Source organism: Sardina pilchardus, chromosome 7, assembly GCF_963854185.1.
Source record: "Sardina pilchardus chromosome 7, fSarPil1.1, whole genome shotgun sequence".
NCBI classification, from domain to species: domain Eukaryota; kingdom Metazoa; phylum Chordata; class Actinopteri; order Clupeiformes; family Clupeidae; genus Sardina; species Sardina pilchardus.
In genome coordinates this window covers 26174859-26246947 of record NC_085000.1, presented here as the reverse complement: position 1 = coordinate 26246947, position 72089 = coordinate 26174859, and the positions used below count along the sequence as shown (strand labels likewise).

Sequence of the window (72089 nt, the reverse complement as noted above, 5' to 3'; positions counted from 1 at the left end):
GTAATTTTGAGAGATTAAGGAATATGTTTTTTTCATGATAATAAACTTTTGGGGGCCCTATCGTGCACCCGGCGCAAGCTGGCGCAAAGCGTGATGCAAAGTGTGTTCTTATCTCACACTCAATAATGTAAAATGTTTCACACCTTGCACCCAGGAGTGTGGTAGTTAATTACAAGGTGTGGTCTGGCGCATGAACCAAAAATCGCTATCTTAAACTCTCTAAAAATCATATGCCACTGACCAAGAAATACCTTGTGTATGGTGCATATTAAGCACAACTGAAGACGCACTGTCACAAGACGCAAGCAGCAACTCCTCTACAGGATAAATATCCTTACATATTCTTCAGTCATTGAAACATAACTGGGTTAAGTGTTGCTTTTGTGTTGGTAAGGCTATGTTTTTGATAGTAACTCCTTGTCAGTCAATAATTAACTGTGTTATAACTGTTTTGTCATTGACTATGAGACCACGGTGAACTGTTTCACTTTGCCTATGAGTTCAAATAATAGGCGAATGCAGATACAGTACATGTAGGCTATAATCGGTAACACTTTATAATAAGGGTACATGAATTCTCATGAACTAATGCATGAATTAATGCATGAATTACGCATTAGTTAATCCATTAATTTATCATGAATCATTATGACTTAACATGAATTAACTGATTGTCATTAGATTAGATTAGATTAGATTACTTTATTAGTCTCCACCAGGGAGAAATTTGTCTCGGAGACAGGGAGGTTGCAGCATTACACAAAAGACAAAGAGGACACCACCAATAACAGAACAGATAAAAGTAACAGTACAGGCTCAGAAACATTGGATATCCTAACCCACTGCCCCTGTCCCATCTAGTCCATACTATCCCTCCCCTCAGCCTTCCCACACCTTTGCATATCACCCCCCCCCCCCCCCCCCCCAAACCTAAAAGCACATTCATTCTATATTAAATATCTCAACATTCATTCCATCATTTAAGAAGAGGAATACATACCTACATGCATGCATGCAAGAAATCCCCCATCACAGCTGCACCCCCTCAGTCATTACTTCATTCCATTACCGACCACATCTCTTCCCTGTATTCAGTAGCTTAAAGGGATATTCCGCCATTTTTGGAAATACGCTCATTTTCCACCTCCCCTCGAGCAAAACAATCGATATTTACCTTGCTCCCGTTCATCCAGCCATTCTGTGAGTCTGGCGATACAACTTTTAGCTTCAGCCTAGCAATGATCATTGAATCGGATTAGACCATTAGCTTCTCGCCTGCTAGCTTCATGTTTAAAAGTGACTAAGATTTCTGGTAATTTTCCCATTTAAGACGTGTCTCCTCTCAAGTTAGAAAGTGCAATAAGACCAACTGAAAATGAAACCTGGCGTTTTTCTAGGCTGATTTGACATGGAACTACACTCTCATCTGGCGTAATAATCAAGGCAACTTGCAAACGTACCATAGGCGCAGTGATATTGTACGCAGCATCTGAAAATAGTCCCCATAGACAACAAGCAGTAGTAGTGCCAGTAGTTTGCAAGTTGCCTTGATTATTACGCCAGATGAGAGTGTAGTTCCATGTCAAATCTGCCTAGAAAAACGCCAGGTTTCATTTTCAGTTGGTCTTATTGCACTTTCTAACTTGAGAGGAGACACGTTTTAAATGGGAAAATTACCAGAAATCTTAGTCACTTTTAAACGTGAAGCTAGCAGGCGAGAAGCTAATGGTCTAATCCGATTCGATGATCTATGCTAGGCTGAAGCTAAAAGTTGTATCGCCAGACTCACAGAATGGCTGGATGAACGGGAACAAGGTAAATATCGATTGTTTTGCTCGAGGGGAGGTGGAAAATGCGCGTGTTTCCAAAAATGGCGGAATATCCCTTTAATAGACTGAGGTATAAAAGAATGTTTATAGCGATTGTGTTTGCACAGAGGGAGTCTGAATCTCCTCCCAGAGTTCAAAAGGATGTATTCCCCATTCAGTACATGATCGCTATCTGATAAAATGACATTTGCCTGTCTAATAGTGGCCTGCTCAAAGAGCTCCTGTGGGTTAAGGGGGGGAATCACCCCCATAATTCTTCCTGAGGTTTTAATGAGGCTTGAGATTTCCGCCCCGTGTTTCACTGTTAGATTGCCAAACCAACAGGTAATCCCATAGCGGAGAACAGAGTAGACTCAATCGTAGCTCTGTAGAAAATTAGCATAACATTTTTACAAACTCCAAAGACCCTGAGTCTTCGCAGGAAATGAAGACGCTGGTGTATTCTGGAACAGACATTGGTCACCTGGGTGCGCCAGCTGAGGTCGCTGTCTATGTACCCCCAGGTACTTAAGAGTGCTCACCTGTGCAATGGCCTGTTCATGTATAGCCACTGTACACTGGCCACAGAGGGATTTGGGATCTATCACCATCTATACTGTTTTTTTTGTGTTAATATGTAAAAAGTGTGAATCACACCAATTAGCAAACGTGTCTACTGCCGCTTGGTGAATGCTCAGATTATCGTGTTTAGTGAGCAGGCTAAGAATAACAGTATCATCTGAAAATTTAACAATATGCTGATTTGGCCCAGAACTTACACAGTCATTAGTGTACAACGTGAACAAAAAAGGTGAGCTGACGCAACCCTGGGGCGCACCAATACTGCATGACGTAATGTCAGACAAAGTAGAATTAAACTTGACCTGTTGTGGCCTATTTGATAAAAAAGAGTAATACCACCTAATTAAAAACGGATTTACATTCAGCTGGGTTAACTTTTCAAGAAGAATGTGAGGCTGGATAAGATTAAAAGCGGATAATGAATTAATACATATTCTCTGAAAATGGTCTTAATTAGTTCATGATGAGTTAATGTATAGTTTACTTACCCCTTGGAGTACATTTCAAAAACCTAGAAATCACCATGATCATGTGTAATTGATCATTATTCATAATGATTTAACCACTACCTAATGCTCAAGATGAATTTGTTGTCCATACCTGATGTCATTAATGACATACTATTAATTCATGTTTATTAATTAGATTTTCATGTATAATTAATGCATGAGTTAATGAATTAACTCATGATAACTCATGACATTTAGTTAACATGAATTCATGTGTAATTACTTTTCTTTTTTCTCCATGACGGTGATGTCCAAGATTTTGTCTGACAAAAGGTCATCATGATCATGCTTAATTAATCATGAATCATGATGATGTGCCAACCGTACTTAATGCTTAAGATGAGTTATTTATGTATTAATTCATTAATGACAATCAGTTAATTCATGTTAAGTCATAATGATTCATGATAAATTAATGGATTAACTAATGCGTAATTCATGCATTAATTCATGCATTAGTTCATGAGAATTCATGTACCCTTATTATAAAGTGTTACCCTATAATCTAGTTACAAACAGGTTTTAGTAAAGCAAGGTTTAGTGGAATCCCTGTTCCATATAGTCTTGCGTGCAAACCAATTCCTTCAAATGCGCCAAAATCCGCATGTGCTGTTTGAAGTTGCACTGCTTGCTGTTAAAGAGAATGACTAATGTCATTCTCATTGGTTTAAAGGATGTTACACCCAAAACACACCCATGACTGATCAAGAAACAAAAGAACCCTTTTGCGCCCCACACTCAGTATTAAATTAGTGAACATAAACTGGCCACAGCTTTAATGTCTATGAACTTACGTCTCTGACTATCCGTTTCTGATTGCCAAGATGGGCCCTTCGTCTTCGATCAACTATCACTTGTGTGTCAGATCTGTTATCAGGGTCTACTGAGATGGATGGAAGATCAACTTTCGATTTTTTAAGGTCCTGACACATAAGTCCTCCTGGTGTGCATGTCTGTGGTGGTGTCTGTGATTATGTCTGCTGGAATTACTGTAAAGTGTTTTTTTTGTTGTTGTTTTTTTCATTTATCATAAAACATTGTTTTGTTTGTCTCAATTTGCATAAACACTGTTCTGTACTTTAATCTAGACGCATGCACCTAGCGGCAAAAAAATATTTTTTGCCTAGCGGGATGGTCTAGCGTCACACCGTTAAGGCCAATCTTGCGTCGGACACCGGGTCAGTCGGTCCAATCAGAACGCTCTTCAGTATCTGTGTACCGAGTCCTTGAGCCCGCCTTAGCACGGTGACGACAGAGCTGCGCGACAGCGAGATAGCAGAACAACCATAGAGAACAACGAAGAGTCGCTCTGATTGGTCTCAAGTGCTGGCCTATTACGTGCAGAGGCAGTTTGAAAGACAGCGGTTCATCCCACCTACAGGCTTCAGCTCTGTGAATGGTCCGACTCCAGCCAATACACTGAAAAAAAAAAATCGTTGAATTTACATGATTTTATTGTGTACATCGGTCCCACATGATCAGATTGTGTCCAACTGACCCAATTTTTACACTTTGGTTCTAGTTAATCGTTGCTTGTAAAGCCTACACAATGCAATCACATTGTATTATATAAAAAAATCATGTTGAATGAAGATGTTACCTTCATACTTATGTAATACCAATTTATTGTGTAATGTAAAAGTAATTTTATCATGTTAATGGAAGTAGATTTAAATGATACTTTTAACTTGAATTCTTAATGCTAATACAAATTAAACTCATAAAGAAATGTCCCTAGTAGTACATCTTTGTATTGAAATGAGCCAGTCAGTTTCAGTCTTTTCATTTTTTTATTGAACGCTACATGAGTACACAATGCTTTCATCCAACACTTTACAGTACAGTAGACATCCTACACAGAAAGAGAGAGGAGTGAGAGAGGGAGGGAGGGAGAGTGAGAAGGGAAGAGAAAGAGAGGAAGAGAAGGGGATAGAGAGAGGAAGACAATGGTGGTCTATGCTGCGAGCCAAACATGGTGGCAAAAATTACACTGGAGTTTGTCACTGGAGTTATGTGGATGGGTGTGAGGTGCGTGTGTTTGTTAGTATGTGTGTGTTGGTGTGACAGACAAAAAGAGAGAGTGAGAGATGAACAAGAGACCAAAAAGTGAGATGTGTTGAAGTCCTTTGCGCATCAAAAAAAGAAACAAATGTCCTCCGGTTCACTTGATTCATGTTCTCTCCGAACGTAAATCCCGACAGTAGCGTCTTCAATGGATTCACTGACATCAACTTCATCCATGCCCTGATTAAGACAGACAAATGCACATAACAGTACGGAAATTAGACCCCTTAACCAAGCTCTATTGAGAAATTAATGTATGTGAAAATAGGCAAAGCATAATGGCAATATAAACCTTGAATTTCACCAATTTATGATTCTGATACCATACTAAAAACATCCAGAATTTTTTATTTGATCCAAAGATTGATAAGAGACCACTACAGAAAGTAGTCATGTCTGAAATGTTACATTACTTTACATGGCTTAAGTCAATAAGCATTGAGGATTTAACAATCACAGCATTCTGCAGTCCATAGGAAAAAAGAATGAGACTTTGGCACAGTATAGACAAAGATATGGACAGGCAGCTGGACCTAATGGGGCATCTCTCCTTAGTTTCAGTTTCAGTTGCCCTATAGTCTTCTTTAAGCTGCCTGTCCATGAATTGGCCTATGTTTTCCCATATTGTCTCGTTCTTTTTCCAATGGACTGCATGTGGTGAGCTTAAAGGAACACTTCACCATTTTTTCATATTAAACTATGCTATTCCCTTAATTAAGACGAGTTGATACATACCTCTCACGTTTCAATGTGTGCACTCACCGGCTCTGGCGCGCAGCGCAACTTTGATAGCATTTAGCTAGCCCAGTGCATTCATTAGGATCCAAACAGATGAAGTTAGAAGCGACCAAACACCTCCATATTTTCCCTATTAAAATACAGTTACATGAGTAGTCACACGACCAAGTATGGTGAGACAAAATAAAACATGGTGCATTTCTAAGCAGGCAAAAGGGATAACTATATTGTGTGGCGGAATAACATTGGGAGCATTTAGACTCTGCGCCATAATATCCTCACTCCAAAGTGAAACTGAAAGTGCAAAAGTGAGGATATTACTGCGCCACACAATATAGTTATCCCTCTTACCTGCTTACAAATGCACCACGTTTTATTTTGTCTCACCATACTTGGTCGTGTGACTACTCGTGTAACTGTATTTTGGGAAAACATGGAGGTGTTTGGTCGCTTCTAACTTCATCTCTGTTTGGATCCTAATGAATGCATTGGGCTAGCTAAGTGCTATCAAAGTTGCGCCGCACGCCAGAGCCAGTGAGTGCACGCATTGAATGTGAGAGGCATGTATCAACTCGTCTTATTTAAGGGAATAACGTAGTTTAATATGAAAAAACGGTGAAATGTTCCTTTAAACAGGGCTATGGGATTTACACTAGATTTCCCCTTTACGTAATACAAGAAGTGGAGTGTTGAGAATGTACATACCACATATTCCTGCACAAGGTTTTCAGGATCTTCCCCCATGTACATACAAAGTCCCTTCAGGAGACACTCCCGGCCAGCATCTATATCACACTGAAATAAAAAAATTTGATTAGCAGGTGAATCTAACTTTCATTTAAGTCAACCACTGCTGGAAACGATCATGGAAAAAGAAAGAAAAGTTTGACAAATACAATGTGAAGAAATATCAATATGATCAAAATCCCTTGTAAGGTTTGCATGATTTAAGACCCAGTATCACTCACATCAAGCAATCATTGAGAACATGACTGGAGACCTTTCCCTATTTGTCCCCCTCTCTTTTGGAACAGCTTTGTCAGGTTGTCAGAGTGAAGGTCTATCTGAGACAGGAACTTGGATTGAAGTGGGACCGTCGTAATTCTTTTGAATTCTGCGTTGATCTGAAATAAAAGCATTAACAGGAAGGAAAGCAGATTTGAATTCCACGTTCTAAACGTGCAAGGACAGTGTGGGTATGTACAGGGAAAGGGAGCACTACGTCCAAAATGCGGATGCTTAAAGGGACATTCCGCCATTTGTGGAAATACGCTCATTTTCCACCTTCCCTCGAGCAAAACAATCGATATTTACCTTGTTCCCGTTCATCCAGCCATTCTGTGAGTCTGGCGATACAACTTTTAGCTTCAGCCTAGCATAGATCATTGAATCGGATTAGACCATTAGCTTCTCGCCTGCTAGCTTCATGTTTAAAAGTGACTAATATTTCTGGTAATTTTCCCATTTAAAACGTGTGTCCTCTCAAGTTAGAAAGTGCAATAAGACCAACTGAAAATGAACCCTGCCGTTTTTCTAGGCTGATTTGACATGGAACTACATTCTCATCTGGCGTAATAATCAAGGCAACTTGCAGCTACTGGCACTACTACTGCTTGATGTCTATGGGGACTATTTTCAGATGCTGCGTACGATATCACTGCGCCTATGGTACGTTTGCAAGTTGCCTTGATTATTACGCCAGATGAGAGTGTAGTTCCATGTCAAATCAGCTCGAGGGGAGGTGGAAAATGAGTGTATTTCCAAAAATGGCGGAATATCCCTTTAAGCTTGTAATGATTTAGGAGCGTGGACCTACTTGATACTGTTTCTTTGCATCCCTTACAGCTCCAGATTTCCACCACCTAACCCTGCAACAGATATAAAAAAAAGACAATAGGCACATTATTAAAACGTCAATCTTAACATCAATAACAAGCAAAATGATATACTTACAATGTACTACCAAAATTCAGACTTCCATGTGAATTGACACATTTTTAACACAAACACAAATTTGTAGATCCTAATTTTGAATTGAATTTGATTTAGAAGCAATACAACTGATGACAGTACTTACAATTGGAAGTGCGTGCAATAACATGGACCTATGGAAGAGAAAAAACAATTACATCAACTCTATTCATAAGCACACAAATCAACATGTCACAAAACAAATGCACAAATCAAAACATGCCTAAATATTTTGTTTATGGCACAAGGAAAGCTATAATCAATGAATGCATGCAAACAAATGATTTTGGGTGTGAGGATCACTATGGAAAAAGAGAGTACCGGTATATAATGTAAGAATTTAAGGTCCTAAAATGCTTATGTTGACTGCACAAACATGCACAAATGATTCCAACTATTTTGGAGTCATTTGGACATTGATGGAGGGCTAGAGTGAACTAAGGTCACTAAACATATTCAAGTTTGATTTCTTTAAGAAATCTTTTGAGCACGTTTTTTTTATTATTATTTTGCGGCACAAACAAATCAAAATACTTATGTTCATAGTGTGGGTACAAACTTTCTGGAACTATATGTCCACGTGGCTATGCTAGCACTAGCAGTAAAAGGTTTTCCTTGCAGTTTGCTAGCAACACACGTGGCGCACAGCTTTCATTAACATACACCTTTTTAATATTCTTCATGCAACCTACCCTAACATTCATATTCTCCACGAAATTCCAAAGTACATTATCCAACTAATGGACAATATTTAGCTCTAAGCTTTATTTATTAATTTCCCAACCAGCCAACGGTTGCAGCACATTTCTAGCTAGTGCTGGTTTCATGGTAGCAGCTAGGTTCCTAGACGGGCTCTGGTTAGACTAACTAAAAAAAGCCGCGGAAAAAGACATCAAGGCTTCACAATGCAACGATTTTATACTGCAAGAAAACTGCTAGGAGATATGCTGCCTAATATAACATGATCATAAGGTTGATAAACTTACCTTTCAGTAGATTAACTCGAGCCTCAGTTTTCATGACATACAGTCACCAGCAGCGATTAGTTTTTGGCCAACGATATCCAGTGTGACCACGATTCAAACGCTTCTTCTTCTACCGCTGGTTGTTTTAACTAGGCATTACAGCCACCTGCTGCTCTGGAGTATATCTGAACGTGAAATTTTCACTTCCAATTAACGTGAGAAAAATGAATACATCCAACATTCAAAATTAACTCTTCAAATCTACTAAATTAAAACATGTTTGCAAACGGAATGTAAAACAATCCTGTTGCATCTACCAGATTAATTCGTGTCACATCAATGACCCCCTATTTCCATTTTTTTCAGTGTACATTTAATGTATAGTTTGGCTTGCCAGGCTACTTTAATGTGGCTAATACTTCACTGCTGGTTCTCAACACTGTGCCTTGAATTATCTGTTTCTTTTCAGCTTAATCATATTAATTAATATCAGCAGCCTATAGCTAAAGAATATTGTATGTTTATTATAAGTTGAATTCAGCAGAGACATTTTGTACCACCTAATCACTTTCAAAACAGTTGATACTGAATGCACTGGTGTTCAAAGGTAGCTGTAGGATATTTTTCTATTTAATAAATCACAGCTCAACTATGGCTTTAAACTTCAAATGATATTTAATGTTGCTGCCTTATTGAACTGAGGACTTAATTGTGTACACATAGCCTTCAAGCAACTGTAATGAGGAGAGGAAGGTCAATGTTATAAAATCTTGTCATAACCATGCAACAATCAGCGCATAATCTTTGTTCAGATCTTTTTGCCGCTCAATCGATGAGGGTATTTTCAAATTCAAATGCATTAAGAGGGTATTTACACTCAAATGAAACTTTCTCTCTGTCAAAGAAACAAACATGTCCCAAAAAAGAATGACTCATTGCTCAAACAGCAGATGTGGCATGGCTCGATCAAAATCAAAGAGAAATAAGCCCGTTGAAACCTCTACTGACAAACATGAGAAATTACTTTGAAAGAAAACGAACCATGAACAGTTTTTAACCTGTTCCGGAAAATTTGGGGAATTTACCATACCAGTGCTGACATTAAACAAGGCGAAACAACGCATTCAAGCCTGGGCTTATGGAAATTCCAGAAGGTTAGTTGATTGTAAAGGACTTCTGATTCCTGGGATGATATGAAGTAACCAACCACAGTGTCATGTTTTCTTTACTTTTCAACCAGAGAGCACTAATGCCATCTTCAAAAGCTTTTATATTCTATCTGACCCATACAACCTCTTCCACACATACAGAGGACTGATCCAAACACAAATGTAATGTCCTATAAATATGAAAGAAGGACATGTATGGATCTTTCAACATTTTGAAGCGTTTAGGGTGGTTGTATAAATTCCAAGACAGATCACTTTTAACATATGTCACAAACAGGAAACTAAATATCTTTTTTAAAAAAAGAAATAATGGCTAAAAGTGGTCTAATTCAGTAGGCCTACAACTAAGGCACAACTTTCATACTTGCCTTACATTTTTGCATATATGCAAAATCGATGATGAGTCATCTGCAGTGAAAAAGCCCACCCATGAGTTTCTCACCATAAACCAGAGGCCCTGTGCTAAATGATAGGTGAGTGGGGTTAAACCATTTAGAGCCATGCTGATGTTTTGACCCTCATTACAGCAACAATTACTCAAGAAATGGGATAGCTAACAAGGCTGTGAACATAAGCCCTCCTATGGCCAACTCCATGGCGAGGCATTAATTACTTATGACTGTGCAGTGGCACGGATCCTGCACGCGCATGAGAGGAAGGCGGGTTCGGTTGCAGCAATCAGCCGGCGGTGCCGTGGTGGGCCTTGTGGTGTCCACTCTGCTTATTAGCGTTGTCATTTTGATGAGATGTCAATGGCTGGCCCCATGAAATCTCTCCAGACAGGTACAGCTTGAGCCACATAAACCCCATGGAAGTTTTAATCCGGTACCTTTTACAATTGCATAAAAAAAACCTGACTGGATGTATAATGAGAAACTTTCTCCTCAGGCGAGTCTTTGCTAAGGAATTTTACAAGCTTTACAATACCCTCGCCCCTTTTTTCACATATGATGTTTCTGGTAAGCAGTTTATCCTATTAGCAGCAAACTAGCAACACAGCAGGGCAGCGTGCATAGGGCTGCTATTCAGCTCCAGACAAACTTGTAATTTGTCACCGAGCTCTGTTTGTTTTCCATGCAGTTGCCAGAGCGCGCGCAATGCCGGCCTGTTTATTATTTCCCTCCACTGCGCGCGCGGAGCAGCTGGTGAACGCACTCCGCTCAGGAGCTGAGGCAAATTCGAAACAGGTTTGGCGCTGTTGATGGGCGGTAAGCATAGTTACTTTGACACTGACGTAGACTTCATCTACTCCTCTCACCTTGGTTTGTGTTAATGCTTCTGTCAAAAAGAAAATGATTAACAGTGTGTAGTCCCTTTGTCTTTTCACACATACTGTATGCGCTCCATCAGACATAATAACATAGACGCCGCATCGTAGGCCTATGCGCTGCATGGTTTTTACAAAACAGGAATGTTTCATTCATTATGACTAAATATCCCTGTCGAACTAAATATCCCTGTCAAACACGCATCACAGCCGAGCAGTAGGACACAACACATATGCGTCTGGTCGGATTCCTTTGTTGTAATGACCCCAACATTATTTATTTAAATCACAAAAGAGCGATTATTTCCTAATTAAGTCCATTTATCCTTCTGCCTGCAAGGTATGACAAGACCCTCCAAACAACAATCAGGCTTTTTAGTATTTTTGGTACACCAAAATGTGTGTCACAGTAGTAGGAGTTCAGTGTAATATACCCACACCTTCCATCACAACAATTGTTAACAGCTGTACTAATATCAAAGATTGTAAATGTAAGTAATAATAGTACAACGTTTAGTAGTATATCAGTGGTATTCTATATGCATGTGCATAAAGGCATCCCATACATATAGTAAGACAGCATTGACCTCTGTCGCCAGCACTTCTCAGCATATGAAAGCACAGACAGAGCTGCTTGCTTTGAGCTGAACTTGACTGCAGTGAACATACAGTACTATGTAGAATTGTTTCTGGGTAGAATTGTTTGTTTTGAACATGCTTTGAATTGCCTGATTTGTTTTCAGGTTCAGTTGATATATGTTGATATTCCACCTGCATACAGTATGAACAGCTATGTGGGTAAAGGTGTTTTGAACTGGCTCCGAGTGGATGTTAGTATGCATGCGGGTAGAGTAGTCCCTTCATCCTGTAGGTTGAGGTGTTTGTTTTTAACTGAGTTTGAGTTGATACAGTGACCATGATCATGCAGGTGTAGGGACCAGGCACAGGGCAGGCCACTGTGTTCTGGGGAGTGGCTCTGCAGCCTCATCTGGAGCCACACTCCCTGGGCCAGGGGTTAAGATCATTCTGTGGTTTCTTATTCTACTGGGGCCAGTTTCCACAGCTGGGCATCACTACACTGCAAGCTGGCAAAAACTGAAAAGGGTGTTTGTGTGTGTCCAATTAAGTCTGAGGCCAGAGTTCAGTCCTGCCGTGCTGCACTGGTGGCTCGTCTGTGCAAGCCACCCAAAGCAGCACGGCTGGAGGTCTTGTTTCTCATGTTGTTGTTTTCTGTGTGAAAGTACAGGCTTTACTTCTGGAACTGAAGATGCATCTCTAGCCCAAACATTCATAAAGCGTAACATAACATTGTAACATTGCTTCTCATGGGATACACATCTACTGTAGTTTTTGCAATGATATTTACTGATTATTATGTTAAGGCTCAGAAACATTCCTTCCCCTTCTTCCCTTCTCCTTTTAAGTCAGTGATAATGGGATGTGACTGCCATGCCAACAGTAACTTTACACAGGGGAAGACATTTTTCACCTTTCAAAACGCAAGGCAGAATACCAAAAGGAAGCAAAAATGGGGGCTTTTGCAGCTAATGCAGTGTTAAGGTCACGTTCGTCTTGTGTTTTTCACTGGAGCCAGGGGATCAGTTTGAGTGGTGGAATTTAGATCGAACATTCAGGTTTCCTGTGTGTTAGCCGGCAAAGGCAATCCATCACAGCTGCCAAGGCTCAGCACTTCACTTTGTCTAACCCTGATGAAACATCAAGCTGTCTGACATGGCTTTTGTTTAGCTCTGCTGGAGGAGAACATAAACTGAACATTCTATGGAAGGAGTCTGTTTTGCCCAGGCTTATATTCCTGTGAGTAAAAAAAAAAGCCATTTACCTGACTAGAAAGCATTACTTGTGTTGGATGTAGATATATGCAGATGTATAATTTACCAATGTCAAAAACACTTACTCTAGTCACTCTGCTCCCCAAACCAGATACTACTTCTCAAGTCGTGGATAGCTGTAAAGTAATGTTTAAAATTGAGATTTCCATTTTTCCATTTTGCGATAATGCATTGGTATTAACATCTACCACACATTTTGTTTGTGTACAATAGAAAAAGTCTGAAACAATCATTCATTTTCAACCATGAAGTCTACCACAAACATTTGGAAACCATTATTATGACCGCCGCTAGCGTAGCTAGCGAAGCGGTCATATAGTTGTTGTCAAAGTTTTTTTTTTTTTTTTTTTTTTTTTTTTTTCTTTTTTCCCGTCATTTTTCGTCAACGATTCCCGGGACACCGTAACACCGGTGCGCATGAAACTTGGTGGGCATGTAGCCCCAGTAGAGTTCTATGGAAAATTTTCGTTTCGTCCCCGGGGGTCACTCCACCCCCGCGCTGCCCCCGCCCGAAGCCCAAAAATGACAGTTTTTCCTACATAACTACCTGAACCGTGGCACCGAGGATGACAAAATGTTTATGGTATGTTGTTCTCTAGAGCTTGCATCAACTTAGCTTATAACCAGTCATTTGTGATTTGCCCCCCCATCGTAAAAATTGAAAATGCAATGTAATATTGCTTTAATTGCCCCTATCTTCAGATGAGATGTTATGAACTGCACCAAATTTCATGTGTATGATTAACCTGACACCCTCTGGGAGTATGCCAAGTTTTGTGGAATTTCATCCATGGGGGGCTATAAAATAAATGGATTTATGTGTACATTCAGGACTGTATACCCATCGGCCAGTAGATGGTGGTATTATCTGGAGTCTAAATCCCCCCCTGGGGATTTCAAAAACTGTTCCAAACATCTCAATCTCTGCTAGTTTTTGTCCTAGAAACATATAAGTGACACCATTAGAAACCTTTAATCAACTAGTTTCCAAATATGTTTTAAAAGAGAATGGTTGCTCTGGGTGCAACAAACATGCAGGAACACACACACACACACACACACACACACACACACACACACACACACACACACACACACACATAAATACACACACACACACGCATACCTACACACGCACCACTACATACACACATGTACATAAAACATTATACAAACACATGCACAAACACGCCCACACGCATGCACACATACACCCTTACACACACACACACGCACACACACCTACACACACACACACACACACATGCACACACACATCTTTGAGTACATTTTGTGAGACCACCGGAGCTGAGAAGTGAGTGTGTGTGTGATGTACTATAGTGTGTGGGTGCGTTTCTGTGTGCCCATCTGTGTGTTTGCATGTGTGTATATGTGTGTATGTGCATGTTCTGTGTGTGTTCTCTTTCTTTCTCTCTCTCTCTCTCTCTCTCTCTCTGTGTCTGTGTTATCTGTGTGTATTCTGTGTGTGTTCTCTCTTTCTCTCTCTCTCTCTCTGGGTGTGCCTGTGTGTGTGTGTGTGTGTGTGTGTGTGTGTGTGTGTGTGTGTGTGTGTGTGTGTGTGTGTGTGTGTGTGTGCGAGTGTGTGTGTGTGAGTGTGTGCCTGTGTATGTGTGTTTGTGTGTGTGTGTGTGTGTGTGTGCACACGCGCGCATGTGAGTGTGTGTGTGTGTGTGTGTGTTATCTGATATTGGAGTGACAGTGACGGCAGAGAACACAGTGGACATATACTCAGAGACACATTAAACACACACACAAGCAGACACACACTCACACTAGACAGAGAAGCACTCATACACAAAAGCAAGCGCACACATGCACACACTCATTTACATACATAAAAGTTGCAGTAGGGATGGAGTAGGCGATGGAAACACAAGCGTGATTGATATTTGCGGAGAGAATGTGCAGGACTGAGCGGCGGTCATATTGTGTATCGCTATGCGGTACATCTAGTTTAAATTTGTTGTTGTTGTTGTTGTGAAAAACAGGAAAAGCACATAGATCCAGTATTAAATAATATTGCCAGGTCACGCTTCAAGGAACAAGCGTGACCAAATTTCCAAATTGAACAACTTAAATACAGACTGAATGGGAAATGCTCCCTTGCGGCCACCCAGGCATTGTGATGTGCTCCGAGACTTTTGGAGGCCGACAGCTTGCTGTGACTTGTGACAATGAGTCTTCAATGTGAATTAATCTAAGACCTGCCAACATTTCAGTTTCAAAACACAGGAGATGGTTATGGGAGTGGAATAAGGATGGAGGGTAGTGAGTGGGCGTACACCGCCATCACCTGCAGTGAACGAAACTATCAGACTTCCTCTGGCAAGCACGCTTCGCTGCCATGTGAAGTTGTCTTGTGAAATGAAAATATCATGCCATCATGCACTGCCATCTCTGGGGTATTTCCTCTTCCCCTTTGCAATTGATGATGGTGCTTAGATGAACACTGAGAATCACACAGACAAACTGTTTACATGTACACAGATAACATGTCCCCACTGTACGTCTTGAGCTGTATTTGAAGAATAAATGTAGTGTGAATCATGGGTCTCATCATGACAGATTGTAAAACTGCGCTAACATACAGTACACTCTCCCTGTGACAACTGCTATGATAAATGTTAGCACTAATCACAATGTAATACCACATTAAAAATGCTTCACGATGAAAAAGTGCTATGGTGATATGTGTAACTGTAACTTATTCTCCATTTATAAATGAATGACGCACATGGAGCGTTCAAGCTCCTCAGGCTCTCATAATTAATGTGCTTAAAATAACACACGTTGTGTTGTTTTTTTTTTAACACATCTACATGTCCAGATAGGGACACGACAGTTTGTGTTGCTTCAAACACATGCATTTTAAAAGTCCTTCATTCTTAACGGGGTTTTAGTTCAGGCCAGTCTCCCATTTGCACAGATGCTGTTGCTGCTGCTGTGCTACTGTGCCGTCGGAGCCACGGCCATTTGAACGTCACAAGAAAAACGACCACTGTTGGAGATGTAGGCCACACATGTGAGCACTTAAAGACAAGGCCCACCACCACGACCACCATTACGCTTATTTCCTTTTCCCTGGAGACTAAGCACTCGCTGCTCAACTGCCATCCCTGTCTATGTGTTTATCCTGCCCGTGAAAATATTGCCAAATGCTGAGCGTTTGTCTGCCACATGCAAACTGTTGGCTTGCATTAGCCTTATAAGTGCCTGAACCATTCAAAGCAGAACTAATCAGACTAAACTTTAGCTCATGGCTTTAACCATAGCCAATATCATCGCTGCGATGTTATTTCATAATCTATATTTTTCTGCCCACAAACTGGATTTAAGTCCACCAGTCAGACATATCATATTTGATTAACTGAAACCCTTCAAAGTTGATGAATATTGTCAGTTTTCAGTGTCTGAGGGAGAGAGAGAGAGACAGAGAGATGGCCACTGCCAACAACAGTCTCTCGCTATACTGAACAAAATTGTTCATGAAAAGTTATCATAAACTCAAGACTATGCTTACATACCAATTCCGAGCATCACAGTAAGCAATATTTATCTTGATTACACATAGATAATAATATTGGTACAAACTGAAGTGATTATACAATCAAGATGTTTCTTTTTTTCCGTTGTTGTACGCCCACATAGAGGAACTCTGGGATTCCTCAAGTTTGGCTCAAACTTGAGTCATTCATACAGAGTCATCCAGAGATCAAATCAAGCAGGAGCCGTCATTAGTCATGAGTCAGGTCTGTGGATGTAGAGAAGCCCAGACGGAAAGTCAGGGGCGGATCTGTTGTTTTTGACCGTCATCACTAGTAGCTCAAGTTCTCTCAGATACAGCTCTGTGATGATTCCCTCTCATTCATCAAACAGTCATCCGCTTTCTTGGAAAAGCGCAAATGACTTGGCGTGATGATGGTGTAAAATGATAACCTTCCGTGTATCATATCACGCAACTCAACCACCCACCCACATCAGAGGGGATGACTTAAACAGTCAATGGGGTGTTTGTTGATCTTCTCTACTTCTGCATCAGGTGCTCTGTGTACTCTGAGGCATATAAGCCATCCTTGGATGACATTGTGATTTTCCCAACAGCTGGAGAACACAGAGGCAGTTGCTTATTCGTCGAAAGGTACCGAAGTGAATTTTCTATGTATCAAAGGACTACAAGGCCATTTCTACCCACCTGTGCCTGAAGCAGACATTTGTCCCATGATGCATTAGGCCTCCTGTCACGATGTACACAGTATGTCCGCATAAAAAAAAGAGGACTCACAAAAGCGCAAATCTCATTCATCAGTATCGTTAATCAAATATGGAGACGTGCCCCACACACATTACACAAAATGAGTCCATTAGCCAGATGAAAGGGAAGAGATCTGTCATCACCTCCTGAACAGGGGATGAGTTTGTGCTCAGGAGAGAGAGAAGAGAAAGAGAGAGAGAGAGAGAGCGTGGGCTAGCTGTCCTCTGAGAGTGATGCCAGTAATGGTGTGAGAGAACCAGGGGGCCAATCACTTCTCCAGCTTGGGTAAGAGATCACAGAGAACAAACCTTGTTCCTTACAATGACCATGTTTCTCTTGTAAAAGTAGTTCAGGTCAGAGGTCCAAAAAAAGGACTCTTTTCTCAAAATACCCAAAAGTAGGCTTGCCAAGGCAACCTCTGTACTGAGTTTTGATAGTAAAAGGCAATAAGCCGCATTTCATTTTTTCCGATAAAATAGGCTGTGGCCATATACTGCAAGTGTCAACTGTTGTAAAGCAGTGGAGACTCGGGGGCAATACAATTGTACTCTGAATCATTTGCTTTACCTCATCCCCAAATGAAATAAAGACATTTCAAAGTAGTCTGCTTTCTGTCCCTTCTCCTCATAGTCTTTGGAAGTGCCAGTATTCCTAACACAATACTGTAATAGAATATCATCTAGAGATGGGTTCTTGATAGACTCACAGAATTGCCTATGACACTTTACCTCTCCAAGTTGAACTTTTTTTCTTGCGAAACATTGCGTTACCGTTCCCAGTTTCTCATATATTCCAGATGGAAAGGCACATGAATGCCAAGTGCATTTAGATAGCTTAAACTGTCCAACAGTACGCTACTGTGACGAGCATCCAAGAATGCTCGCCTGGATTGCAGGATTCAGTGTGAGAAAAAGATCCCAATTATCCTGTTAAGATGCATGCCAATGATGACAAATACATTTGTGCAAACTGAGAAGTTCTTTGCAATTCTACGAAAGCTTGGAGGTTAATATCAAATATGCCACCGATTTGACACAGAGATTATCCATTTAGATTGGTACCATATGCCACCCTTAAGTTCAAATGCGTGGCCAGCTCTGACTGACCAGACGAAAAATGGCTTGCTTATTTTCTTTTCATATCCAATTATCAGTTACTGAAAAAAACAGAAGATTGTCCCTGGACAGAAAACTGTCTGAGTGGTTTTTGGCCTTCTGGAAACCTCACAGGGGAACAGTATCATTTCAAGTGGAATTAAAAACTGCAAATGTGACCTGTTCACCTATGTCTATTTTGGATGAGCTGAACCTCTTTGAGATGAAAGTATATTTTATGTTTGAATTGGCAACACCCATCATAATTACCAAAGATTATTTATTCAGAGTCCATACAAATAAGTTTGCATACTAAGCACTTGTACAATATGTTCTGAAGGCCAACTGCAACAGTTTCAAGAGGATAAATAAAGTGTCAAAGTTCCTAACCCTTGCAGACACGTTGAACTCTCACTCGTGTCAAGGAAGCCACAACTTTAGGAAGTGAACTCCTTGAAGGGTTCGGCCGGAGCTCAGCTTACGAGTGTGCTACACCTCCGACGTTCTCTGATGTGGTAGAGCAGTGCCAAGGTTAATTTTCCAGAGGCAGCCTGAGGAATCACACTCGCACTCCCAGACCTATTCCATGACGCCACCTAGAAACAAACAAAAGACATCTGCCCCTCTGCCTCCAACTCAACTCACCAGCAGCGCTCTTTTGAAGTCTATAGGGGATGGTTTACTGCGTTGTGTACATGTGTGTGTGTGTGTGTGTGTGTGTGTGTGTGTGTGTGTGTGTGTGTGTGTGTGTGTGTGTGTGTGTGTGTGTGTGTGTGTGTGCAGTTTGTGTGTGCTAGAGTATGTACTGTATGGGACAGAGAGCAATTAGAGACAGGGAGACAGTACGAGGGAAGGACAGCAAAGAGGAAACGTCTCTGTTAACAGTGCTATCCTGGGAGGGGGTTACAAACAGACACGGCACCAAACCGGCACCATCCTCTCTTTCCTCCCCTCTTCCTCCCCTCTTCCGCCCCCTCTTCCCCACGGCCCGAGCTCCCTCTGCTCTTCTTTCTCCACTCTTTTATTTGAAGTCAACTCCCTGTCCTGATAGCTAAAACAGATGCCAATGCTGTGCTTGTGTACCTCATATTTTAGGGGGCTTGCAAAGCACCGCATGGTTTGCTCTTATTATCGTCTGTCAGAATCAATATGCTGTGTCCAATATGAGGATGACTTTAAACTGCGGATACTAGGCCTCCTCAATTTGAGTTGGGGATTTGGGTTATCAGGGAAACCATTTAAAGATTTCCTGTGCATTAGCAATTGGTTCCAGTCAGTGGTGGAAGAGATGGTACCAGTATAATAAAAGGCAAAAAAGGCTGTTTGTCTGATGGCTGACTTACTATGGCACGGTGTGATATGATTCATTATGTACAGTATCTTGAATTTATCTGTCCTATTTTTGAGCTGCTAACATTACAGTAATATGCCATTGGTTTCATACTCCTTGGTGTTTTGTACACATTTACATCAGAGCCTATGTAACATTCTGTCATATTTGATAATCTACAACAGTTCTCAAAGTCCATATTTGTAACTCTCTCAATGATTTAACGCCGGCTCCAAGTTCTAATTTCGCTTTGCACGTGTTGTGTCTGAACATGCAAACAAACACAAGTGTGAATATTTATGTGTCTTGGGCTTGGCTTGTGCGGGTGGTTGGTTGGGCATGTCGACGCGCTTTCCCCATCATCACAGAACCTTTGATATTTAACTGTGGGTCGCTAAGTAAATAGCTTTTACATCCCTGGGTTCTGAAGGATTAAACATGCCCATGTGTTAGATCTGGATCTGATCAGAGCGCTTTGTTCATGCATCAGATTAATTGTGTCATTTTTGCCCTTAGATGCAATTCGGAACCTCTAGCTGTAAAGTCTTCCTGCGAAGCGCACCAACAGTCTCCAAATAATTTCAAATGTAAACCTTGCAGTAAACCAGACCTTCAGCTTGGGTGGCACAGGACTTGTTCAGTAGGAGAATAGGGCTCAGCACATCTCTCGTGGTTAACATGCTTTCTTTTGTAGACAATGTGTAAATCAATTTGCCAATAAATCCTTACAAGGAATCTTAACCCCAACTATACAGCATGTTTTAGTGCAATCTGGTCTGGTCACGTGAAGTGCCTTTGCCTGGCACTGTTTACACTGAAGGACTGTAAAACGGGAAATGCACGAGACAAATAGCCTAAGCTTGGAAAAATGTTCCTTCTTTTCTTTTCAAACCAAATCATGTAGTCTAATCATTTAAGTCAGTGAAGAAATCAAGAAGGATGTACAGCATCAGTTATCCATGCAGTGTCATCTCCACAATGCCACTGGTAACTGGTAGCATACAGTAATGTCTCATAAAAGCCTGCCTAAGGGCCTCTTGGTCTCTGACGTTAATCAAGAGCGAGTTTTCTCATTGTTCCCAGTGACTCACGCCTTTCCAATTGGGACACAGAGGCGAGGTGGGGGATGGGATGGGATGGAATGGGTGGGAATGGGATGGGAAGGAATGGAATGGAATGGGATGGAATGGGAAGAGCACACATTTGGGATTCCAGAACCCTGACTCTGTCCGACTACCTCATAGCATGGCATCATCGGAGTGTTATCATTACCTGTGGCTGTGCGGTATCTACTGTAACATGGTGTGGTGTTCCGAGCAGGGAGTATTCTTGCTTCTTTTTATGCATATTATTTGAATCAATATTGTTGACAAAATCTGCCTATTCCTGTTATGAAATAATCATTCTTAGAGGACTGGATACTGATATTGCCATTAAGGTTGCTGTCGAATACTTGGATCTACTGTCATGTGCAGTAGCTGCATAACTGAGCAGGGAACAACTCAAAGTCACAAAGTTTGGAATATTCACCATAAACCCGGTGAGTTCAAACCAGGTTAAGAGTGTCACACCGTGACACCAGAACGCGAGGGAGCAAATCCGTCATGTGAGCTGACCATGGCCAGGACCAGGTGTGTCATTTACGTCACAGGTAAGTGATTTAGCATCTGAGCACCATCTGGAAATGAATAACCTGTCCATGAGCACGTGGTCTAGCAACCCAAAAGACCATTGCTGTCAGAATGACCCTGCTCTTTTACTTAGGCTCTATAGTAGTTATTCCACTTCCATTTGCCTCAAATTGATGTTAGAGTGAGTAGTAGAGTGATGCATTTTCTCTGCATGCACCCCATGGTTCAATGGAGGTGACTCAAAAAAAATGCCAATGTTTGTTCAGATAGTGATACAGCAAAACACGTATCAGCTCCCGATGTTCATAGTACCGACACACTCTTTTGATAACTATGCTCGAATTACAGCACCATCAAGTCCTGCTTTGCTTGTCTGTGATTGCTCTTGCCTGTCTCATTTTGACATCCTGTACCTATTGCTACTTACTACCTCCGCCAAGGAGGTTATGTTTTCATCGGGGTTTGTTGGTTTGTTTGTTTGTTTGTCTGTCTGTCTGTTTGTTCGCCAGATAACTCAAAAAGTTATGGATGGATTTCGAATCAAATTATCAGGGAATGTCTGAATTGACCCACGAAAGAAACAATGGCATTTTAAGGGAGATCTGTATCACTGTCTAGATGCAGGAGGCAGTTAAGTGTTCGCTTGGTGGAGGTTTGCGCTCTCTGAGTGCTTTTCTAGTTATTCAATTATTCTACAGTACAAGATACACAGTTGCAGCACTTAGATGTGCAAATGTTTGACATGTTTATGTTTCTTCCTACACTTTAAAGAGTTAAACAAATGTTAACAGTATAAATCCATTTTTTTCTTCAGTGAAGAACACATGGCATGTACACTTATTGTCAACAACATAGTCTGTGCTAGATGTACTAAGACCTTTGCCCACCTGAGGTGTAATTTCCTTGCAACATGCGTGCAATAACATTACATTACATTACATTACATTTGGCTGACGTTTTTTCACCAAAGCGACTTACAACATGGTAAAAACATTTAAGCTTTTAAGAGCACTTGTAACAACAAATTAAAAACCACAATAAGTGCATCAATGACTGTAATAAGTGCATCAATGAGTGCATTTATCTGTAGTGCTATGAGAGGAGATGTTCTTTGACATAGCATAGTATGTACAAACAGGCCGCACTTACAGTAAGCAAAACCACAGACTGCCTGTGGCAGGAGCGGAGAATGGCAAGTGTCATACTATGCATTTATGAAAGGGTCGGGGAAAAGTGGAAGTTACACGTAAAAAGATGGGGAGAAGCATAAAAATACAACTGCTTGCTTATGCACTCCGCTGTATGTACTGTATAAAAACATTCCATGACCGCTAAACTTCTGATTCCTTTTAATGTTGCGTACCAGATGAACTACAGGTTTGATAGCAAATAGCAAATGAAAGTACAGAGTGCACTTTCTGCGGTTTGGTGATGGCGTCGATTATGCTTGGGCGCTGAAATGTACATAAATCAGTCTCTTGATAGGATCACATATTTTGCAGAGAAAATCAAACAAAGTTAGGATCAGTCACATAACACCAATATGAAGCATATTGGAGTATTTGCATACTGCCAAAAAGATGCTTGAGCTTGAGTTGAGCCCTGTCTCTCTATGTATCATACTTTTCACAGACTACTGAGCAGAACACAGGACCTTACATGCCCATATGCTATATATTTTAATAAATAAACTTCACAACTGTCTGTTTAATGTTGAAACAGATATTCACAGCAAACATCATGTTTCAGGAATGCAATTGAAACACAGTGGGATCAGTCATACACATGCAGGCATAAGGACTCAAAGCTGAACCATCAAAGAAAATCATTAAAATCTCAGCTGTAGGTCTTGACCTCTATGTAAATTTGCGTATAAACCTCTGTGTAGCCTTTCCATGTTCTCAAAGGCAGAGTGACATACACGAAAGATCACTTTAAGGGTGTTTCATTATAGGGAAATAAGAAATACTAAAAGAAATTCACAATTTCATCCAGGTCTGTTGCTTCATTTGTCTATTCATAGAAACTACAGTACATGATATCAGTTCATCTAATCTACTGTTGTTTCATCATCTAACCAACTATCTACATACTGTAAGTGAGGAAACTTTGTGAGTTCACTTTATGAACATTGTTAACATCTGTAGAGGTGCTACTAATTGCCGACTATACGAATAGGAGTGTTCCGCTTGGAAGTTCAGATGAGCACGTCATCATTATGGTTGATTTCCTCACGCTCATGCCCTCATGAACGTGAGGAATGTATGAATCTGAAATGTTGACTCATTATTCTGGTAACTTTCCTTTCAGAACCCTTAAAAAAACACTTAGTCACCTCTGATTCAATTACCTGACATTTATATTCAGGATTTATATTCGAAGATTAAAGAAACGTTCCCTTTGGTGCGTGTATTAGTCAGCCCTGTCAATTCGCCCGCTCACTACTGCGCGTCACCGGTCTGATGAGCCCTTTGGATTTTCCGTGCTGTCACAAAGGGAGGCTTTCCCCGGACACAGACCACACATGTCATCACGGCAGATCACAGCAGATAGCATTACCCCTGAGAACGGCTAGCTGTCCGTCGCGCCAATTTTCGACCCGGGAGTCCGTGATCACAGACTCTTGTTATCCGCTCGGCACCGAACCAAACCCTCAAATTTGCTGAACAGCAGTGGGATGGAGTTGTTCTTTTTTTCCCAGGCTCTCTCTCGGTCTATCTCTCTGTCTCTCTCTCTCTCTCTCACCCACACACACACACACACACACACACACACACACACACACACACAGAAAAAAAGGCCAAGTTCAGTTTTCTGTAAGTTTCCCTGGGGCGCACTGATGAATATGGGAATGCCAGTGTGACAGTCAGGTTATCCAATTAAAAATGTGTTTTTGCTGGAGGATTTCTCTGGTGATCGGAACTATGTCATTTCTCTGCAGGCATGCATACTGCTCATACTTAGTCATCACCTTCCACGTCGAGACAAAATCTGGAGCTCAACAGAAAGTAAAACAAAACATCTTCATAAAAAACGAATCACAAGGAGACACTTTCTTTGGCACAATGAGAACAGGCTTAACAATGAGAACAGGCTGTGGAGAGAAATTAGTTGTTTTTTAAATAACAAAGGAAAGCACTGGTCACTGGAGCAAAGCATTTCCTCTCCTTTCTGAACTGTTAGTTACACAAACTATCACATCTCATGAACTCATTTGTTTAACAAATGTGTTTTGTGTATTCATGGACACAAACAAATTTGGCCAGCAGCCTGTTTATTCTTCCATTTACAATTGCCCTCAACAGGCACGGATAGGCAGGACCACACAGGACCTATGGACAAGTTGTCTTTCTATTTGTAAACAGATACACTAATGTGGCAAGCCAGTGCATAAATGGCCTTTCATGTATGAGGAAATATATGTATAATGTTTTATCCCCTGTCATAGCATATCTGAAAGCCCACCACCCATATTACTTTGTCCATTTGTAAAACATGTGTTGACTAAACAATTGATGATTCCACATGGTCATAACTCATTGAGCAGCTGTCTTAATGAAATCTTTGAGAGATTAATACCCTACTTGTCTTTATAAAAAAAATGCTACTAAACTGACAACAGTGAAAGCAATGAGCCGTTGTGAGAGGCCACTGTGTCTCCTCTCTGAAGCCTGGAGGAGTAAGTGCCATGGTTGTTTGAGAATGCAGGACTGCGTGGAAGAGATCCAGACTGCTGTGCTGTGTGGGTTATGTAATGACAGTTGGCAACCCGCAATGTACTGATGGTAGAACTAGAAGACAGGTCAATGGGCAAAGTCAGCCGTCAACTGCAATTGCCTTGTCTTTGAGGGGTGTAAGAAACCAAGGCAATGCTCTTCTCTTGACACTAGATTTTGCTAGTTATTTTAAAAGTTCAATTGGAAACGGATACTCTGCATCTACAAATGATTAAATATGAATGTGCTACTATACAAGATCACCAATCCAGAAGGCCATTTTTTTCTGTAAAGAACACATGGAGCCCTCTTGAATGAATTCTGGAACCCTCTGCACTTGTGACATCCTGCTCTGGTGATATGGCAAAGCAAACACACTAACGTGACATTGAACAATGAGTTTGCACACATCCATTTCTCATCTAACTCTTTCGCTGTCTTTCCGTCCCTGCAGTGTCTCTCATTTGCTGTGCCTTACTGTCTCTGTCTTTCTCTCCATCTAATCTGTCTTTCTAGCTCTTTTTCTTTCCCTCTCTTGCTCCTTCTTGTTCTCCCTTTGTCTGTCTCTCTCTCTCTCTCTCCCTTTTGCTCTGTCCTACCTCTCCATGTTTACTCTGTGCAGTCTGTTCCTCGTGAGGGCCTTGTGTTCTGTGGCTGCTCACGCTGGATGGCTTGGATGTTTGCTTGGCATAGGCGGCCTTGGCAGGACAATGGGCCGGATTCTCGCCGGTCGCCTCGCTCGCTTGCCTGTCCGACGTGGGAGGCACAAACAAGACGAGACGACGAGTGAGGAGTGAAGAGGCTGCTGGGATATGTCATCTCTCGGCCTTATGGAGCCGGGGAGAAAGTGTGCTTGTGCGTGGGCGGCCTTGCCGCCCGAACAATAAGCACCACGAGAGGCCATTCTGTCCTTCACTGAGATGCACTGCTGGACAAATAGAGGCTGGTTGAGGGGTTGAAATGGAAAGCAGCTACTGTACAGTGAGTCACTGGAGTTAATGAGGACATGTGTATTTGGTGTTGAATGCTGAATAGACGTGCGGTGCCGAGCTGTGCGCTCTGTGGGCTGTGGGCTGTGGGCTTTGTGCCCAGGATGTGTCGGCCTCGTGACTGACGTTCAGTAAATCCAAGTTATAGAGATAATGAGGAAAACATGGCCTCCGTGAAAAGTAAAAGGGAATTTCTAATATGAGCGTTTACATGTGATTCATGTAGTAACATGAAGACTCACTGTGTACTCTGCCCATTGCTTCTGTACGGATATCAGATTGCTGTGGAAATCATTCAAGATTTCAACATCTCCCATTTCCTTCAGGGACTACTACTGACAACAATATTCAACCACATGTCAGCGCGCAAAGAAAAATGTAGAAATTCCAAACGTGTGGTGCAGACTGATGACATTATGAAGAGCGAAACCGACAGTCCGTTGAATTCCGCTTTTGAAGACTCTCCCTTCGCACCCTGAGGTGTTCTGGGCAGTGTGCCAGGTGCACAAGAGCTGAAAACACACCTGAACAGGGCACAGCGATATGGGGCATCGCTCAAAAAACGCAACCAGAACAACCCAGAGCTCCGAGGCACAGAGCAGGGCTTGCCACGCCCCGTTGCTACTAGCAACCAAATGTTTTCACAAAGTCCTGTTGAGGACATGTATGTGGTTAATTTGTCAGGTGTGACGTTTCATAACATGTACAGTATATGGAAAGAGGGCAAAGTTACTCAAGGTTTCCAAGAGCAAAGGAAAAATAAGTATTATACAATTTTATGTAAACATCATATATTGTACATTTACAAATACCTCGTCCAATCACCTCATGAAGTATGAAAACATGCTACAGTAAATCAATCAAACTGTCTTAAATGCACCTGATAAATACATTTTCACTCCGTTCACATGGCATTTTGGCATGGCTTCAGAGCAATGTAGGCCCTCTGGAAATGCATGCGAGCAAAACACATGGTCATGAACTTCATCTGGTGATTTATTTATCTGACTTTCACTGGTCAAATGTCCTCACAGAGCACGCTCAAACAGTGTTTTTCTGAATACCCAGCAGGAACACATCACATTCAAATAACAAAGCATTGTGCCAGTCTATTCAAAACATCATGCACAAATTGAATAGACGTCAACACCTGTGAGGTAAGTGTGAGATGTCCCTCATAACATGTGTATTGGTTCTGTGACCCAGGTTTACACGGTTCACTGACGGTTCCACCCTTTCTGAAATGCTGCCTCTGGTCCAAAGCATGGAGAGTGGTATCAAATTAATTTGACTTGAACGAGCAACAGCATTTGACTCCAGAATTTAGGCTTCCTACCGTAAGTTAAGTGTGTGAAGCACTCATATTGGTGTCATATCAAATGGCCAAGCATTAATACTATCATATCAGGAACTACTGTACATACAGCCAAACTGAGCTTAGACATTTTGCTGACCTGGATGATTGTTTTTACACTGAAGCTCATTAGAATAGAGAACAACAGAGAAACTCAGTTACTTTTTAAATGCCATCACCATATGAAAATATTATTTTGCCAACCACATCATGACCAAATATTAATTTATGTTTGGTCAATGAATCTATCAATGAACTCGACTGACTATTTGTCAATTTCATCCATGATCAATGCCATGTCCAAAGTCACTTTAGACACACCATCAGTGTCTCACAAATGGAATATGCAGATAACAGGAAAAAGGGTCCTCTCCACCATTTCTCTGCATTGCCTTGAGCTGATGTCCAAAGGGCCAGGGGCTAAGAAATGGATATCCTTTAGGTGGGAGTGAAACAGTCAAGTCTGCAAAGTGAAAAATGTACTCCGAGACCCTTGTGTTGTGATTCGAGAGCAGCAAGTCCCAGTTCAATACTGGGTGTGGCACAGTTCACACAGTATGTATGGGTCATTATGGTCTAGACCTATAAGACTACACTGTGTGCCCTCAGCATTCTTCAGGTAAACTATTCTGGGGTTATATGAAATGAAATTACCCCCTCAAAAACCACAGACTGAAGTTATATAGAGTGTGTTTGGCAAGAGCAGGTGTTGAGTGTCAAACATTGCCTGTGCTGAATACCCCAACGTAATCTTAAAATTAAAGAAGAATTGTCAACGCTGCAATTCCATTGGTCAAAGGGAAAGTGTATGTTAGTGGGGGTGTTTATGGGAATTTCCCGTCCCGCGTTATTAAAACCAGGTTTTCATCCATCTATGAGAAAGTCTCCCAGAGGTCTGCTGCTTTTCACTTCTCTCGACTCACAACTTCTGAATGAGATTCATTACCTGATGTTAGGTTAGGTAACACGAAATTTAAAATGTGCCTTTACAAGTGTGAGAAATCATTAGCTCCAACACGGTTGTGCGGCCTTCTTATAAACGCCTAATTCACGCCTAAAGTGACGTTGCATTCTCACTGTAATACTGTTTAAGGGCGAGATCAGACAGGAGGCGGTTTGCCACTTGCCACTAAAATGCGAGGTGTACTGTGTTTTTATAAACACGCTCAGGGCACCCCTCTGCCAAAACGTTAAGTGCACCAGGCTCACAACATGCAAGGCACCCAGTGTGCACGAGCAGCCGGCAAAATGCTTACTGCTTAAAAACAACAGAAAAAAGAAGCCTCTCACTGCAAAAAGTGTCCTGTCTGATCACACCCTAATGGATGGATAGATAGATAGATAGATAGATAGATAGATAGAAAGATAGATAGATAGATAGATAGATAGATAGATAGATAGAAAGATAGATAGATACTTTATTAATCAAGGGGAAACTCAAGTAGGATAGGAAATATTTTTTACGGGATGTTCTTAGTGCTTTCCCAAGTTAATTCAAAATCAGATCTGTCAATGACATATCACAGACACACATGAATGGAAAAAGAACCATGGCAGCAGTAGTGGTGGTGGATGTGGTTCAGCTCCTGAAATCTCTAACTGTGTCAAGTCAAAGCAAAGCGGCCATGACTAAGGTTAGCTCTCTCCACAGGAAATGTCAGAGGACTGGGGCTGTTAACGCGGGTCAGGCCGACCACTCATGAATCACTGACACAGGAGGACACTCACAAAGCCATGGATATTTGCTACACCCCCAACCCCCCCCCCCCCCCCCCCCCCACACCTCCAACACACACACACACACACACACACACACACACACACACACACAAACAGACACATACACACAGGCATGCACACAAATATACACACACAGGCATGCACACAGATATACACTCACATACACATGCACAAATACTCACTCAGTTTCACATATACACAAACATACACACACACACTCACAGAGAGATGAACTTGAGTGGTTGGAGTCACCGCCAATGTTATTTTTCAGTGTGAAAGAGAGAGACAGAGAGAGAAAGAAGCAGAGAGAGAGAAAGAGAGAGAGAGGCACTGTCAGGGAGTGGTAGGCACTAGGACCTGTTGGAGTTCCTCAGAGGAGGTGGAGGACTGGGTGCTGGGACTCCTCTCCTCTAACTTTCAGAACAATCAATCTCCCCACAGAGAGTGGGAGCAGAGAGCAGAGCCGGCGTGAATGGCACTCAACCTGGATGGTCATTTGTAGAAGAAGAGTCAGCTGCTGGACTTTGGGCTTTGGGATTGAACGGATACACTCCCTGGACTAGTGAAAGGTGGAATATATACTGCCAAACTTTGCCTGGGACTTGACTTTGACTCACCCGAGAGTTGAAAATAGACCTGAGGTAAGAGTGACTGATGCTATCTCGCTCTTGGAATACTTCTGCGCTTGTGAGGGGAATAGTTGTGTTGCAGAGAGAGGGTTTACGTACCTGTCAGCTGAGCTGAGTGTGTTTTTCCTGTTTTTAATTTGAGTTTCCAGGTATGTGTTTTTAGACCTGTTGCTCAGTGCTGAAGAAAGTTCTTTTTTTAAGGTAAAACAGAAAAGAGACAGTTTAAGGGTCAGGGAGATAGTGGTTCTGATGGTGTGTAAACAAACTTTTGAGATAGCGAACAGTGTGAACGGAGTGAGAGAGAGAGAGGGAGAGAGAGAAGTAGAAAAAGAGTTGCAGAACAGTGCATTTTCTCTGATCTTTAGTTAAGAGTGCAGTGAAGTCTGGCCTGGAAATTAAAAAGACAGGAAGCAGTCATGTAATTTATAGACTTTCTCCTTAACTGTGCACCAGACGCTACTGGTTGGGAAGCGCTTGCACTGCGCTGGGGAGAGGAAGGTGGGGAGGGTAGTGGTGTTGGTGGCTGTTTGGGGCAATTCTGTAGAGTTCAATGGACCCCCCACCCCCTGCCTACCCATTCTTCTCAAGGGATAGACCTCTGGGACATCAGGTTACTTTTCTCCTTCTTTCTCTCCCTCTCTCTCTCTCTCTCTCTCTCTCTCTCTCTCTCTCTCTGTACATCTTACCGTCAGCCTCCTCATGTTACACAACCCGCCACACTCTCTCTCTTTTTCTCTCTCTATCTCTCTCTCCCTCTCTCTTCTCTCTCTGTGAGCCACAGCCTTGCTCCAAGCACAGCACAGACATGGAACACGTTTCAGTCTTTATCATTCTCATCTGGGCGGGGGCAGTTGTTAGCGTGTCAGTCGGCTTCATAGCTGGTATTCACACCAGGGAATACTGCACATGCATTGAAACGGAGGGGGGGTGGGGGGGGGGCATCAGCTCCCGCGAGTTACAGAGCTTTTTTACGAGGAAAGGAAAAAACAACTAAATCCATTTTAGATTACCACTAAGAATGGTGCTTAAGTTTAATAGAATCGGCGCCTCCGGGGAGACATATATCAACATTTTCTTCTGCCATTTTGGAGCCTCTTTCGCAAAGTCCAAGAAATGTTCTAAAACATTCTCTGCGAATTATGTCACTGCATCTTACGTACAGCTATATATATTTTGTTTAAATGTTCCAGCCCTTTATAATTTAGCAACACTGAAAGAGGGGGGGAAAGAACTGTAAAAGCTCTATAAAACAAATAAAAAATTACCACCTAAACTCAATGACCGCAAGTGAAAGTTAATCTTAATACTGGTCTCCTATTAAGCCATTGAGCTCAGCCCTCTCAGAGCCTGAACATGTTGAAGTCATCAGGGCCAGGCAGACCTCATCTCTCACCCTTCATCCACAGCAGATGGGCAGTGGCCCTTCTCCCCTTCATACAATGATCTCTGCAATTATTATTTATGAGCCAGCTTTGGTTTCCCATTGAGCCTGAATTAAAGCTTTCCCTTTGTAGTGCTCTGGTACCATCCCGCACCCGTGCTGCCCAACCGGTGCACGCGTCCGGGCCCGATCCGGTGCTAAAGCGGCAGCATAAAGCTGCATTCACATACGTCGCTACTCGCCCATCTATGAGCGAGAACTGTCAATGTATAGTGAATGTGTTCTAGCTAAATGTGGCCAGGACAGGCGATGCGAGGACTAGCGATGTGATGTGGGCGGGTACAAAGTTAAAATAATTTTAACTTCCAGCGATGCGAGTGAAGCGAGTATCAAATCAGAATGTAGAATAGAGATGATTGACAGTTAACGGAAGCGAGGAGCGATGTGCGAGTAGCGACGTATGTGAATGCCCCTTAACGCCAGAGCGGAGAGTTCTGCGGTGAGCGGTCATCTGAGCACTCGATGCTGGATGTGGTAATGAGTGCTAATGAGGTCTTCAGCGGCACGCGTGGACTACAGCCAAAGCGCTTCTCGGCTAAAAGCACCTGGGCGCACCAGCGCTGGCTTCGGAGTTGCAATGGACAGAACGACAAAGATATCAGATGTCCCTTTCCATCCGCACTCAACTTTAAATGCAATGTATGCACAGAAAGAGAGAAAGAGAGAGAGAGAGAGAGAGAGAGAGGGAGGTTGAGAGAGAAATAGAGAGAGAGAGAGGGAGGGCGAGAAAGACGAGAAAGAGACAACGATAGATGTATGTGAAACAGAGGGGAATGATTTTTCATGTCTCTTTTGAGGAAAAACTCCCTTTTGGGATGAGCTTCCTTTGTGTTTGTCAAGAGGGGTGACCTGAGACAGAGGTCAAGGCTCTGAGAATACATGAGCCTGTGGGGCTGTCAACAGGGAGGGAAAGCCAGAGAACACTCCCTGCCATGATCACTGGACCGCTGGCTGGGAAAAGCAAATGAAATACTACCAGACATGTTACTTTTCTTTGAGACGTTTTTTTTTTTTCCCTCCCTGCTGGTCAGCCTGCCTTACGGGTGACAAAAGAATTCAGACGAAGACAGAAGTTGTCACTCTGTGCAATTTACACTTTGGATGTAACAGTCATGAGGTGTTACAGAAATTTGAGGATGTCTTTAATTTACCATGTTTTAAATGTGTAGTATTGTCCTCTTCAAAAAATAGTTGTGCTACATATTTTTATTCGGTTGTATCTGTTATCTTATTATTATTTTCTAAATCAAAGCTTATTTTTATAGATAAGTATTTAAAGTATCATCACATTGAATGCCTTTCAGATTTAATGCATTTTATATTAAGTCAGGTGAAAAACAATCATCTTGAGTTGCATTTTAGTGTTGTCATAAGTAAGCCGCTCGTGTCAACATTTGTAAAGTCTCTCAGAAATGCTGCTCTCTTTCATAAAGTGTGTCTCATTAACAGAGTCAACAGCTCAATTGTCTTTTTAAGCATAAACACCTGCTCATTGGCACGGTCCATTTCACTCTACTATTCTGAGCATTCAGAGCTTTGTTACATAGCCAGCCCGCTTCAAATGTTTTTGCTTCATTCTGTTTCATCTGTCATCGCTTTTTATCATTCCAAAGCTCCTCAGTCATACTGCATGCTACATCTCCTGTCTTATCGCTTGAATAAGGGAGCAGTTCTCTTCATCTTCCCTCAATACCAAATCCCTGTGAAAATACTGATGCACACCACTGTGCTTTCTTAATCCCACATTTCATTCGCCCTTTTGTACAAGCTTCCTTGGAAGCCTTCCCCATCACTCGGCCTGCAAACAGTATGTCTCATCACCGTCAGGTCTGTTTCAACAGCCCAGGGGTGTCCTCTTTCTGTGTCCCATCACCAGCCACTGATTAGTGCTAAATCATTTGGTCCGCTAAGACTGGTATCATAACAATCCTCAGTGTTGACTCAAGCAGCATTTGTGTGTGTGTGTGTGTGTGTGTGTGTGTGTGTGTGTGTGTGTATGTGTATGTGTGTGCGTGTGTGAGCGTGTGTGTGTGTGTGAGCGTGTGTGCGTGCGTGCGTGTGTGTGTGTGTGTGTGTGTCTATATATGTATGTGTGTGCGTGCGTGCGTCCATGCGCGCATGCATGTGTGTGTGTGTGTGTGTGTGTGTGTGTGTGTGTGTGTGTGTGTGTGTGTGTGTGTATGTGTGTGCGTGTGTGTTTGTGTGTGTGTGTGAGCGTGTGTGCGTGCGTGCGTGTGTGTGTGTGTGTGTGTCTATATATGTATGTGTGTGCGTGCGTGCGTCCATGCGAGCATGAATGCGTGCATGCGCGCATGCATGTGTGTGTGTGTGTGTGTGTGTGTGTGTGTGTGTGTGTGTGTGTGTGAGTGTGCGTGTGCGTGTGTGTGCATGTGCAAGATCTAATGGTGACCACAGACGCATAACGGTGGTCTGAGCTGAGCAAGCCATCTGCTTTGCCATGGTCTCATGATGACATGTTGTGTATTGCTTGCCTGTACATGAAGTGCACAATGCACGCAAACACACAAACCCTCAGACACACACACACACACACACACACACACACACACACACACACACACACAAACACACACATACACACACACACATACACACGCACACACACATGCACACAAACACACACAACATACTGTAAATACAAACACAAACCATGCATACAATACAACCACAAGCACATACACACACACACACACACACACACACACATATAAACACAAACAAATGTACCAACACGCGTATACACGCCCATTGCTTTGAGTCTGCCGCTCCTTTGCTATTACAGTAACAAGCTTTGGCCTATATGGAGGGCCAACGCACAGACTTGTCATTTCAGGGAAAGCAAAACTGTGGTGAGGTGAGTCAGAAGGATCAGAGGACACGCGTGCTCTCATTCTCTCTCTAGCTCACTCTCTCTCTATCTCTATAACTCGCTCTCTCGCTCTCTCTCTAGCTCTCTCTCTCTATCTCTATAACTCGCTCTCTCGCTCTCTCTCTAGCTCTCTCTCTCTCTATCTCTATAACTCGCTCTCTCTCTCTCTCTCTCTCTCGCTCAGATTCAGATTCAGATTCAGATTCAGATTCAAATTCAAAGTGGCATGACAAGTGGTACTCATATTGCCAAAGCAGTCAGACAGAACAGAAAGTAGTACAATAGCATTAGTACAATTCATAAAATACATATGTGTGTGTGTGGTGTGATTTGGGGTGTGTGTACATGTCACTCTCTCTCTCTCTCTCACTCACACACACACACACACACACACTCTTCCTCTCTTGCTCTTTCTCTGTAAGTGCAAGCATTGCAGATCCTTAGACGTACAGTAACAGAGAGTATGTTGGATGCTTTAGGATCTGCCCGAAAATAATTAAAAAGACTACTCCAATAAAGTACTCCAATGCATGGGGTACACTCTACAGTTAGTTGTTCTGTGCTTAAACAAGATGGGTTTTTTTGCTCTTAATACAGTATACATCTATTATGTCTACAAATATTTACACAGTCCAGTTACGTGCACCACAAAGCCAAAGCATTTTGCAGAGCCAAATGCATTGCACTCTAGCTATTCCACTTGAGAGCCAGGCTGTGTTTGGACTTAACGGGTCCCAGGCTCTAGCCCAGCATGCATCAATACAACAGTTGTATTCTTCTCCAGCAGATATTACACAATAAACTAATGTCTCCCTGAGAGACCTGTAAAGCCCATCATGCAGCCCCCAGGACTTGACTCTGACAACTGAAGATGTCCTGATAAATATATATTTAAATATATAAAAAACATACCCTTTCCACAAAATTCCTCACAGCGCACAAGGCCCTTTGTGTGAATCTTTGACTGCAAACATATGGCGATGGTCTTTACCTCACTGTGCAGTGGGAAAAATATGTAACTGCTCAAATGGCGTGACCTTTTCTGCGCTTGCAGCCAACCACACATCATGGATTCCATCCACCCAGGTCTAATTAGGTATTATTACAGGGTTATAAAACAGCAGGTCTCCCCCTCACACACCTTTGAGAGCGGCTCACGTGACCAAGGCTTTGCTGACTCGACTGTGTTTCGACTGACTCAACTGTGTCTCGACTGACTAAGCATCTCTGCTCATTTAACCTACTTTGTCATCATGACGGATTCCTCTTAACCTTATTGCTCTTTTCCCCAGGACATGTGGTCTGAGTGTAACCACAGAGTCCACTGGAAAGATTCATTAATCATTTCATGCAATATACTTGTAGGAAACACGGAGCAGCAAATAAAATCCACTTCTTTAACATACCACTAGCATGTTATGAAATTATCAGAAATGAATTCACTGCCAGCAAAAATCTCAGAGGATTTTCATGTTCAGAATGTTCTAGCATGTACTGTATGTACTTTACTGATGGTAAAGTTGGGCATTGTGGTTATGGTGATACTGAGTGCTCAGGGCACTGGTTTCATTTCGCTTGACTGCGAAAGGCTAAAAACTCCAGTGGGAGAATGGGCATGGCAAAAAGTCAATTGTGGGAGCAGTTAGATACTTCTGAGTGAAGGTAGAGGGTCTGGTGCCATCTCTCTCTCTCTCTCTCTCTCTCTCTCTCTCTTTCTCTTTCTCACTCTCCCTTTCTCATTCACAGTAGGCGCAGGGAGCATTCCTGTCTACACGTCGATCTTCCAATTCCACTGTGAAAAATTAAATTCTCACCAGCTACAGGAAATTATGGCAGCGCTACTGCCAAAAAACGAACACGCTTGTCATGAGAACATTGCTCAATGTCAAGGTCGTGAAATGGCAGCAGTCTGGAAAAGATGTTCAACAGGCTCTCAAGGTCCCACCACCCACAAAGCGCTTTTGAGTGGGGGTAGGGGAGAGGGTGAGGGGTATGTTGTGAGACCATCTAAAAGAGCACGATTCAAGCGTTCCAAAGCAGCCCCTGGCATCCTTTGGGTTATGTTTCAGGGTTTGTGATGTGCTCTGGGAGAGTTCGTTATGAGAACATTAAACACGGTCACACTTCTGAAATTCACAGGCTATTGCGCAATGTCTCAGTAGGGAGAAGCCAGCCAATGCGTGGCCTCTGTTCTTGCTAAAAGAGGGAACTTTAGTTTTTGCTATTTTGTTTTATACTTGTTTGATTTTTTTTTTTTTTTTTTTGATGAAAACAGTCTGCAAATGCAGTTTAACGTATACTTTATTGAGAATATTTTAGCTGTCTTCAGACAAAAAAGTTAAACAATTGTTTAAAAAATTCAGTAAACACTGACTGCATTTCTGTCACTTACATATCTATCAACAAAGTGTATGCAAACACTTCAACAGAAAAAGATACCAAGAACAGGAGTAATTATCCAATGTTGCATTTCCTTGACAAGCATTCTTTTTTTCTCTGTGCAGAGACAACTGTTTCTAGCAATACAGTAGCATTGGAAACGCTTTTATTTTGTTTTTATTGTCATGGACTTTGTTTCTGATTAAACATGTATACATGGAGTAATTCATTTTCTGCACAATTCTGCTTAGAATTGCACATCTTAAAGCTTACTATTAGCAAGGAAACATGACAAAATGTATTTGCAAAAATATGCAGGCTTCATGGGAAGTCTTCATTTTTAAATAACTATGAATAATACTATGAACCTCCAGTCTTTAAAGAGACCCTATGCAACTTTTTCATAGTCATAAAATCGCTTAGAAATCGTTGTTTTGCTAGACTGACCAGTTTTATCGAAAACAGTAATATTTCCTCCCGCCCCCAATGTCCCTATCCGCTATTGCAACCTTGCAGTTTGTTCAGGAGACGATTGTTCCCTGTTTACATCTGGAAGGCTGAGACGCATAAAGAACAAGAAGAACCACGCTTGCAATTTATATATTTATATATAGCCTTTATATGTATAAATATACAAGCTAAAGCTGTCGGGGAAGCTCTGCAGAGAAATATGCAAGCATAAAACGAGCAAAAATGAAAAACGACACCGAAACTTAAGATGAAATCGCCAATCCTGCATAGTTTCTCTTTAAGTGTGATTAAGTAATATAGTTCTTTGCTCTCCCCATATAAAGATCCCTCTTGCTGAGGTGAACATAGAATTCAGTAATTGAATTAGTGTGCTTACCTATTTTCAGAGGATAGCTGACATTAAATTGTATTTCAATAGTGGTTTCATCGATTATAAACTCTGTAGTAAAGCATAGCTCCCGAGTTATGGATGGATTTGAAAGACACATGTAAATGTCATAACCAAATATATCAAGCCTACAAATCTGATACTGTCCATTTCCTTAAGTGGTGAATTGCTTTGAACAACCTTCATTTGCTCACTAAAATAAAGATTGACAGAAACCTACTGTAAAGGCAATAATATTTACAACATCCGTAAGAGGATTCTGTAATAATTCATTATACAGTATAGTAATCAATTACATATTCAGTTAGTAAGATTAAAGATATCATCCTAACAAAAAACACCTCATAATCTTGAGGTGAAATGTGAAATGCCTTTGTCAGTACTGAGGTATACAGTACAATGGATAACGTGTAAATACATACGAAAGCTGAAGTTTTATTTCCGTAAACATGTGTAAAATATTTTGTGGTGCTTTGTCAACACATAGCAAATTGTTATTTGCTAGTTTAAAAGTCAATCAAGTAGTTGGACATTGGACAATGTTCTGGACAACTACTGTACGGCAAAATAAAATCTTAATTGCATTAAGTAAGCAGTTAGTTGCATGCAACCAGTGTTTTCCACACCAGTACCATTGCACAGCCATCCACAACTGTCACTGTGGCACTGTTGCCACTCCCACCATGTGCATAACACACTGAGTGTAGCACAACAGGTTATGGAGTGGAAACCAAATCAATAGTAGTACAGTAGCTGTAATGCTTTTCAATCTTAGGGTTTGTTCAAACTTGACTTCTGTTTTGCAGCTGCCGGCGTCCATTTTACATTATAATCATATGCAGTAGACCATGTTTTCGAGCGCACCAACATTTTCTGCAGCTTGGAGCTGTTTTTAAGTTGAGAAATGTTCAACTTCTAGTCCCACTGTTTTTTTTGTTTGTTTTGTTTTTTTTGACAGCTGACCAATCACAAGCAGATAACAGCGGATTGGCCTATTTTTTTAAGAAACTGCAAAAAAACAGTCTGCTTGACTTCTCTTGTCAGCAAAAGAGGCCAAGTCTGAACGTACCCTTACTTGAGAATACGCACAATTTCAAAATCCACCTTGTTACATTAGGTCCTTCATGATTTTACTTATTTTTTTATGGGCAAGATTTTTGCTGCAAGCTCAATCAAAAGGGCACCAAAGCTAACACTAGCCAGCATTTAAATATTTGTAGGTGATTAATTTAACACAAATTGTCTATTGACAGGCTAGTCTACATACCAGACTCTCCTGCTTCAGATGTAACCTGACCATCATCTCATCTGATCTGACATTTTCTCACAGAATACTGTAGCATGAATTGTAGCAATTCCACTCAGAATACTCAAACAGCTCGCTGCAAGCCCTGCTCTGTGGAAACAAATACAGCCTAACAAGACTGACATTAATTGGCATCCTGTCCTTTTCAAATCATCTACATGATTTGTGTTCTTTCCCACAAAAGCCTACTTTTCCAGTCATGCACTCTAATGGCATTCAAATGTTGTTGTTTGTTTGAAAACTGATACACTGTCAGAGGCCGTATTTTGAATCAGTCATCTGCTACTGGCTGCCTTCCCAACAATAGCAAGCCAGAAATGCTTGGTAATTATTTTCGTCAGGAGATGTGATTTTTATTTTAACAAGAATTCCCACAAGGAGTGTGTGTGTGTGTGTGTGTGTGTGTGTGTGTGTGTGTGTGTGTGTGTGTGTGTGTGTGTGTGTGTGTGTGTGTGTGTGTTTATGTCTGCACACCCGTCCATGTGCATGCCTTTATGTTTGTATTGTGTGTGTGTGTGTGTGTGTGTGTGTGTGTGTGTGTGTGTGTGTGTGTGTGTGTGTGTGTGTGTGTGTATTAGAAACAAAACACTCCTCAGGCATAGAGGGAAGGCTGGCTTCACCACCGGATGGGGTTGTCAAGGGGATAGGGGTTGTCAAGGTGACCTCCTCCTTAGTGTGTGTGTGTGTGTGTGTGTGTGTGTGTGTGTGTGTGTGTGTGAGTGTGAGTGTGAGTGTGAGTGTGAGTGTGAGTGTGTGTGTGTGTGTGTGAGAGAGAGAGAGAGAGAGAGAGAGAGAGAGAGAGAGTTGTTTGTGCCTGCATAAATATTGATGTGTCTACAAGTGGGTACAAAAAAGTATATATGTGTGGGTGTGTGCATTTTTTTTAGTTTTGCTCAGACCCGGCTCCAGGGGGGGGGCAAAAGGGGGCGGTGCACCCTCAAACAAAAAAGGTGCCCCCTCAGTTTTACTTGGCCTAATCCTAACTGTAGCCTTTTACGATTGAGAGTGCCCCCCTGAAAATCTCAAATGCCCCCTTTATCACTGCTCTCTGCAGCCGGGTCTGGTTTTGCTGTGTGAAGCTATACACTTACATACTGTGAATATGTTGTAAATCAATAGAACATCCTGCTATCAGGTTCAGATGCTTTTTTATTGTTATCTTTATGAAGTTATATTTCATATGAAATGAGATTGTCCTCATCAGAGCTATCATTGTAACTCATACTGCATTCTCCTGTTCCGATGAAGGCTCTATTGAGCCACAAGCAAATCCCTGATGTTTTCAGAAGGAAAAATAATCTGCTTCCAATTAATAGGATAATCAAACAAAAAAAAACATAAATTTCCTGGTTGTGGTAACATAATCTAATTAAGATACTATGGCTTTATTTGCCAGGCTAGTAGATCATTTCATTACACTAATTTGCAGCTACTCTGATACATGTGAAGACAATAAGCATCTCTCTGTTTACGCTCTACTGAACATGATGATATACACATTAAACACATCATGACATGCACATAATGCGATGATTTGATTAGAGACTACTTGCGCAATGTCCACTATATGGTATCTGGAACTTTGACTGAGATGAATTATCCTCAACGGGCCGAGGCGAAGCACCTGGCCAAGACAGGGAATGGACAGAGTGCCGTCTCCCATCTGCTTTCATTGTTAAGCAAACATCTCAATGATATTAACAGTCAACTCATCCAGGAAACTGTCCTTTAGCTTTTGACAGTGCCCGACCAGTAAGGGGAGACGAAAACATTCTAGAGCAATCCACTGACAGTAGAGCTTGGAACTGTGTGATAATATGATTTATGGCTAACAATTGACATCTCTGTGCGATCGGTAAGTTGTTTGGTTTGGACTGCTATGAATAGGGCCGTATACTGTAGGAGGTCCTGCCTCCAGGGTTCAGCGCCCATGCAAAACAAGAAGCCTCACACTGTATCAGGTTACTTTTAGCAAGACTTGGCAACATGATTACATATAATTTGTGCTACGGCAGAACAGTTATGCACAAATTATGTCATGACAAGAGTTTCTTTCTAATTTTCTGACATGAGTTCATTGTTACTGTAGCCTCTACTCGTGATTTATCATACTTTCCAATCTCGTCATTCCTTAAAATGAAAATTGGCACTGCACTTTTGAGGAAATGGTTAACTTGGAAGAGACCTGTAGTGCCATTACTGAAATACCTTTGACTACTTGGCTGGCAGTGTTGCCTTGTGTTCGGAGAGGAACTCAGAGTTCTAGTGTTGTTGTTGGTATTTGAATTTGAATGCTGAGGTCTGGTTATCATTTAAAAAATGGTACAAGAAGTGATAAGGATTCAACACGTCTGCAACTGAGAGAAATTGCAGTTGCTTCTCATTCAGCCTGTCCATTAAGATATCCATCGATCCGTTACTTTGCGAAAAGACTTAATTAAGGGCTGCACCCTCATAAGATAATTTGCTTTGGAAATTGAAAACATATTGTCTGTGAAAATGTCCAGTTTAGTATTGCATCAGATTCATAATGACCTAACAGCTAACAAACTTCCAGAGGTAGCTTACACAGCTCAATCCTCTGGGAACACATCAGTTAGTTCCTGAGATTTCTTCCTGTGAGTGCGGGCATCACCATCATACAATAAGGAGAAGAGGACGCAATGAAAGGGGATAATTCATTGTGACTCGTCTTGTAAACACATGAGTCAGGCTGATAAATACTGCATTCTGTATTCCAACTGTGTCTCAAACCCACAGCTCTCCAGTTTACATTTATGTCCGAGATCAAACTAATAGCTGACACTCTGCAACTGAACAAGCACATTTTTAGTTTACTTCAATTTAACTCTGTTATTTAGTTGCCAATTAAATAAAAAAAAAAATTCACTGAATAAATGTAATATATAATCAAGTAGTCGTTTATGCAAACACCATATGGTGGCCTGCACAGCCAAAAAGAACAATGAGTTCATACCATGAGAGTAAACTGCATACATCATTTACTGTACTAGAAATATAAATATTCGGCAATTTGGGGCTGGGTCACTGCATAGTTTTATGGTGCAAAGCATTTCCAGCCATAAATAATTGCTATGAAAATCTGTAATTGAACAGCGCTGAAACCATTTGTAGTTATGCTCCAGATCAACACCACCCAACACAAAGATATTGAGATATCATTATCAAATCATCTGCAGGAGTTTGTTTTAGGTATGGCAGCTTTAAAAAGTCTTAGGCACAAACCCTGTACACCCACTGCAAGTTAAAGCAGCTCCACACCTAAACTGTACTGAAAACATCAGGCAATCCCATGTTTATAGACAGGGTTGTTCAGAAATGTTCTAATCTTGAGAGCACAGAAAAACGATAATGTAAGTAAATAAGTGAAGTCAACAAAGAAAGATCAGAGGCGTCTCAAAAAAGTGAACACTTGATTGCACATGACCTCATGCAGAGGAACTCACTCACTGAAAATCGTTTATCATTTGTGTGCATTGCACGCATTCAGGCCATAACATACAGTGCAAGAAATTGAAATGTCACTGAGCCTTGCAGTACTTTCGTTCCCTATGGAGAAAGTCTGAAGAATCAGCCCTCTCAAATGTCAAATGTAAACTGCATATGGAGGATAACTCATTTGATTCATCGACATCGAGCGTCCAGACATACGAGCCACTGTTAGGGACATTTGTGGGCACTCTGTCTTTGACTTGGCCGCTTTGATCAGGGGCCCGTGCGGAACAACTTCGAATCCCGAGGCGATGCTTGAGACATTGTGTCATGCGTGACACGTCCGCAAATGTCTGCCGGGGCGTACATAACCATCCCCGCTCCGGACAGGGGTTCATGCGCACCCCCCGGTCCCCCCAAAACACACAATGGGAAACTTCATCCCGTCGCGCCGCCGGATGAGAGTGGCTATTGTCCTGGCCGGAGTACAGTAGCATTGCAGAGCGACGCTCCACAGAGCAGCACTGTTGTGTGAGGGAGGGTCCCTGTGGCCGACACGGTCAAGTAATTACTCCTGATGAGTGGGGCGAAGAAAACAGCAGTGTGCTCCGGGCTGCGCCCTCTGGCCTCGGGGCTTTCCCCCAGGCAGGGAGAGAGAGAGAGAGAGAGAGAGAGAGAGAGAGAGGGATGGGATCTATTTCTCTATCTCTTCATCTCTCTCTTTTCATTCACATCTCTTTATCTGTCGGTCTTACTCTGTCTGCATATCTGTCTCTCTCTCTCTCTCTCTGCTACTCTGTCTTGCTGTTTGTGTCTGTCTGTCTGCCCTGGTCTCTTTGTGCATCTATTTGTGCATCTCTCTCTCTCTCTCTCTCTCTCTCTCTCTCTCTCTCTCTCTCTCTCTCTCTCTCTCTCTCTCCATCCTATCTTTGCCATCAGACCTGTCGACATAAATGCTAACTACACAAGACTGAATCTATAAAGATATGGCAGCCCACACTGAACAACTACCTGCTCTGGTCTTTCCCTGACCATCGTAATGACAACTATTAAATAAGCCTGTAACTTTATATGAATGAATATACAAATGTCCCTCTCAGTGTCTCAAGTCTATCTGAGAGTGATCCTCAAAGATATTGTTTGAGTGGTCATTGCACAGGTGTTGTACACTGTGGACAATGTCATTCTTATAAGGTAGAATGATCTCTCTCTATCTACGTATCTCTCTCTCTCTCTTTCTCTCTCTCTCACACTATTTCTCTCTCTCTCTCTCTCTCTCTCTCGCTGCCCGTATCACCTGGTGATAAGGAAGTAGCCATCCTCTTACAAGGCTAAATAATCTCTCTCCCTCTGTCAACACCAGTGAAGAGGTGTGTACTTTTGTAGAACATACTGTTGACATATGTGGCCAAATCTTTTAACAGGCTGTTGTTGCCATTATAAAATACATCATGGCAGCCACACCATGTTTCCTTTAGGAAGTGGAATATAATTTATCTAGGACTAACTGTATGCATAGTGTGGAGTGGACTCCACTGAGCACATACTGTACACCACACACACGCACATGCACACACACACAAAAGCAAACAGTGATGCACAATTTTCCGTGCATCGCCAGATTCACAGTGCCATTCTCATCTAATAGTCCAGCTTTGCAAGTTCCTCAGGTCTGTTAATTTGAAATCACGATGAACATGGATTTACTTTGTGCCGTAAACAAAGGGAGTAAACATGGACCATATGGCTCAGTTGATTGTCATCTTCCTCGGAAGAATGCGTAATTTGAAAGCCATGAAAGGCAGTTCTGCAAACATCCCAAATCAAACTCTCATTTACAGTGAGAGGCCCTAAGGGGGTTTCAAGATTCCATACTGCATACTGATGCTAAACATTGCTAATCTATCCAGGGCATTTCCCCCATTTCCATCCAAACACAAAACCTCTTCTTCTCCACTGACCGCATTATTTCTATCTTCAGAAATTCACAAAACAAAATGATATGAACGCTACATTTCTGGAAACACAGACTAGGCCCTTTTCCATCGACAGAGAACCGGCTCCGTTCCCGTTCGCGAACCAACATTTGAACCGTTCGTGTTTCCACCAAACAAAAGCCGGTTCGGAACGTGGCACCTTGGTTCGGAAGTCAAACCAAAAATACTTGTTTTTTTCTTGCGAACCAGAGTGGGCATGTCATGTGCCATTCAGTGGGGAGAAGGCTAAAAGCATGAGTTTTCCGTTCTTATCAACAGTTGCCATGAGTAAACAAAACGATTCAACTAGCATTACACTGCAGACGTTGACTAGCATTTTAAACAGCTAGTTTCTGCCACCCATTGTTGATGACGCATCCTTGGCTCGGTTCAGAACTGGTGTAAATGCGGGCTGGTTCACTAGATACTGTAGCACCACGGTTCAAAGAACTCTGAACGGCACCAGTTCAACACCAGGTTCGTTTTTGGTGTAAAAACGACTATGTTTTTTGTTTATAAGGACATTGTATTCCATTCATTTTTTAATATGATATATATATACTTGCATTATCAAAGACCACTAAATGCTTGTGCAGACAACCTCATTTGTCAGTGTATCAAATACACTAACCGGCACTCTGTTTTTGAGGAAAGGTGTATTTCCATTCAAGTGTTTCAATCTGCCCTATTTGGCAGGACATCTGCATTGTGATAAAAAAAAAAAAACACTTAATCCCTGAGCTTAACTTGGACATGTCCTCATTTGTCAATATAAGAAATGTGTGACAAACCAGCAGATATCTAACAGACTTAACACCCGTATGTTATGTCAAGGTGAGCTGAATCATGGGAACTGGGAGAATTCAAAGAGGGTGGTCTTGATGACAAGAAGCGTAAACACTGATGAAACGGGATAAGAGTTAGCCACAACACTGCCAGTGTGCCGTACCCATGTTTTCCTTAGCACATAGAAAGGGAAACATTGTGACTTTTACGTCTAATGATATTTAAACCCAGGTCTCTCTCTCTCTCTCTCTCTCTGTGTGTGTGTGTGTGTGTGTGTGTGTGTGTGTGTGTGTGTGTGTTGTGGATCGACTGACTCGTTGTACTCTTTTCACATCTACACAACACCAAAAACATATGCCTCGAGGCTCTATCCCACGCAGTGGAACGGGTAGATACCAAGAAAGCGCCATTAACACTAAGTCAAAACCTGCTCCACTCAACCCCTCTGACCTTAAGTGTTCACGTTGGGCAGTGTTTACACAGGCGACCCACTGGAGCGCAGAGACCACATATTTTTAGCATTAAAATACAAAGCGCACTCCAGGCAATGTAAATAGCGGGTCCCCTTCGTCATCCTGTATCAATCAAGTGAGTGTGTGTTTATATCTGCCGCACATGTGGAGGAGGGCTCCTCCACTCCACAGCTCTGGGTGGAGACTTGACCACATAACATCAGAGGCAGGGTGGATTCAGGTCCTTACCTAACTGGGCCACGGACAGGCACACTCACTGTCGGGGTACGCAGAGCATACAACTGAAGCGTTCCATTCACAAAACGAACAAAAAAATGGTTTTAGAAGACTGCTTTTAGAAGTTTTTGTAACATGCAATGCATTTCTCACGTCTGGTGTATCCAGATTCAGTGATTACAGTAGAAGCTAGTTGTTGCAGCAAGTTCACTTTGAACGGAACGCTTGAGTTGCACGCCTGTCGGTTACTGGCATGGACTCTGCCTCTATTTGATTGCTGAGCCATTTGATCGTAGCGCATACCTGCTGATCCTGCAGCGCTTGCTGTAACCCATAATCGAAGCAGCATGGGGCCCTTCCTCGTTTCTTGGGGGTCGATGTAAAACTCTGACAAAAAAAACAAAGCAAAGTTGAAGTGTAAGGGAGAGGATCAAATATAGGGTTGCAGTCCACACTTGGCTCCTAACCCCACTTTGAGCACTGGCAAAGTCTATTGGTACAACACCTTCACAGCGGTTTTAACAAGCACCTAAAATGTGACTCGCCACCAGTGAAAAGAAAACGATATAAAGGTAATCTTAAGTGAATGCACATTTCCCATTTTCAGTGAAAGAGGCGATAGCCTAGGCAGCAAGCTGTGCTCAGACTTCGGGAAGATTTAGGCTCTGACTATGAACATGCCTTCACACTATTTAGGGAGGAGGACTTTTATCTGCCTAGAGGGATTCCCAGTTATCTGACATCATGTCTGTTTTTCCCAACTCTCACAGAAAAACCAGACACAATGTAATATCTTGATTGCAATGAAAGTACTGCTACCTCAAAATAGAAAAACAATAACCAAATGCACAAGCACCATAAAACTCCTAACATGCTACTGAACCTAACCACTGGGAACTGTGAAAATGATCTACTGTACTTTCACGTCTTTCAAAACATACAGTACATCATAATGACATGTAGCACCATATGAAAAGTGATAAATATTCCTCTTCCATGCTTCCAATGAATACCCTTAATTGTTATGTTATCTGAAGGATGAATATATGTTATTCAGTGATGGTGTCTGCTATTCGTTTAATTGCAATAACAGAGTGTAGTGCAACATATGGTGCACAGCAAGCCTGTCAGGTGCTGATACTGATGACACAGACGCACACATGTGTAAACATGTGGACTAAAAAGATATGTTAATAGCATATAAAATATTACATATTTGATGTCCATATGTTAGCTATTCACTGCATTGTCAGAATCTTACACATTTCACAGTATGTGCTTTGAACATTTTCAGCCAGTCTGGCATCTGTGTCAGCTCGTCCTAATAAGAAAAAAGATCAAATACATATGTTCAAAACAACAAAACTGTATGAACGTTCTTGATTTCTGAATGTTTCTGGAAAGATATCAGAGCTGACATTAATATTTTGTCTGCAAAAATTCTGTAAAACAGAAGGAACTCAAACTCTGAAATTGTTTAAGGATTCCCTGTCAGAGAAGAATCCGGCTGGATTCATACAGTAGCATTTGAGATCATAATAGCAATGAACTTCACAACTAAACTTGAGGTATTCAAGGAATTCAGGTCTACATTGCCCTCTATTGGCAGACTTGTTTCTATTTATTTTATCCTCTGAAAGTACTGCATAATAACCCCCATACATGAAATGATCCACCAGTAGAACATCCATACATTCACACACTGAGACATCCCCACCCAGATCATCTCAGGGCTTGTGAGTCTGGGGCCGATCACCAGCACAAGCATGCATTGAAGAAGCATTCCTCCTGTTCTGTTTTTCTACTCAGGAGAACGGAAAAACACTGCTGTGTGATATGCATTCTCAGGCACCTACGACCAGACTGAGGGAAGTGTTTGTGTTATGCATAACAGTGCAGAGCAAGCAAGCTCAGCTCGCCACAGATAGCTTGACACATATCAAACTGCTGGGGATTTCCCAGTCAGCGTGAAGCTACGGATCGCGATGCAGCAAGCACGCAATCTCTCTGTGCCTTCGGACGCTAGTTCAGTGTGCCGCTTTCATCTCCCCAAAGGCAGGTAACCATGAATAGGGCCTGGCTTTCGGGGAGGAGGTGAGCGGCTTGTACTTTGACATTTAAAACCCGCCAGTGGCCCACCGATAACGCTGACCCTCGGGCCCAAGCCTCTTCAAAGGGGGGGGGGGGGGTTAGAAGAGAGGACATGGCTTGGGTTACTCGCAGCGTTGCGATTGTGTGTGAGGTTTACCATATGAATGCGGCGCAGGTCTTTCGGGGAACCGTTTGGGGACCGGCGCATAGCGTCTTTGTGTCACTTGGGGTTGGCTGTCAGTCTTGGCAGATGGCATTCAGCGAACCAAGGCCCATTAGAACTAATGAGGTCAGGGTCACTGCCTGTGGGTGGCCAGGATTGTGCTACTGGCCATATTTCAAGCCAGGACCCCCATATTTTTTACCGTGTGTGCAAAAGGCAAAGGCCGTGAATTAAATAAGCCTCGGAGGGCAAGGAAGATCTTCTTTATCTAGAGGGAGCCCCTGCTCCCCCATAACTGTGTCCAGGGGCTCTAAATGATGAATGGAAGAAGATGCAATGCATCTGTTCTCCCAGGCAACGTAAAGAATGATAGGAACAGGGTAATAAACTTGCAGGAGGCTGTCCAAAATACTACAGAGAGGGCTGTTCACATTTTTGCGCAGCTTGTGGGAGAATAAAGTCATGGTCCAACACAAGAGGAGTCTCAGATACGTAGATGATGGATGGTTGGGTGTAGTTCATCTTGATGCCTGTGTCCTCCAAGGAGTCCATTCTTATCACAACTATCTCTCAAACTCCTACACTCTAAAAGTCTTCCATTATGATTTTTAGTCTCACTATTCTTTTATCTTCTCAAGTGATTATACTGTACTTAAGTGCCACAATCAGTTAAGTCATCATGTCTGAATTTAAGGCTGAATGTTTGATTTAGACTCTTTTAGCCTTCGTTGGCTATTCGTTGGCCATGTGAATCCACACAGCTTTAAGCATTTCTCTGTATAGAAGTTTTCACATTTGAACCTAAATTCAAACATGAGAGTATCTCATCTATGTGTTGAAGGTTGTACTGCACACTTGTTCAAACAAACAGTTACAAGGAGTTTCAGAACTGTTCAAGAACCTATAAGGAGAGCATGTCACTGTAGACTATCAAGAGAGGATGCATTTCTTCAACAATGTGAACCACTTGAGGTAATCTGAAGTAAATTTCCCATTCTCAGTGAAAGAGGCCATAAACCGCAAAAAGTGCTTAGACTTCAGGATGATTTAGGCTCTGACTGTGAACATGCCTTCACACTCCTGAGGGAGGGGAAGGCCTTTTTTTTCTGCCCAGGGGGGATTCTCAGTTATCTCAGTTATCGCTGTATTTCCAAACTCACACTGAAAAACAAGACAGCGTAGTATTTCAATTGTAATGAAAGTACCGCTACCTCAAGATAGAATATGACTAGCTCTGCCACTAGAGAATGTAAGCAATGTCATAACAACACAGTGCTGGCAAATGGCCAGAGAGATGGCATATAACATACTGTATAACATTCCAGACTGCTAGAACATTTTGACACTTTACAAGTCAAGTCAATTTGTTAGGCCACAATACTTATCTTTTAGATCTGATCTCCACAAAACAATGACAGAATTTGAAATTGAACTTGCTTCAAAGGTCATTCTGATTCATAGGAAATGCCTCAAACCTTCAGAAGAAGTTTTGTGCTCATGCAGACATTGAGGCAGTCAGTGTAGAACTGCGACAGTATACATCCAGATTTACAGTAACACTCTGTAAAGAAATGGCTATTATTCACTGTAGTACTTATGGTACTCACAAGGGATTATTGTGAAAAAATGTATCTGTTTTGGAGAGAAATATTTTCCTCACGTATTTAACAAAAAGCTCTGATCTTGCCCAGTCCGAGAGAGACTCTGAGAGACTTTGATCAGTACTGAAAAAATCATTGTTTCCAGCTGAGCTTCTCTTTCTGCCTCTAACCCAGACTGGAACAGTGAAAGACCTACAACGAATGCATCAGTTTCCAGTTAGGTTTTCGGTTCGTAATTTCGCCAAAGATATTTCAGAGATCCAGTATTGTCATCATCAGACTAGATTAGAGCAAAGTTATTCTACTCATAACTTTAAGAGGCAGTTTTGGAAAATCGATTTCTTCTGCTTTCAATCAGCTTCTGGCTTTTGCTATTGCTCGTTCCACTGAAACCATACAGAAGGTATTGTTCTGTTCAGAGCCAGCATTTTGAACTAGCTCACTGGAATGAAACACATTTAAACAAGTCTACATGCCACTGCTGACATTATCTTACGATGTGCTAAATCTCACACATTCTCTGTGTGTGCATGTGTTTATGTTCATATGTGTGTGTGCATGTGGCTGTGGATTTATGTGTGTGTGTGTGTGTGTGTGTTACAGAGGTGCGGGGTAAAGAGTGGAGGATCAGGGGCGGTCCTGATGGCTGGCGCTTGGGGAGCCGCCTGTGCTGGATACTGGCTCTAGGAGCCGTCAGCGTCCCTCTTCACCTGAAGACATTCCACAGGTGCTCCAGCCACATGTGCCACAGCCACACCACAACAATAACTACGTTAACATGGACTGTCTGCAGCAATCTGATATACATTAAACAATATTTCACTCATGATTCTTACATCAGAGGCTTAGGTAATATTCCATTCATATTCCGGATTGCATGTGAAAGAGCCAGTTGGCAACTGCCATGTGTCACAAAATACAGTGAAAACTCAAATAACATTAAGGTGTACAGCAATCCTCCTGTGTATTCCTGTGTGTTAACTGCACGTATAAACGGCAGGACAGTATTTTATGCTAATTAAAATCAGAGTACCCAATAGCCCAATGAATCAGAATTCAAATGTGATTTACTCATAAAGAAGAAAGGCACTCTCACTTATAGCCCGCCCCTGTGTATTAATCAGGTTGATATTGCTGTCTATGTAGACATACTGTAGCCAATTGCGCACCTCATACAGGCCTAAACAGGCAGCCGCTGGCATAGTATGCTTGAAAGACCCTAATGGTGAGAGCACTCTTTTAGGATGAATAAAGCCCAATTCACACCAAAGATTCCTGACACAACAAGACCAAGTTGCAGCGGTGTGAATTAAATATTGCATGTAGCTGCAAGCCATCACAGAGCATTCAACATGTTTATGAATTTCCCCTTGGGGATCAATAAAGTATCTATCTATCTATCTATCTATCTATCTATGTTTAGTCGCAGTTGCAAGGCTTTAGAACGTGGCGGCTCGTCGTCTGGAATCTTTGGTCTGAATCTTACTTAAAAGTCATGAGGTCATTCTAATTTTTGATAGGAGACTAACTGTGCATTCAGACCGAAACCGTCAAAAGAGTCAAAATCGCTGGTGAAGCTCATAGCCCGACGCTCAACCCAGTTCAGCACCGAAAGCGTCAAAGCCAAGACGTGAAACATTCGAACCAACCACAAGCAGCAATCCTGCGAGTTTGACATTCTAATTGGTTGAAGCCGAACCGTGTCACAGCTAATTACCATAAAGTTAACCCAGGCTCAACCTTTTTTTGACGCCCGTGAAGCTCATGAAGCCACGCTCACGCCCAGACCGCTTTTGACGCCGGTAACGCCGACTCTCCATAGAAAATGAATGATGTCCGGCGCTCTTGATGCTTTTGACGGTCTTGGTCTGAATGCACAGTTATCTACATAGTACTAATCCTAATTCTTATGTGAATTGAATGTCATTTTTATTTTACATTGTGACTGTGCTCAGGACGTGTGCCCATGAGGTCGTTGACGCTGGTCCTGCTCCTCCTGATCAGCGTCCAGGCTGCACTGAACATGGGAGAGGACGCCGCGACGCCGCCGACGCATCACCCGCACCACACACACCACCACCACCACCACACACACCAGCAGCAGCAGCAGCAGCATCAACGCCACAGGACGGCCCAGCAGTCCCACTCCCACTCAAACTCCCACTCAAAGCCCGGCGGCGGGGGCGGCCAGCACCGCTCCCCGGAACTCATCCCCACCGTGGACCCCAAACTGTTCAGCAAGCGCCGCTACCACTCGCCCCGCGTGCTGTTCAGCGACGTGGTGCCGCCGGACAGCCAGTCGGCGGGGCTGGCGGCCGGCGCGGGCCGGGACCGGGCCCGACACGGGCCGGGGTGGGGGGACCGGGACCCCCGCGTGCGACGGGGGGCCGCCGAGCAGATCATGCACCGCGGCGAGTACTCGGTGTGCGACAGCGTCAACCACTGGGTGAGCAATAAGACCCGCGCCACGGACATGAAGGGCAACGAGGTGACGGTGCTGCCCGACGTGCGCATCAACAACCAGGTGAAGCAGCAGCTCTTTTACGAGACCTCGTGCCGCTTCGCCACCACCCGGCCCAGCGGGGGTGGGGGCAGGGGAGGGGCGGGAGGGGGCAAGGGCCGAGGGGGCAAGGGCAACCGAGGGGTCAGGACGGGCTCCGGGGGCTGCCGGGGTATCGACACCCGCTTCTGGAACTCCTACTGCACCAACACGCACACCTTCGTGCGGGCACTCACCCTCTGGCAGAACCAGATCACCTGGCGGTACATACGCATCAACGCAGCCTGCGTGTGCGTCATCAGCCGCACGTCGTGGAAGGGCTGAGATCAGGACAGCTGACCCCTGCTACCGCAGAGGCCCTCCCCGAGACCAGACCTTTACCTCCCCTCCCCCTCCATCACTCACTCACCTATCAATCACCACAGCTTTACTGCCAATCATCTGGCCAGGACATGTCCCATCAAGCAACACACGCCTGTCCTCCAAGGCCCTACCCCCCACACCCTACCTCACGCTGTAAATTATTGGTCGTTTTAAGTTATGAGGACTGCATGTCATATTTATATAGTTTATACAGTCAAAATATAAATATAATTCTAAATATATATATGTGTATATACAGTATGCTTAAAAGAAATCCCGCTTTTTTTGTCGTGTTGTTGATATTGATGTTGTTATTTATTAAACACCTCAGTATGTGTATTAGGTAATCTCCTTATGTCTGTTTTGTTACCTGTTCCTTCCTCCGTTCTGGACGTACTGCAACTTGAAGGGCTTCACTGAAGGATTTCCACTGTGAAACAGAGGTCCATTAGTGTGACTTGACTCAGCCATGGAGACTAGCTGCAGTCCATTAAGGCATTCTCCATCACTCAGTTATTCCTTTATATGGGTCTCTGTGACCGCAAAATTATACAGTGAGCCATTTTGAGCTTTAGGCCCAGGATCCCATGTCTGACAGGGCCACTCAAGCAAATGTCCCCCATCTGCCAAGACATAAAAGGTGAAAACGAGACCATTAAGCGAAGCTTTTGTCTTTATGTTTGGATTTTTTTATGTTGCGGCACATCGTACATTTGTCTTTTGTGTAGGAAAGCGACTGACATATGGTGGAAGTATCCTGCCTGCGCTCCTAGTCTCCAGAAAACAATTGATTCAGAGCCTGGATAAAAAAAAATAGAGTACTCTTTTTCAAAGTGTTTGTGCATGCTGCTTTCAAAAACCACAAAAGTACCCAGGTGGAATATATTGAAGGGGTGAGCCTATAAAGGGACTTACTGCAATCCCGTCTAGTCATTCATCTCAAAACCACATTCCAAGGATCATAACAAACCTTGATGTGTGTGTATGTCTGTATGTCTGTGCGCGCATGTGTGTGTTATATTAATTTTGTTTTGGCCAATGAGCCCAACCAATGAGCCAGAACGCACATAGTAAAACAACTCAGCCGGTTGCTTGTGAGAGCAAAAGATCTGACAGGGATGCTCTTCCAGTTGGAACCTCTCTGCGGCAGTGCAGGGGTGAGGCGGGTCACCCAGGCAAAATATACAATAGGAAGGAGACAGATTATCGTCCAGCAATGGATCCGCAGAGAAGCCGTCGCCATGGAGCTGATATGTAAACCAAAGCCGCAGCCGTGCCAACGGGGTCAGGTGCACTCGGCAGGAATGGGACTGGAGACGACATCTGGAGAACTGAGGAAGGGGTTTGGGTATGTTGGGTGGAGTTGACATTGGGGGAAGGGACTGTTTTGTTTAAGGGTCTGTGAAGAGTGTCTGATACGGCATGTTCCAAAGCAAAGGCCTCATTGACGAAGGTGTTTACAAAGTGGGTTCACAGAAGACAGTTCAGTGCAAGGCACAACTGGGTGTTGTATTTAGAAAAGAGGAAGACATCTGTCAAGATCAGGGTGCATGGGGAAATTATCTTTTGCCCTGGAATTTTGCAAGTGCTAAAATGAATTGGTGTCAATGAATTGGTCCTGAATGATAAATATTAAATCATCTGGTTTCTAAATCATCTTCGTTTAAATAATCTGTCACTGATATACTTCTGCTGACTGCGTGACTTTTTACAGTATAATTGTCTGATTGATTACTTACTACAAAACTGTTAATCCATTCGTATGTAGAGTCAGAACTAAGACTCTATTGGATATTCCTTTAGTGCAGTCATGCATTAAATCAGATGGATGTTTTCGGAGGAATAACGTAAATACATCACACACAGACAGAAACTTGTGCAACCAAGAAACACAGCTATGTGGATATCAGAAATATCTTCAGTGGAAAGCAGTGTTTTTTTCTACTTTAGTCCTTCACAACCACATGTTTACATTGTCTTTCACATCTTGAGAGATGAGAAGTTGGGGTCATCGTGAGTGATCCACAGCTGCTTGCTGTGAAGCATCACTCTCTCTCACTCTCTCTCTCTCTTTCTCTAACATTACCACTAGCCTTGCTAGAACTTGCCTGACACTTCATTGCACCACATTTTATGGCAAAATTCCAAAAGAGTAACTCATACACACATTCCACCGGTGGAATTTCTACATTTGTAGATCAAGCTTGACGCACTGATGTCACTGGTAGGCCTAGCCTACAACAAATCTGACTGAAGTCCTCCTGATTTTTTTTGTTCACTAGAACAACAATGTGCATCACCACTGTGTATAATCATTGTGTGATGGCTACTGTCATGATATATGGCAGTTTAATAAAGGGTTGTTGGTTCTCTGGTTACTATAGCCCAGAAGCAACACTGTTCAGAAAACCGGATACTTGGAATGGCTTACCTGCAAAGTTGGCTAGCGCATGGCCTCCTGAAGGTTTTTATGACTCGCGCGCTTTGAGGTCTAGCACTTTTGGAAGTGGATAACGTGCGAAAAATGCAGCGCACCGACCACTCAGCTCTCGGTGGAAACTTTTCAAATATCTTGCGCATCCTGTTGTTCGGTCACTGGAAGACGATGTTGTATCGGCTCCGTTTCAAAGGGATAAAGCTGTGATTACATGGCAGAAGCAACCGAATTTTCCAGAGATTTAATAGGCCTACCGGGGCCTTACGTATAGGCTGCAGACTAGAGCTCATCAGATCGAGGGCTCCGCCAGCAAGTCTACTGCTTCCTTTACAGAAACACACAACAGCTTTCAACAACGTCTTTGTTTAAGCTCATTCAAAACCAGAATTCGTAAATAGCCAACAACTCAGTTTGGCATAAACAATAAGTGAGCAGGGGTTGTTTTTATGTACACACACACACACACACACACACACACACACATACACACATTGTTCTTCCTCATTAGTCACCTCTCTTAGGCTCCTTAAATGTTTCAACATCCGGATCATCAGAGAAGAGAGCTACAAAATAACTGCTGAATAGAAAATAAGCAATTTGTGAAGTAGCAAATAACTTACATTTTTGCAGAACTGCTTAGCACATAGATAAGACATAACTTATACTATTCTAGATGTGCATACAGAAAAAAAGAAAAGAAATTGATTCTTGAGCCCAGTGACACAGGGCATGCATTGCAATATGTGCCCAAAGATATAGCCTAAATTATTTGGCCAAGATGAAATCATGTCAAATGCTTGTTTTGGCTAAGATGTATTATTATTATTATTATTATTATTATTATTATTATTATTATTATTTTAATTAATGTTTATGGTACTATTTCGAGCTGACAAGCACTATTATCACATCTCTGTTAGGGAGGCACTTGGGGTGGTCGATTGGATTTTGGGGTAGCTGTGCTACAGTGCCCTGTGTTTCCCATTCGGCTCTGTCCTTGATTAGGATGGCATACAGAGGATGCGCTAGCCTTCTGAGAGGAAGTGGTAACTCTAGTCATGTGTAGGCTACAGTGTCGCACCAATAGAATTGTCGTATTTTGCCATTCTTAGAGTTTATCCCTTTAGACATCTCTCTAGGCTACATTCAAACTATGACAGTAGGCCTAGTAAATGCATGCGCTGCCCTTAGGAAATACAGTATATCAGACATTTCATACTACAGTCTGTCTCTGTTGGGCTAGTATTATACAAGCACACTGGGCCCAAAGTTATCAGTCACAGATGTTTGGCAGAACAGGATCACTTCACTCGTAATTTGATCTGCTTGAGTTGCAACACTGCCACCCTATGGCTTCAGATGATGCCATTTTAAAACTCTGAAAAACTTTTGAATCATACACAATCATCAAAACACAATCCTTATTATCAGCAATGTCAGTGGTCTGATTATTAGAATTATGTTCACCTATTTAAAAGAGTTTCTTGCATAACAGCTGAACCATGGCTGCCTGGCATGTTTGCTCAGTTATTTATGCATTTTGATTACAGGTCATGGCACATAGCGTTGTTGTTTTTGGGAAGGGGTTTGAGAATGATGACAAAATGCTCTATCAAATCACAGCCAGATGTCTCAGAGACTTCATATCACAGATAATGCAAATCAATACAATATATACCGCAGCCTATAGGACTAAGGCGAGGTGATGGATCTCAATTTGCCTGTGACTGAACATCTGTGTTGTAATTGTTGTAAAACATCTGCCTAACATAACGTGATGGGAAAGCCGAGTTTCATCGTAAATACATAAGAATAATGATTATTCTTTAAATCATCTCACATGTTTTGTACACACATTCACAAAGCCATGGAGATGCACATGGTATTGCACAAACATGACGGTTCTTGAGGTGTGTTCCGCTCAAACCTGTTTTGCATGCCTCTTCAGTCTTTGATTCCTGACATTCACCTCTTTCTCAACAGCAGAACTACATACGCAGTGTTTCTCAGCAAGAAGCTCTGGGAATTATCTCTTGTGGACTCTTCAGCTGGCTCTAAAGCCAGCACATCTGCTTCTTCTAAATTCTGGGCAGTTTCACTGATGCGAGCAGGTTTGAATATATATTGCAAACTGTATTAGGGCCTAAGCATCACACCTCAGACAGATGTTACCATTATCATGAACCGCCAGAGATGAAAGGGGATTGCAATCAGTGTTGACTGCCTATTGGTCAATAAACTATCACTTGCTTGGCAACCACTTTGACATGAGCAAGTCAAGGATACTCTGAAAGAGATGAAGTGATAAGTGAAGTGTAACAGAGGCCATGTGGATGCTTTCCCCATGTCAACCAAGTAGTGAGAAATAGTACAGAATGTATTGCCAAAATCTGCTGACAACAATGCAACAAGTTCCTTAGTGGTATTGTGACTGTGTTCAGATGAAGCCAAGCATGCATGGGTTGATGGCTCCTATACGTGTACAGCTGCACTGCTGACTGGAAGATGAAGTCCATAATTCAGTTCACCATATTGCTTCATCAAACATGGACAACCAAATTGTACATTAAGAAGCTAGTCATGACCAGCAGTCTTGTTGGGTGACAATTCCCTTAAGCTAGTGTGCTGTGAGTGTATTGTATAATGGTTGCAGTGCATCACCCGACTGTGTTCTACAGATTGGTGGTGGTTTGTGAGATACCCCTTTCACTGTATAACACTTTGGGTGCCTTGCATGTTGTTGTTTCCTCAAGTCTTTACAATTTCTCACCACTAGATGGCGATAAATACAAGACAAATGTGCGCTGTCAACATGAATGCTGAGTGAGGGAAAAGAATGAGGTGCATGATTCAACAGATTCATCATCTCTCTCTTAAATTATTGTAAAGTGCACTAATATACCAGACATTGCCATCTGAATAAAGGTTTACAATATTCAGTCAAGTGAGGGAATGTGTTATGCATTATCCTGTACTTGCTCAAGCAGTTATGCCTTAGTAGGCTATTGAGTATAGCCTGCAACACCATACAAATCTTGAGCAGAGCCTAAACAATTCAAGCAGGAGCAGACAGAGCTATTATGAAGCCTTTCTCCTTGGCTGTTTGTTTTCCCAATGTATCTCTAGTGTCCCTAAAGAGCATCTGCTTGTTCTCTGTACTAGCCTGACAGAAATGTGATTATGCGGTCTGTATTTATGAGAGAGGGCAATCTGTCTTGAGAGGGTAGGTCTGGCTCTGGGAACACTGTTGATGGAAGGAAGACCACTCTACTTAGCTTGGTGTGATGCCCTGATATGTGTAGCTCAGGTCTGAAGTCCAATGAAGCCTCTTATTCACCTTACTGACTGATTCATCATGTTTGGGGAAAACCCAAACATTATACTCTATGACATTCAAGTTCTACAATGACCCTGTTTAAAACGCACACACTGACCTACCTAACTTACGACACACAAACTGTTTAAGTCTGCTGGAGAAACAGACCCCTGAGTTAAAGTACCCATAAGTTAAACTCTGCCGGCCTTTCCATCTATGAGCCAAAATAATGTTCCACTTTACAGTAAAGCTCTGACCTTCTCTGATTCTGCAATTCACAATGGTATGACACAAATATCATTGTTCTTTTTCATGCATTAATTTAATTCATTTATTCATTATTTTTTCGTTTTGAAATAATTTGTGACTTCAGTCTTTAAACTATGTAAGCTAGCTAACTAGCTAACAATTGTATAAACTTGAAATAGGGCATATATCCAACGTTCAGCTAAAAAGGTTCTTGACTCAAAACCAACCAACCAACCAAATACTATTGGATGCAGGCCTCATCAGAGGTAAATCACAGCTCTCAAATTACTGACTCTTTTACAATTAGTCTGATATGCTCACACTATTGCAGCTGAAGCTGACCTTTAGTTCACTATGCTGAGATATCACTTAGGTAATCTAATGTTAAGAGGGCTTGCTGAGTTCTCCAAAACAGCTAAAAAAAACTGCATAGAGGGACAGTATACGGAAAAGAGGGATTCTTAGGGGCAGATGTCTTACAGTAATCAAATCCAGGCCTATATTTATTATCAAGAGTTGATGTCTATGCTGTAACAAAGAGCTTTTAGGTGCTTGTCAGTTGAGCTTTCCAATTGTAATTCACTATAGCGTAGTAAAAGGTTTTACCTCACCATGTGGATTGTCGCCTGTGATTAACTAAAGAACTGGCCTTTTTTAAAGGACATCTGGCAACACAGTAGGTGCCTCAAACAACATTGTCCCTTGCCAGACATTACTTTGCATGCTAACCTCTGCTGACATTTGGGAAAGGAAAAAAGGAAAACCATTCTCCATGGTTATGCTAAAAAATATTATTGTGCGACACCATTCAAAATTGGATTACTCTCGTTTAGGAGTTGAGAGGGGCCCAGGCAGAAGCACTGAATTTCTGGAGTAATAAGCAATTAGAAATACTGAGTATTGTGTGTGGGGGTAAGAGAGAGAGAGAGAGAGAGAGAGAGAGAGAGAGAGAATGCACATACAGTATCTGATTTCTGTATCTGCATCACGCTTTCCTGGAAAGAGCTCTTGGATGTGTTCCGGAGGTCTTCTGAAGCCACTCTGGTTAATTAAGATCATAACCTAAAGTGCTTCTATGACAGCTGAAGGCACTTTTGCCTTCAATTCAGATAATCTTCCTAGTTTTGCTTCCTGTTTCTGATTTCCCATATTGTTCGTTCTGTTGCAGTCACTTAAGGTTGCCATTTACATTCTCAGGTTATCCTTTATTAAATGTGGCCCATTGACCAGGACTGTCTCTTCCTAATACAATCAGTCCTTGTCCAGTCTTTGACTTTGGTGTCTTTGGGATCACTCTTATGCTCAGGTGCTCCAAAATATGCTATATATGCTAATATGAGTATATAAGGTTGGCACCTGCATTTGTCGTCCTGTTGCCATATGCAATGCCCTGGGGCCTTCTCAAAGTGTGTGGCAAACTCAGCCATAAACAAATTTGCCAGAAGTTTACTAACTAACTCAAAGTTGTTTGCAACAAACCTAAACTTTGAGGAAAAACTTTGTGGCAAACTCAAAGTTTCTGGGATTTGAGGCAAATTACTTCAACTCACATGTCCATGAAAGTTTTAGTAACTCACCCCTGCTGTCATTTTTATACATTCTATGGGTTTATCTTCACATGATAAAACCATTCCTATCACGGCAAAGTATGGTCTCACCCAAAATTGCCACAGAATTTGTTTTCACATGTTTATATTTCAATTGGTGATCGAAACACCAGCAAAAGTTCATGAAAATCCAGTTATGTTAAAATGAAGTTGTTTTTTTTTTAATTTCATGAACTGAATAGGTACAACACAAATAATTTCAGTTACAGTTAGCTTTGGGTTGGATGATTCTTTCCCACAGACTGCCTAAGGGAATTCTTCATCAAGACGATGAGCTGCTCCCAAGCGCTTTTGGTCAAATATGCCACATAGATAGATAGATAGATAGATATATGGATAGATAGATAGATAGATAGATAGATAGATAGATAGATAGATAGATAGATAGCCTACTTTATTGATCCCCAAGGGGAAATTCAAGACAACGCCAGCCAGGTTTCTAATGGAATGTCAGGCAGATGAGTAAAACTTATAGCCTAGTTTTAATTAGGCCTAAGTGTAATTATAATACCTATATTCATGTGCATTAATCGTATTACTGTATAATTACAATGTAGCAGGTGGCGTGTTGTATACTGTGTATGTGCAGTTCAGTTGATAGTTCTGCAATTCAACTGAACTGTAGCCTACTACTGTACAGTGTGACTTCGCTGACTTCGCTGCTGGTGAAACGCATGAAGAATCTAACCTCATTCTCTGTTAAACATCCACAAAGATGGCATCCCCTAGGAAATAGGCTGCATAGAATGCAAATGTTATCATGAAAAAATAATGAAACAAATATTTCACCCAATGGAAGCTCGCTGTGCGCCAACAGCAAATCGCCGCATTGTATTTCGCAAACCCCCCTTAATTCACCCCGACCATCATTTAAATGGGCGGTCCAGAAGAGCTGAAAATCATCCGGTGTTGTTTAGCGCTGAAATTGACAGTCCTCGTGTCTCGTATTTCCATTCAGCACATTAGATAGCCATTTAGCCTAACTATCAATACAGTTGCAAGAAACAGTCCGGCTTCCCGTATTTAAGACAAGTGCTGCAGCAAACATGGGGAAAGTTGAAGGAGGAATGAAATGCGTAAAATACCTTCTATTTATATTCAACTTCATATTTTGGGTAAGTGTTTAAGTCTTGATTGAAATTCAATTTAGAATAAGAACTTGTGTGTTGGCTGGATTAGATAAAGCAGTGCATATGCAGACTAGTTTTCTTTAACCAAACCCTGTTGTATGATGTACCTCTGAGCAAGTGCATGTCGATGGATGGACCGAGTGTTTTGCGTTGGCGATGAAGCTCAAGTGAAGGAATTGCTTGCAGGAATCGCCTTATGGCAATGTCCGTATGTTCGCGTTTATGCCGTGAAAGAGTCGGTGGTATTCCTCAGTCTATTTTAATTTCAGTGTGTGAATTGTGCTGATTCTGGAAAGGATGGCAGTAGGGGGAGGAAGGTTGAGTCCGGGCTCGTCAAGCTCAAATCAGATTTTCCATTGAGGAAAATCCGCCCCTTTTTCCTACTTGAAGCGTGTTTTGAAAAGGAAAAGCAGCCTAGGCTATACGACCAGCATGGAAAACCAACTAAGCACTTGGCTCGGCGCTTTATGGGTGTTTTACCCTCAAAGACCGGATTGAGAAATGTGGCAAGTGTAGACAAGGCCATTAGACATAAGAAATGCTCCAATTATTTTGAACAGAATTGGGAGTCTATCTATGCAATTATTTATTAGTACAGCATGTTGATTTACACAATGTGTTATATTATTTTAGGCTTATATTTCATATTCCATGAAAACATTGATGGCACCAAACATTTGTATTGCCCTAAGTAGGCCTATAATTACTGTAAGATGCCTCCAAACATAATCACTGTGTCTGAAAAATCATTCAGCATGTTTTCCATGGGATTGCTATGGCACTTAAGTGCGAGGATACCATACAGTGAAAGGCAACTTGTATTTTCGGTTGCTTTTATCGGCCAAGCATGTTCTTCCTTCCTGTGTGTTCCCTGTTGCACCTGCGCCACAGAGGCAATTGACCGCCCATAACCCTCTTGTCTGTCCCCTGTGACTTACTGTGACATCCAGCACTGCCAGGCGCACATGAGAGGCGTATTGCAGTTAAATCCTATGGGAGCACTGGGCTGGCTAGCAACTCGCCCCGTTGCCAGAGAGTGTGGGATGGGTAGATGTGCCCAAATATATAATACAGGGATGCTTTTAAGGATTTAAGAGTGTCAGAGCTGCTTCTCAGTCATTAGCATTTTATCCTAGGATTTCCCCACAGTGACCACTTCTATGGGTTATTTTTTATGAGTCAGCCAGAGCATGGGTACAAAAACAAGTGCAATTCCATGTTACCTTATCAGGATGTACTTTTCTAGCTCATTTTGCAATTGAGGAAGGAAAGTACCATTCAGTACCATTGAGAAATTATGTCGCAGTAAACCGTTTGTAAACAAAAACATGATGATTCAAAGGGTGGAGAGACCTTATCCAGTGCTGTAGGACTGCATGCGGTTCACCTCTGATGTGGTGGTGATGGTGGCGGATATGTAACATGAAAGATCAGTGAAGTGCAAGAGCAGTAAATAGCACTTCTAACACAAATGGTGATTTTCTGTGTCTCTCTCTCTCTCTCTCTCTCTCTCTCTCACACACACACACACACACACACACACACACACACACACACACACACACACACACACACACACACGTCTCTTTACCCTAATACCCCACTGACCTTTGCCATGCCTGCATCTTCACGTCTCTTCTTTGCTGGCTCCACCACCTGATTGACTGTTACACACTAGGCTGGTGTCTGGGTTGCCGTTTCAATGTGTGGAGATATGGAGAGGTGTAAACCCAGGCAGTATATATTTTTGTTCCACTCTACAGTATGTGTTCCATATTTACCATGTACATACCATGTAGCCTTATAATTATGGAAAATCAGCATATCCTCTTCCTCTTTAGTGCAGGGTGTTGCCTACAGAGTGTGCTATAAAAAGGAAGTTTCTGTGTTGTTTTGTCTTGTTTATTTGTACTTTCCATTATAACACCTGTGTTCTGAATCAACTGCGGGGGAAAGCCATTGTAAAGTCAAGACAAAAGGAAAGCTTTATTTTTGCATTGGCTGTATATAGACTACAGTTGTGACAGCCAAACTCCCAGCATTCCAGAGTTGACGGTGCTATAGTGAGACCCAGTGATAAGATTGCAAGCACATTTTTAGTCTGCAGCCTGTGCCTGAACAGGGAGTGTGTGAAAGCAACAACTGACACACTTCGTCATCATTGGCATGTGGATAGCATAGCAAGAGAGTGGTAGTGTGTGTGTGTGTGTGTGTATGTGTGCGCGCACATGCAGGTTTGTGTGTGTGTTCCACTGGAACTGTAAGAGAGTGTGAAATGCAGCAGGCTTCGTAACAAATAAAAGCAGGGATAAAAAAGGCTTTGCAAAAGATTGAAATGGGTGCCCTGTGTGTGTGTGTGTGTGTGTGTGTGTGTGTGTGTGTGTGTGTGTGTGTGTGTGTGTGTGTGTGTGTGTGTATGTGCGCATGTGTGTGCGTGCCTGCATGTGTGTGTCTGTGTGTGTAAGTATGTGTGCATGTGTGTGCGTGTGTGTGTGTGTGTGTGTGTGGCAGTAAGCTAGCGAGAGAAACAGTTGGCATGATCCTGACCTAAATAGATGGGATAGCGGGAAAGAAAGAGAGCTGTTAGAGAGACTCGTTGTGATCAAGTCCACTGCGCCCGACTGCCAGGGTCATTCTCTAAAGCTGCCCCACAAAACTGCACAAGCGTTTCTAATAGATTCCTGTGTAGTATTTCAATGGCACATGTTTTTTTTTCCCTAGCAGAGTAGAATTGCCCCTGTCTCCCACGCTACTTACTTGGTCGTAGAGAAAATCTTGTTGTTGCTACGCTAACAGCGCCACCCTCCTTAAGTAATCTCTCATCTGAATTGCTTCGGGCTTGTTACTGTCTGTGCCTTTGGTGGGCATTCTAATGGACAGAGGCTGAGAGAGGAGTGGGGGAGGGGAGGTCCTGGGGGTGCTGTTGCTCTCAATTAGAGACAGTATAGCAGCAGATTCTTACGTGGGCTTGACCCTGAAGGGCAGATTGATTCCGTATTCTCTGAATGGCTGATGGATGGTTGTATAGATTTGATTACAGTTTGATGTTTCCATGACCTCCATCCTATGTATGCCTGAAAACAGTCTGCAGTAAATGATTGCTCATGATTGTATGACCAGAGTATTTACAAGAAATTGTTTGAGTGTGTGTGTGTGTGTGTGTGTGTGTGTGTGTGTGTGTGTGTGTGTGTATGTGTGTGTGTGTGTGTGTGTGTGTGTGTGTGTGTGTGTGTGTGTGTGTGTGTGTGTGTGTGTGTGTGTGTGTGTGTGTGTGTGTGACTGTGTGTGTGTGTGTGTGTGTGTGTGTGTGTGTGTGCTTTTGCTATGATGTTTGGTTTACAGTAATAATCATCCCTGTAGGGTTTCAATATCACACCCTGAAAGTATGCTCTGCAAGAGGGAGGAGTGCAGCTGTTGATAGAAGCACTATTGTTTGCATATCATGATGAATTTGTGTGCCCTCTCGATTTCAGTCAGTTCCCAACATAAACAACCTGGAGTGATATTTACATAGCAAGAAACAGGTCCTTGTCTGTATTAAAAACATGCAATATTTCTGTACAGTCAGCAACTAAAGCAATGACAGTTCATTAACCCTATCACTGGCGTCCCCAAAGCACTAGAGTGTGTATGTGTGGATTTAAATACAACTCTGTAACTTAGGAGACTTGGAAAGCCCATGGCAGCGTCTATGCCTTGGTGCTCATGTGTGGTTGGAAAACCAGTCAGACAGTCAATCTGCTGTACAGTGAATACGGTACGACCTTAATTCTTTAGGGAAAGCACACGGCGACGGTGACGCGAAGGCCTTTTGTCTGTTGTGTTCCAGCACCTCGGGTGCACCTGTCACCACTCCGTCACCTCCACAGGCCTCGCTGGATGTGTGCGGCAGACAACAGCGCGCATTCACCTGCTTGCCATGCACATATTTTGTTCACGCCGCTCCATTAGCGAGGCGAACTGAACTGAGCGCCCCATAAATCTTTAATGATATTGTCAGGCGCTGTCAGTGGACCAGTGGAAGGAACAATAGACAGGAAGCCATTAACTCCAGGACCCTTCGCTGGAAGTCCCTGGCCTGTGTCAAGACTTCTGGAGCAGGAGGAGCAGGAGGAGGAGGAGGAGGAGGAGGTGGTGGCGCTGGAACCAGGCTCTGCTGCCAAGGAGACGGCCACTGAGCCAGAAAATACCCAGGCTCACGCTGAGTCCAGCTCAGCCTCTGCCTGCCCACAAAATCTCCAATATTAAGTATCTGACGTGTAGCATTAGTGGACCAGGAGCTGGACGTCTGTCTGGCTCTGGGTAGGTGTTTCGCTCACGTTTCAGACGCTTCAATGGAGAAAACAGAACTCTGTTAAAACTGTTTTCACATTTTTTAGCCTGTCTAGACTATAGTGTGTGCAATTAATTATTTATAAATCATCGGGATCTTAGGGATTCGTTTTTTTTCATGCCTGCCGTTTGAGTGCTTTTTATCTCATTTAAGGAAACATCTGTACCGAATCACTGAATTGACTGCAGTCAGGGTAAACAGGAGGCCTGAACAGCAGGTCTTTGTATTGTTCTGCGTGAAGGGGATTCTTATGGATCTGATGAGATAGAGATGGTGGGAGGGAGGGAGGAGTGACTGTGTGTGCTGTGCTTGGGCTATCGGGAGCCCCATGTATTTCCCATGGAGCACTAGGCAGGGCACAGTCGGAGGCTGAGCGTCTTTGTGCCCTCCAGAGTACCCCCCCAAGGCCCCCCCCAGCTCTCCAAACTCACTAACAATGACATGCGCGCACACACACACACACACACACACACCACCGCCATCTATTTTCCCGCCCTTTGAACTGTCCCACTCACTCTCCCTCTCCCTCCCTCTTTCCCTCCCACCTTCCCTCCATCTCTCTCTCCTCCTCCTCTCTCTGTCTCTCTCTCTCTCTGTCTCTCCCCCTCTCTACCTCTATATCTTTCCACTCGCACATACAATAAAAACAAAGGCAATCAAAGGGCCTAATCCCCCATGCTCTAGAATACCAGGGAATGTGGAACAATGTGGATGAGCACAAAAGAAAAATGCTTTGGAACAATGAGGAGCTGTGGGCTGCACTGATCCAAGTATTAGTCACGGAACGAAACCCGTTCATTATGCGTTGCATTTTTCATTGCCCCTGACATACTGACTCAAATCCATTTATCTCGTGTCTCCCCTGGAGATGTTTCTCTTTTCTGTTTGAAGTCACAAGCCCATTTTCTTCTTCTCTGTCAACATCTATCATAACAGGAATAAGTTGAACCTGACTAAAAAAATCAGAGAGATTTTTGTTATTATATATGACGTGAATTCAAGAAGGTTGCTTTCTTATGTGGTTCGTTCCTACCATTTAACTCAGCTTGCGTTGTGTGACTACCTGAGTTGACACGACAGGTGGCACTGACAGCTGTTGATGCTCTCTCTCCTAGACCTCCTCTTCAGCTGCCAGACGCTATTTATCCTGCTCTCCCAATACAGGCACCCTGCGCTGATGGATAGTTTCCTTCAGTCTCTCAGTCAGCAGACAGTTTGCAGATAGCCCATAGCCAACTGCACCGGTTCATTTAGCGTTCACTTAGCGTTCAGCCGGACTTTTCTACATCTCTCAGGTGTCTAAATAAACTGTATGGTTTACACTGTTTGAGACCCAAACCAGCTTTTGTTAGGTCTGGCTTTCTTCTAGCCATTTGGGAAAAAGAGTCAGATGTTGGTGTGAGAGTGTGACGTCATTATTTTTAACTGAGGTTACTCATAATGTTGTTTGGAGTGCCCACACATATAAAACTAATGCCTACCCCCTCCTCTGTGTCTCCAAATTAGTGCCATGAAATTTACGTGGAAATTCCCTCAGTAATACAGTCTGTTTAATAGTGCAATGAAACCCTGTCAATAAATTTAAAAGGGCACAAGTATTTCCATACATGTAAGGAAAGAATTCTGAAAACCACACCAAGGTCTTCTTTGTCTAGAGAAGCATGCCACTGCCTCAATGTTCTGAAACTCCCATCATTATTTAATGGGGGAGCGTGAAGTGTGTTGTATTTTCGACTTAACAAGCAATGTTTATTGTTTCATTTTTAGAGTTTAGAGCTTGGCTTGTTGGAAGACAAGCTGTATGAAATGTCAGAATAACATTTGGTGTCCTGCATGTGTCTGTGTGTCTGTACTATGTGTTTTTGTTTTGGCAGCAATAATGAGTTGTTCACCATGAATGCATGTCCATCATGGTCTATACAATAGTCAAACATATATAGTATAGTATGCATGCACACAGACATACAGACATGAACTCTCTCTCACTTATACATAGAGACATGCATGCACACACACACACACACACACACACACACACACACACACACACACACACACGCACACACACACACACACACACACACACACACACACACACACACACACACACACACACAGCCAGCTATGTCAGTCATATATTCCCACTCATTGTCTCATTGTCAGACAGTGGCTCTTTTGTCTACGCTCTGAGGTACAGACTGGGTCATTGTTTTGCTGTGGTGGGAAGGAAGGAGGGACTCCGCTGGGGAGAGGGGGTGGATGGGATGGGAAGGGCAGGGCAGGGTCGCAGTGGGTGGGGTGAGGGTGGAGAGAGTCGAGGTTAAGGTGCTGGATGATGTGGTCTGCAGGCAGATGGAGAGAGGGAACCTCCAGTGTTAGTACGGTGCAGTAGGACAGTGATGCCAGATGTAGGGCAGTGAAGTGCACTCCACTCTAGGACGGCATCAAAACACATTTGGCTATCAGAATCAGATCCATTCATTTGTTTAATGCCCTTCATGTTTTCATTACCATATTTTACATTAAGATGCCTTCAAGTGTGCATTAATATGCATTTTCTTTTCTTGGGAATTCAAAAGAAAATGACCTTGGTGTTGTCAGCAACAATGTTTTGTGCTACAAGAACACATGAAGGGGAGGGTTGTGTCAGTTTGTTGTTAGTCCTGAAGCTGTGTTTGCTGGGTCAAGCCTACACTCTGACCCTGTTTGACCTACAATACTGCTGCAGTACCCTACCATGTGCCACGTGTTTGAAATGTGACAATGTCTCTTTTCTAACATCCACTATTAAGAGTTTTAGTGCAGAACTCCTAGAAGCCTGATGGTTGACATATGATTTACTTATTCACCTCCATTATTCAAGATTTAAAATGTACCTTATTATATCCTACGATGTCAGACATGTGGAGTGTGCTTCCTTACAGAAAACATCCCACATGAATAGCAAATGAATGACTGGGTAAGACAACTACACAATAATCACAACACATAGAAAACATACGCATGCAGTACATGAGATGGGTAAAAACCTACAGATCAACACCAAACAGAGGCGCTAGAACTGCAACAAGAAGTCAAAATAAATCTCTTTTTTTATTTATTTGTTTATATCAAATCCACTCCCATGATGTCTGCTTCCATTCAAAATTGTAATTGAACATAGGGATGAAAGAGTCTATGAAAATGGCTGCTTCCTGAGGGCAGTAGCTACTGTAGTTTTTCCATCTGAAGCGCCAAAACGTCTCAGACTCAGAGTTTACCTCTCCACTACAGATTTCCAAGACAGTAATCAGCAATAATATTATCAGTATGAGAATTTATGTCACAGGTTTCCTTTCACGTTTGAGTGTAAATCAGTTCAAACTGAAGCGGCAGTAACTCATAAATGTAGATCCACATACTTAGTGGTAGCATGCTATGTTGTGGACAAGTCAACTCTTGTTGGGCCTGATTGTGAGTGATGTGAACTTATTGGTCACCTTGGTGAGACAGATGATTACTCAACAGATGATACGTGTACTTTTTCCATGGCTGCATGCTAAATTTGTACAGTTTAAACAATCTCAGCAAAAAAGACCTAAAGTCTGTGTAAGCAGAAATGTGTCTGTGTCTGGAAATGACTTATCATCACAAAATGCTAAATGCTAAGCATATTCAGCAGGCCTTAAATCTCTTTAAAGAGCATGAAAAGATCCGACCCCCATTTTTAAAATACAATCCTGACCATCAACACTTCAATTCCATTTGAAAAATGGCTTGGAAACACACAAAGACTTCTCAAAATATATGGCTCTCAAGCTGAGCAGAGAAGGCCTATTTAAATGTTTTAAATTCTTTCCTAAAACCTTTTCATGTAGCTTTGCATAGAACTCTGTGGCAGCCAAAGTAAAGGCTATTCATTCCTGCCACTGACAGAGTGGCAAGACTCCAGACCTAAACGGTTCAGTCAATGGAAAAATCAGATCCTTGAAATAGATTGCAGGGTCAAACCCATACTGAATTTCATAAGAAATTTGCCTGAAAAATGACTAGTTATTTAAAATATCTTCAGCTTTTTACCTATATTCTTTCCTTTACATATGTTTTATACATATATTTCTCTAGACTGTTTCAATAAGCTAGCATTTCTTTCTTTCTGACATATTATCTAAACTGAACTAACATATCAAGATAGCAAAACGATCATCGCAAAAGGTGAAGTATGTACTGAAGTTCTAATCCACCCTGTTTTCTAACAGCAGCTGTGTGTTTGTGTTCCCCCTGCAGTTGATGGGCTCTCTGGTCCTGGCCGTGGGGCTGTGGCTGAGGCTGGACCCAGAGGTGATCTCCCTGCTCAAGGCTGATGGAGCCCCAGACACCTTCTTCATCGGTGAGTAGTGGAGCAGTTCAACTGCCTTGGGCTTCTCACACACTTTCTTGTTGTGGTTTCATTGTCATTGATTGCAGTCATTCGTGTAATGTGTAATGTTTGTAAATGCATTGGTTTGTAGTTTTTTTTTTTTAGTTTTCGATGCATCCAGAAAAATGTCAAGGGTTAAATGTATTAAATATATTGTTCCAACTCTGTATAACTGCATTAAATGTGTTCCCTGTTAAAAAAATAACTTTGGTGCAGTCACACCTAAATTTCCATGACCCCATAGTCCACATGTCTCCCATTAAGCTGCATGAAAATAGCTGTTTCTCTGCACAACAGAAGAGGAGGAGATTGAAGGGGGGGGAGAGAGAGGGGGGGGGGGTAATCAAGCAACAAGCAATCCTCAGAGCGACATTTTTCTCTTCTGAGGGCCTGGATGGTGGAGTGGAAACCTTCCGCCCAGCAGCAGCTCCGTGGTGTGGGCTCTGTGTGGGCTCAGTTCCGTCCTCTCTGGTTGCCATGGTGAAGCGGCGCACCACGGACGTGGCCCCGGCTTGCCTCCGGTGTCCGCGTGGCGTTTAGCAAAACAGGAAACTGGGGGGTCCGTGGATATAAATACAGGGGGTGGGGGGGGTGGAGGGGGGTTAAACCGCAGGCTCTTTGCCTGTGGCACTGAGATTTAGGCAGGTTTGAAAGGGCAACCTGTGTGGCTCCTTGCCTTCCCCCAGACTCCGCAGCCCAGCCCAGCCCAACCTAACCCAGCCCAACCTAACCCAGCACAACCTAACCCAGCCTGAACCCAAGAGGCAGATGGTCCTCCAGGGAGCAGCAGACGCAGCGCACAGACGGTGTTATGATCACAAAAAAAAATGAACTGTGAGTGCCGCAGCCCTGGGAAAAGCATGCAGGTAGTGAGTGACTAGAAAGACTATTCTCCCTTTTTAGTCTCCACCTCTCCTCTTTATCTAGTGTCAAAACTCAGATGTAAAAGAGTCTTTATTTAACCTCTCCGGATGTCTTTTAGCTCGGTGACACACAGGGCTGAGAGTTGATTTCATCCTAGACTCGAGGGTGGAAAGAGCTGGAGGCTAAAGAAAGCAAGCTGTGAACACACTTTGATCTCTCAGGCATGCTGAGGAGACGTGCTGCGTTCGTCCCTCGGCAGCTGCGCTGTTAGCGCTGCAGCCCAGAGTAGAGAGACTGCAGCCGGAGAGGTTGAGCAAAAGTCCACTCCAATATAATTAGGGTGATGGTGGTGGTATAGCCCTTGACACCATCCATCGTCAAAAGTTAGATCTACAGTGTTGATTCGTAGTGATTGTTGAGAGAGAACGTAATGAGTGTTTTTGAGGTAGGAGTTTATCTCGCCCTGTGACTTTGAGGCTGTTGGTTGGTTCATTGACCTGAGGCTGTTGCTCATGTGAGGAATTTACCAAACCAGTTTCCGTCTCAACTGTAACTGAAGATGAATCATGTGGGGTGAGGGGGTGGTGGACGTTGCTAGCTACCTACCAGATGAGGAAGTGAGGAGTCTGCTCTGCACGCTTCGCTGCATCTGTACTCATCTGTACTGGATGAGGAAGCGTAAAAAAGCCTGGTTATGAACTTGAGTGTACTCTGTGTCCATGCTCATCTCAGCTGGACACAGAGCAGAGGCTTGTGCCCATGCACCCTTCGCATATCTCACACTTCCTCCGCGCCTGTCAGCACTTGAAGTTTGCAACATGGCACTGGATGCCAGGGATGTTGCGTCACCCCATCCGCTTCGGTGGGTGAGGTGTTGATGCGTCTGCCTGAGTGTGGCCCTGCTTGTCGTAGATATGCCATTAACCCTTTAGATGGCCCCGTTGGACTGCTGTTGTATGCATCCACTGTCATCCAGATGTGTTGCCAATGCTTAGTTTGCTAGAATCAGGTTTGCCTCTTTCACCTCTTTAGGAACATGGTCTCCCAAGAGAACACCATTTAGATGCCATTTTTACTTTTAAGGTTGTGCTTTACAGTTAGTCAGTTTTGTGTGTGTGTGTGTGTGTGTGTGTGTGTGTGTGTGTGTGTGTCTGTGTCTGTGTCTGTGTCTGTGTCTGTGTCTGTGTCTGTGTCTGTGTGTCTGTGTGTCTGTGTGTGAGTTTATCCGGGACTGGTGAGCAGTAGGCATCTGAGAGTCACTTCACCTACATATTACGGCAGCACGCTCAGACAAAACAACAGAGTCAAGAGATCAACAGCAGAGTACCCTCTCCACTGTCTCCACGGCGACCATGTAAATATTGTCTGTCTGTGGCTGGCAGGGTTACCGGAGCAGGGATGACACAAGATGGCCTCGCAAACCCCTCGCTTGTTTTGGTTTCTCGAGAGGTTTTGTCATCCAAGGAAAATATCAGTGTTTCTTTATGTAATCAGTCTGCAGACTGCTTGCCAGAATAGTCTCTTCAGTGCACAAAAATGAAGACCGTAGGGACAAACTGTAATTCTTTAGGCTTAAAA

At 42.6% G+C, this 72089-nt stretch overlaps 2 protein-coding genes and 1 long non-coding RNA gene across 4 annotated transcripts in view; 2 read left to right on the top strand and 1 right to left on the bottom strand.

Moving 5' to 3' along the window:
- Positions 1-4670: 4670 nt before the first annotated feature.
- On the bottom strand, positions 4671-8962 carry LOC134086906 (uncharacterized). The gene is made up of 6 exons (XR_009939782.1): positions 8659-8962; positions 7779-7806; positions 7518-7569; positions 6670-6825; positions 6407-6496; positions 4671-5143 (listed from the first exon to the last, which is right to left on the bottom strand). It is a non-coding gene; the product is annotated as an uncharacterized LOC134086906 (long non-coding RNA).
- Positions 8963-29512: 20550 nt separating this feature from the next.
- On the top strand, positions 29513-52531 carry ngfa (nerve growth factor a (beta polypeptide)). 2 transcript variants are annotated; one of them, XM_062541559.1, is made up of 3 exons: positions 29513-29691; positions 49917-50040; positions 51269-52531. In XM_062541559.1, exon 3 carries the CDS (start codon positions 51280-51282, stop codon positions 52135-52137), a length of 858 nt encoding a protein of 285 aa, XP_062397543.1. In that variant the 5' UTR covers positions 29513-29691; positions 49917-50040; positions 51269-51279; the 3' UTR covers positions 52138-52531. The 2 variants fall into 2 exon arrangements, with proteins under 2 accessions (XP_062397543.1, XP_062397542.1); XM_062541558.1 differs by having other exon boundaries at positions 49917-50162.
- An 8171-nt stretch (positions 52532-60702) lies between these two features.
- LOC134087802 (CD9 antigen-like) overlaps positions 60703-72089 on the top strand; it is a 16855-nt gene continuing 5468 nt past the window's right edge. Inside the window, exons 1-2 of the mRNA XM_062541557.1 lie at positions 60703-60900; positions 69515-69617. Coding sequence (XP_062397541.1) covers positions 60832-60900; positions 69515-69617 — 172 coding nt within the window. The 5' untranslated portion in view covers positions 60703-60831. The remainder of the gene's footprint in view (positions 60901-69514; positions 69618-72089) is intronic.

Coding starts and splice junctions, on each gene's coding strand:
- ngfa (XM_062541558.1), top strand. CDS start 50,054: ATGTGCCACAGCCACACCACAACAATAACTACGTTAACATGGACTGTC. Junction 50,163..51,268: donor TTCTTACATCAGAGGCTTAG/GTAATATTCCAT, acceptor GACTGTGCTCAG/GACGTGTGCCCATGAGGTCG.